This window comes from Erpetoichthys calabaricus, chromosome 12, assembly GCF_900747795.2.
Source record: "Erpetoichthys calabaricus chromosome 12, fErpCal1.3, whole genome shotgun sequence".
Classification (NCBI taxonomy): Eukaryota; Metazoa; Chordata; class Cladistia; order Polypteriformes; family Polypteridae; genus Erpetoichthys; species Erpetoichthys calabaricus.
The window spans coordinates 149,724,203-149,796,291 of NC_041405.2; the positions used below are offsets into that span (position 1 = coordinate 149,724,203).

Sequence of the window (72,089 nt, forward strand, 5' to 3'; positions counted from 1 at the left end):
GCAAAATGGAATGTAAAACGCATTAATCTGAGAAAAAGGGCTATAAAGAGGGTGAATAAGCTGATAGATTCATTGGAGAATGAAAAGCAGGTTAGTGGTGGGATTGAAATCACTCACAGTGAAATACATGTGGATGAGATTCAAACTTCTCAATTTGATTGTTCTTGTGATGATTTGGAATCCAGTCAGTCAGAGAGTGACAGTGATGATAACTTTGATTGTGGGCAGACCGATTACCAGGACACCCTCCAGGCAAGTTTGAGAAATTGGGCTGTTCAGTTCAGTATCCCTTTAATTGCCTTATCTGCATTACTAACTATACTCAGAATTAATCATGCTTTTTTGCCAAAAGATGCAAGGTCCTTACTGAAAACTAAGACTGCTTACACAGTTGAAATGCTTGGTGGTGGTTCATTTCATTACTTTGGCATTAAACATTCTCTGAGAGCTTTCTTTGAAAAGGTATGGTCAACTGTTCCAAGTGAACACACTTTTAATTTGCAATTTAATTTTGATGGGCTTCCAATTTTTAAGAGTTCTTCACTTCAGCTTTGGCCAGTTCTTGGAATTGTTAAGAATTATATCAAGATTCCAATTTTGATTGCATTGTTCTGTGGATGTTCAAAACCAAACTCACTTTCTGAATACTTGAGTGCTCTAGTTAATGAGTTAAAAACAATTGGAAAAGGATTTCATGTGAAAGGAAAAACGTTTTTCATCACTTTATCTTCAGTTGTTTGCGATGCACCTGCTAGTGCCTTTATTAAGGGCATAAAATAACACACTGGATATCACAGTTGTGATAAGTGTGTACAAAAAGGAGTATATGTAAACCACCTTATGACATTTCCAGAAACCACTGCAAGTCTTCGAACAGGTGAATCATTTAAAACATTAGATGATGATGCACACCATGTAGAATCTTCACCTCTCTCAGAAATCATAGATATGATTAAGGGATTCCCGCATGATTACATGCACCTTGTATGCTTAGGAGTAATGAGACGTCTCTTGGACGTCAGCCAGTCAAGTGTCGTTAATTTCTGATAAGTTGGTAGCGTTATGTGGTTTCATTCCTAACGAGTTTGCAAGGAAGCCCCGTTCACTTTTTGAAAGACTACGGTGGAAAGCAACTGAGTTGAGACAATTCTTATTGTACAAGGGTCCACTTGTTTTGAGAGAGATATTGCGCTCTGAGGTGTATCAAAATTTCATGCTACTCTCTGTGGGTATATACATTTTAGCAAGTCCACAGTACTGTTCAACTATGAATGATTTTGCTAACTCTCTGATAGTGGCATTTGTCAAGCATTTTAGTGAGTTATATGGTCCTGAGTTTGTCAGCTATAATGTACATGGGCTAACTCATTTAAGTCAAGATGTTAAAGTCCATGGTAGTTTGGATGTTATATCAGGTTTTCCATTTGAAAATTATCTAAGAAAGCTAAAGAAAATGGTTAGACAACCTCACTGTCTTTTAACACAGGTTATACGTAGGATTTCAGAGCTTGATTCCTTGCATCTAAATACTGATTTTAGCATACACCCTCAAAAGAGGTTTAAAATGCAATATTCAGATGGCCCAGTTCCATTACACTTTGAGGTAGTACTCCAGTTTAAAGAGGTGGAGTTTAATGGATTTGTCATCAAAGTTTCTGCAGGGGATTCCTGTATAAAAATTGACAATAAAATTGTCATAGTTCAAAATATAATTGTGCGTGAAGACAGGGAATATGTTGTCTGTCAGGAATACCAACACAAGGCCGTATTTTTTGAATATTCAATTGATTCTACATGCCTGGGGATTTTTGTTGTGTCCAAGCTTTCCTCAAATCTTCAGTGTTTACCTATTGGTTCTGGCATGCTGAAATATGTCCGTTTGCCACTAGATGGCAAATATCTTGTAATCAACCTACTTCATATAAATACAGATTAATTGGTACATTATGTTTTTTTTTGTTTGTTTCTTCCTGTTGTGTTACAGAGTTCATAAGTGCTTTTTCTAATTAGTTTTTTAAACTCTCATTACCCCACCACTTGCATTCTTTATATTCTGGACTGATTTATGGTGGTGTGTGAAGTTGCTAGGTAAGCAAATTTGATTATTTCAACTGTACAAAAGAAATCATGTTTAACCAATATAATTTACTGTATATGTTAATCATATGTATTATTATTGTTACTTATATTTGATTAGCAATTGTAAGCATGCATGTTGTAAGTGCATTTATCAAGGAATTTTATAAGTGAAATGTTTTAACAAAAAATCTTTGTTTTTAGTAATTTTTGTAGGCTATGCATCACATTGTGAATTTTTCGGAATGCAATGAAGTTGAGTTGGTACCATCCAATTGGGTATCCAATGAGGTGTGTGCTTGGCCACCATATAAAACTGGAGATATTCATAAGGCTATAATAAATAAAGAGCAGCCCAAATAAAACTGGAAATCATTTAAGGTTCAAGTTATGTACACAACAGGTTTGTATTTATAATATTTGGTATAATTGTCATGTCATATCATGTCATCTTCCAACCCACTATATCCAGAAAAGGGTCACAGGGTCTGCTGGAGCCCATCCCAGCTACCATAGGGTGCAAGGCAGGAACAAACCCTAGACAGGGCTCCAGTCCATCGCAGGGCGCACACGCATACACACACTAAGGCCAATTTAGGATCTCCAAATCACCTAACCTGCATGTCTTTGGGAGGAAACTGGAGCACCTGGAGAAAATCCATGCAGACACAGGGAGAACATGCAAACTCCACACAGGGAGGACCCGGGACAGGAACCCAGGTCTCCTTACTGCGAGGCAGCAGTGCTACCACTGCGCCACCCTGGTATAATTGTATTCCTGAGTACTGTATATCCATATTATAGAGTAAGTGCTCTTACATCTGGAATTTAACAGATAATTACAGAACTGCAAGACTGAAGCTTCCAGTTGCCGAAAGACACTCAGATTTGCAGACAGCAGAAGATGAAGAAGACGATGAAATTCCAAAAAGGACAAAAAGAAGGAAAATGTAAGCCTGAAATAGTTAATATGCTTGAACTGTAGCATCACCTGCCAACTGTTGCTTGTGTTAATACAGTGAATTTTCAAGATGTAATACTTGATCTTTTAAAGGGAAAACACTAAGTTTAATGATCCAGTTATCTCATTTTATTTATATACTGTAATTTAATTTAGTATAACTACCACAAGGCTAATTCATGAAAATTTGTCTAAATCGGTAAAGCTTTTTTTCTCATAATTGTACAGTTGTATGAGGCACTTCCTCATACTTGTATAACTGTGTATTTTGTCAATAATTTCTTAATCTTTTCCCAAAGAGCAAACACAAGATTTGATAGTGATAGTGACGGTGATGTCTGTAGCAAACCCAAAAGCCATCTACCTCCACCACCAAAGATAACCCCTCCTCAAAAATTTTCAAAATCAACCACCAAGATGTCTGCTGACCATGGAGAACTTGGACAAGATGCAAAATCAATGTGCAGGATGCATCAACCTGACAGTGTTCAGCTACATTCTGAATGTAGGTGCACTGAATGTGGAAGATGCACTCAAGAAAGGAAAAGCCTGAGGAATGATTACAGAAATCAAAGTGCATCTACAGTGAAAGAGCACCTAACCCCAGAGTGTGTGGAAATTGCAGATACTGCATTTAGACACTGGTCTACCTCACAACAAAATGATGGACCAAATCAAGACATTTATGGCAGTAAGTGTTTTATCTCAGCTTCTCTTTAATATAGCTGCCTCCGTGTTTGTCACTTTAAATAAAGCCCTGATAACCTGACGTAACTGTGAAGCACAAAAATAATTACCCTAAATGTTTTATATTTTGAGTAAAAGAATTATGAATCTGTGCAACTTTGTGTGTGTATTTAATGTTTCTCACAGGACCCACTTTTCATTACCTTTATTCATTAATACAGCTAAATTGATTTTACCTTCTCTTTTCATCTGTTTCCTTTATTTTTCCACTTTTCATCATGCTTGCCAATTTATAGTTTACATTTCATCCCCTTTGGTAAATGTCTCTGACAATTATGATCTTCTTTTGTTTGATATTAATTTTGTGGTGTTTGTACATTGTTTTAGCCATTCTTCGAAACATTCTGGTTAAGCAGGAGATGATGGTGAAGCAAGTCAAAGTGATTTTAAAAACCGTACAAGACCTACATGAGAAATGCTGTAGTGACAGTGGTTCAGATCCAGTGCTGGAAAAAGACATTCTTCCACTACAAGATCTCACATCCCTGCAACAGCTTGAAAGTGACCTAGCGGTTGGTGTAGATTTTAAAAAAAAAAAAAAAAAAAAAAAAGGTAAGGAAAAACTTTAATAACAACTGAAAAATATACCTTCAAACAACGACAGGCTTCAAGTTGTATTGTCTTAAATGCCCAAATGGCGCTCATCAGATATGCACAAGCTGTGATGTGTAGTCAAAATTGTAGGCATAGTTAAAAACATATATATTGTTAATTATTTAAGTCAGAAAAGCTTTTAACAGTCTACAACATTAAATTTTTAAAAGGACTGAAAAAATTCCTGCCCGAGCATAGTTGTCAGTTTTTGGGAGTATTGAAGACTGCTACTGTAGTCAAATCTTTGTTGAAAATTAAATGAAGTGCTCATAACTTGACATGTCTGACCACAGATAACATCTGTAAAGGCCGTCGGTATTGGGCATGACAATATGCTAAAGGACTGTCAAATGCTTTTTTATTTGACATTGCTGGCATATCATATCAAATGGTGCTTGGAGTCCCATGTCCAAGCTTACCCCAAAGATTCAGCATGTACATTTTATTATAAAGCTCCACCTATATTAGCTTCATTGGAGAGCTACCTAAAAACATAGGTGCTTGAACTTCTAGTATATTTTACTTTTGTTGCTTGTTCTGATTTCTCCTAATTTTTCTATTGCATCGAGCATCTTAAGAAGTTATGAACTCCAGTGAATTATTTTTTTTCTTTCTCTAAACCTTTGGCAGATTACATTGCTTGGGATTCAAGGAGGCATTGATGTGAGAGACACGGAGTGGAGAATCATGAGGCAAACTTTGACCAATTCATTGGCCAAACAGCTTAACTGGAGGGGAATAAATGGAAAAACATGTTTCCATAGTCTTCACATTAAGGATATTGTGATTGGTGAGTATTTATAATGATTTCAATATGCATACACTGCCTTTTAAAATGAAGTTACCTGTGACTGAAAATTTCCGTGAGATGAGTATCTTTTTGTTGTTTGTTTACAATAAATCAAGCTATTAAAGGTAAACTATATGCATTATGACCAGATAAAAAGTGTACATTTTCTCTGCATTAACCAGCTTAGGTTTCACATTGACATGGACAATAGTTCCATATTAAATGTCACTTTCCTTGTCAGAAACTACTGTTTGAAAAAACCTTAACACACTAATGCTTTTTTAATGGCCAGGTCAAGATGTAAACAAACTAAGTGGCTACTCAGGGCCCTCTGGCCACCAAGGAAACTCCAGTTGAATGGGGGGAAAAAAGATCTAATGTTTAACATTCCACATTATGATACTGATGCTCTGTGCAAGAAAGGACAGCCGGTTATACTTCCTTAGAAGGCTGGCGTCCTTCAACATCTGCAATAAGATGCTGCAGATGCTCTATCAAACGGTTGTGGCGAGCGCCCTCTTCTATGCAGTGGTGTGCTGGGGAGGCAGCATAAAGAAGAAAGACGCCTCACGCATGGACAAACTGGTGAGGAAAGCAGGCTCTATTGTTGGCAAGGAGCTGGACGGTTTAACATCTGTGACAGAACGACGGGCACTCAGCGGGCTCCTATCAATTATGGAGAATCCACTGCATCCACTAAATAGTATCATCTCCAGACAGAAGAGCAGCTTCAGCGACAGACTGCTGTCACTGTCCTGCTCCACTGACAGATTGAGGAGATCGTTCCTCCCCCAAACTATGCGACTCTTCAATTCCACCCGGGGGTTAAACTTTAACATTTAACATTATACAAAGTTATTGTCTGTTTTTTTACCTGCATTATTATCAATCTTTAATTTAATATTGTTTATTTATCAGTATGCTGCTGCTGGAGAATGTAAATTTCCCCTTGGGATTAATAAAGTATATCTAGATAGATAGATATATCTATTAAATGAAATGTATCAGGCAAAATACTAAATGAAGTTTAAAAATAAAGGGAAATTATAGCCATGTATGATAACAACTTTAATTTACATATACAAGTTCTTACATTAGGAATTTGTCATTTTTGCATACCCCAGCTTGTTCTCCAGAGACACACAGAGAGGGAAAGAAGCTTTTGCATCGGAGTGCAATCTATTTGTACAGAATAAAATTCTACTTTGGGCCTTAAAGTCTTCAGCCAGCAGTGATGCTAACCCATAATTGGGTTAAACATTAGTGATAAACAATTAGTCATGTTTGTGAACTAACTACAGGGAAGTATTTAAAGCCAATCGTTTAGACAGTAATGAATACAAATACTGTATTGTACAAATATCTCTAGTTGTAAATATTGTTTCTTGTCAGAATACAACTACATTTTATATAGTCGCTTTGTTTACTGAAAATAAACAACAAAGACATAGCCTACACTTGCAGCCTGTTTCTTTACCATTATGGTTGGATGCAGTCAATACTCATGTCTGACAAATAACCAAGTATCAGCTGCTGATTGACTCAGATTGTATAATGACTGTTCTTTAGATGCAGTACGAAGAAACTTTGTAACATCAAGAGCCACAACTTAGGAAATAGAAATGTGGATTAAGAGATGGCGTCATCTGGCTGCAGATAGGGATGGAGGGAGACGAGCAAGAATGGAGCATCAGAGGAAAAACAGCTATCAAGAATCAGGTGAGCACTGTCAACCCTCAAACACGTCTAGTAAGAAGTTAATTAGGAAATTGTATAATTTCAAGTAACTGATCAACTGTTGATTTCTTGGCTGCAGGTGAAATGCATGTTCTTTCAAGTCATCATTAAGACCAGCCTTCTAAACCTTTGCTGAGGACAAGCTGGACTCTTACATCACCAACCTTAACTTCCTCTCCACCCTCACAAATGTGATAACTTGAACTGCCATAACCTTCCCAAAGAGATTAGTGCTCATTCAATGCTTTCTGGGTTCTAACATCAGGCACCATCTGGAACTGTGCATAATAGTTGGTATCCAATCATGGACTTTATAAAATTGTTTGTACATTTTTTTGACTGAAATTTTTGCCATCACTTTTTTTCACCTGTTTGATACATTCTTGTTTTGTGCTTGTTTTAAAGACTTACATTTAGGAAACCTTTCCCTGTTTGTTGATTTAAATAATTCATTGTGCAAGACAGCAGTTAAAATTAAGTTCAATATGTAAAGTAAAAATCTATTTTATAATATGTGTATCTCACCTATGTGATGTTTTTTAGGCACATACAGGCTTATTTGTTATTTTTCCATGTGTATGCTCACATGATTCATAAATGGTAATATAAAACTGTATAAATTGTAAATGTATTATAGACTATTTTGTTATGGTGGTTTATTTATTTGGATATGTCAGAAATGCAAGGAACTTTGTTTTGTTTGTTTTCTATATAAATGTAACATTTTCTTTTATTATTGTCACGTCTACAAACTTTGGTATTAGTAATTTTGTTACTGATTATGTAAGGCAGATTCAGGATTGTTCTGTTTGTTGAAATGCATTGCACTGTATATGACAATAAAATGTAATAAGTTTAAATATGCGTATTTGGGTTTGTTTGTTCATATTGAAGATATGCAGTAGATAATAGTCGGACAGCATATATGGAAAGTAGGAGTAAATAATTGATATTTAAATAAGTAATAGTGTAACTTAGTGTAATAGTATATAGTATTATATGTAATACTATAGTCATATAGTATAGAACTATAACTATATACTATTATTTACTCCATATTTACTACTACTTATATTACTAGGGTGTATAATTATATTTATAATTTATAAATTATATAAAATTATATATTTAAATGAGCAAAGTGAAAATCTGACCTGTGGCCCACATGAGGCCCAGTTAATTTTCATCTGGTTCAATGTTGGGCAGACTTCGGCAGGTTTGGCTGAGTTTAATTTTGTTTTGGCTGGGATGCGGCATCCGGATGTGGTCCACTCTATTGCCATCAATCCATGTGGTAAGTGGACCAGATTTGGGCCAGATGAAATTTGCTATCTGGGGTGGAAGTCAAACGTAACAGTACAGTACTGTACACTCAATACTTTATCTTCACATTTTGCAGCATATTGGGCTCACGGTGCTTCGACAGGAGTTAATTACTTTTTCTTTAAACACGTACCTTAACTCACGTATAACGTGAAAAACAAGTTAAAGGGGGAGAAATTGTTGCAAAAAAAAGTGTCATACACGACCCCTTTGGGACAAAAAAAGTTTTTACTACAGAACTAACACTTAACACTTCACATTGCTTATAATTCAAACATTGCAAACATTACGTATTGTGGTGCAATGCTGATTAAATTCAGAAGAAGAAAAAAAAGTGTTATAAAGGCAACTGCACTTAACGTATTAATGCCCCTGATATTGTAATGGACGTCCAGTGCGATTAGGGCTCCCACACTACTCCTCAGCCCGGCCTGCTATGGAGTGTGTAAAGGCGCCTCAGTAACCTGTAATGCACGGCAAATAATTGATCCGTACAGCCGGGATATTAGCCCGAGAGCGCGCGCTACTGTCCCGTGACACTATGTCGTGCGTGCCATTGGTCCGGAAAACGTAACGGTACAGTACATTTAATGCTTCAACCTCCTCTCCGAAATCTGTCAATTGAAGTTTCTCTGTTGTATAAGATAGCCGAGATGTGTGCAGCCAGTGAAAGTAGTAAGTACATCTTCAAGTTAGCAACTGGTTATGGTGTGAGGAAAAATTTTTCATATGACAACTTTTCGGTTTTACTATTTTCCAGTTTTATGGACAAATGTGCGGTTGCTCATTTTACAGTTTCACTTCTAAAGAAATTAACTTCTAGGGCTGTAGCTATGAACTTTGAATAGTGGAAAAAGCGCTATATAAATGTAAATAATTATTATTATTTTTATTTTATTATAACTGATTAACATGTCCGACCATTTAGGCTGACTTATACCTGTTGAAAATTCAGGACTCTCGATATCTCTATGAAGTAACGGGCCTTTAAACGGCCAAAAATCCGTGCCCGAGAAAAACGCCTTTTGAAAGGCCAAATACGTTTTGAGCGCATTTTTTGAAAGTGTTTCGCGGTCACATGATATCTGGTAGCATAGTTGCGTAGCATCTGTCAAAACTGTCAAAATTATTTGAGCGCGAAAGCAACGAGGCAAGGGCGGGACTTTGTTCTTTTAGCCAATGGGTGTAGTCAATACTAACCAGACTATCGTGCTGCATACCTCCTTCCCCACCTCTAAATGGGAAGGCGTGGTTTATTCATGAATCACGACTCTTAACTAGAAGTATGTTTTTTTCGTTGTCAAGAAAGACGAAGAATTATTCTAAACAACAGACTTTTTAAAAGGGTGCAGGAGGTGCCTGCCTCTCTTTTCAGCTAACGAAGAAGTCACCATGAGTGGCGTGCCCTTTTAGTATCTGAAAGCGGAATATGATTATTGGGTTTTATTACTGCGTGTAGTGAATGTTGTGCATACACTGTCAAACCAAGTCAACCAAACGTCGTCTCCGTAGGACAGCAGCATTCGTTTAGATTCGGTTCAGAAACCGTTTCGTGCTTGGTAATTTTTTTATTTTTGGAGACGGCATGTTTTACATAACTGGTTATACTGTCTCACAACTCAGCAATGTTGGTGTGTGTGTTTGTTATTTTGCCCTGCGATGGACTGGCACTCCATCAAGCATCGTTCCAATGCTACTGTGACAGGTCCCGTCTACCAACAATGTTACATTCAAGTACGTGGCTTGAACATAAGTAGGTTAACATAATTAGCTAAATTATGCCAATATAAAATATTAATTGCATGAATAATTTTCAATACATTTCCACTGCACTTTCATGGTGTACTCTTTTCAAGCAAACAAATCTATGCATATTTTGTACATTTAAGGATTCAAATTAAGTTATAGGATTTATTTCACATACACTCAGCTGAAAATTTTAAGTTACACACCCACCTTTATACAAAATCTAAAGTCCAATATGCCAAGCCTCATATGTCCATGGTGCTACTTAATTAAGTATTGACATTTGCAAAACAACTGACCTTGGTGCCTTTAAATATATCATTATAGTTGCCACTAGGCATGCTGGCTCTTCCATCTCCTAAGTAGCTGTTATCATGTGTGTTTCCTTCACAGTTGTTTAAAGGATTTACTAAGAATGATGTGAAAAGTGAAACACTGAGGGTTAGGTCATCCTGGGCAAAGAAGCTGATTGTTCGGACAAATCCAGGTTCTGTTTGCATCATGCTAAAAGAATGAAAATAATTTGGTGTGAGGGTGTCGAAAGAACTTTAACACCCAATGACCTCAGGTTATATGACTGATGTGTCCCAGTGCATATATAGAATGTGTTTAACAAAAACCACATACATATACAGTATATATATATATATATATATATATATATATATATATACTTGCTGTTTTCACTTTCAAGTAATTTTGCCAGTGATGCCATGCCAGAACGCTGCCAAATATCACATGACCGCAAAGCACTTGCCAAGTGCATTGCTCATGCTCAGAATGTAACTTGCATTTACATAATGCGATCAAAATGCAACTTTTGCTTTCAAAATACACTCAAAATGTAACTCATGCTTACAAAATGCATTTTACTTAGACAAATACTTTTGGAAGTAATCTAACTCCATTTCTTTTATGCTGACAAAATGTATTTTTTTATGTTATACAACCATACAACATAGTTAAGTTTTCATTAGCTTCCTAGAGCTTTGTTATGATTTCCTTGTAGTCACTATACCAGATGAAATAGTTCAAATATAGCAGAAGTTGATAAAATGCCTAAAAAGGATTAAGAAAATTTGCAAAGAAACGAGAAAAGAAGTTCAGTCTACTCCAACTTCGGAAGGAGATCCCAGTTACAGTCTTCTGGGCTCTGTACTTTCTTCAGATGGCTTAGTGGGAGTTCAAGCAATGTTTGATGCTGTTACTCTGTTTGACTTTGAAAAAAGTAGCGATATTAGAGGATAAACACAGCACGCTTTCTGAAAATGTGAAGGAGGAACCAAATGCTGATATAATAAACGCTATTGACACTCTCTTATTAGTAAAGTAGAGAAATAAGTAAAATACAATAATTGCTCTATCACTAACTTAGGTTAAAAGTATTGATGCTGTTTATGAAGAATTGAAATTGATATTGTTTCTATTTATGAGAACAGATCTGTTAATTATATTACTGTATATCTGATACATTTTTTAATATTATTTAGAAAATATTTTATTCATAAATGTAATAGGTAGAATTGAGCACACGTTATCTTGTAAGCTCTGTTTGTTTGTTCTAAATACTTTATATACTGTCTTTCTTTGCAACAAGAGACTGACATTATATACATCTGTGTTACTCAGCAATGCATAATACTAAGGTTTTGTTAACTATTTTTGTCTGAAACAATTTAGTTTTGCTGAGGCTAGACCATTACAAAGGCACAAATGCCAAGGTGCTGGTTGTCTACGACTATGCCACCAGCCCTGGGGCCTCATGTATAAACAGTGCGTACGCACAACAATTTTGAGGTACACCTGTTTCCCTGCTCACATCGCGATGTATAAAAACTAAACTTGGCGTAAAGCCATGCACGCTCAATCCATTGTGTATGCAAGTTTTCGGCTTGGTTTTCCAAACTGGCGACACCTATGCCACCATGCCACCGTGTTTAATACATGCTTTAATTCCTATTATCATGAAAATAATAATAATACATTTTGTTTAATCATAGGCACCTTTTCTAAACATTCAAGGACACCAAACAATAGATAAAACACACATTATAAACAAAACAAAAAAATATACAAAAATTAAAATCAGGCAGAGCAATTATAATCAAAGAGAAAAAGCAGTCTTAAACAGATGAGTTTTAAGTTTACATCTGAAAAGTGAGAATGAATCAATATTTCTAAGTTCGGATGTTTAGTGAGTTCCAAAGCTGGTAAGAGTTCCATGGTGGGAAGATGGGCGAGGTAGACAGTCAAGTGGATGGAGGAAGAGGATCTGAGGATGTGGGAGGGAATGGCAACATGGAGGAGGCCAAGCAGATATGGAGGAGCATGGTTGTGGATAGCCTTAAATGTTAACAGAAGAATTTTGAAGTCAATATGGAACTTAACTGGAAGCCAGTGAAGCTGTTGCAAGACGGGAATGATATGGTGAGCAGAGGGGGTTCTAGTAATGATGCGGGCAGCAGAATTCTGGACCAGTTGAAGCTTATAAAGAGTTTTGTGAGAAAGACCAAAGTAAAGGGAATTGCAATAATCGAGACAAGAAGTGACAAGGCTATGAGAAAGGAGAGCAGTGGTGTGGAGAGTGAGGGAGGGGTGAATGCGATTAACGTTACGCAAGTGGAAATACGCAGACCGGGAGATGTTATTGATGTGGGACTGAAAGCATAAAGTACTATCAAGGATGACACCCAGACTCAACCTTTGGGGAAGGGGAGACAGAGGAATTATCAATAAACAAATGAAAAATGATCAGTTTTGCATAATGTTGATTTTGTACCAATGAGGGGAACCTATGTTTTGTTACTATTGAATTTAAGAAATTTGAAGAAAACAAGGATTTAATTTCTGTCAAGCGAGGAGGGTGGAAAAGAAAAAGTAGGTTTGCTAGTGAGATAGAGCTGGGTGTCATGAGCGTAACAGTGTAAGTTAATGTTATATTTACGAAAGATATTGCCGAGGGGAAGGAGTTAATAATAAAGAGGAGGGGCCCCAGGACAGAGCCCTGGGGCACACCTGAAGTAACAGCGGTGGGTTGGGATGTGAAAGTTTTAAGTTGAACGAACTGAGAGCGGCCTGAGAGGTAGGATCTGAACCAGTCTAGTGGAGTGTGGGTAATGCCAATCGAAGATAATCTATTTTTCTAATTGCAGCAGAAATGTTGGCTATTCTTGTAAAAAAAAACTTCATTAAACAGCTGAATGTTTTTGGCATAAGCCAATTTGCAGATGATACATATTTTTGAAAATTGTTGATCAGATCCCAAAGGCTGTTCAATTAATAGATTTATTTTCTAAAAGCCTCTGGCTTATGTCTTAATTTGAAGAAAAACTGAACTACTAGCAATTCATGATTAACATCTTGAAACAACATATGATATTCCTATTAAATCTATAGTTAAATACTTAGGGGTGTATATTACTAAAGATACCAGATGAAGTGAAACCTTGAACATATGCAATAAACGTATGGAATGTATGTCCAGAATATATAAATGGTTATACAGGGATCTTTCCCTTCTTGGTTGGATTTATGTAACTAAAATCGAGAGCATTTCAAGATTTCCAGCTTATTCCTTCTCCATTTCAAATAAGGCTTTACAAACAATCAATACACTAAATTTGGATTTTATTGGGAAAAGAAAGACCTAAAATTTGAAGAAAGCAGCTTTGGTGAAGGATTATCAAGATGGTGGTTTACAAGCCATCGACTTTGATTGCATTAATGGGATTTTAAGGAAAGGTCAAATTGTTAAAATCTGTTATAACAAATAATGATACCGTGAGGTATTTTGTTTCAAGAGGAATATTCAAAAAGCTGGGTGGTACTGAATTGTTATTGTCCTGTGACTTTTCCATTTAAAGAGTACCTGTAATATTGTCCTCTTTTCATAGACAAGCTCTCAAGTATTGGAAGCAATTTCACACCACACAATATTCCATCCATCCATCCATTATCTAACCCATTATATCCAAACTACAGGGTCACGGGGGTCTGCTGGAGCCAATCCCAACCAAGGCAGGAAACAAACCCCGGGCAGGGTGCCAGCCCACCGCAGGACACACATACACACACACACCCACACACCAAGCACACACTAGAGACAATTTAGAATCGCCAATCCACCTAACCTGCATGTCTTTGGACTGTGGGAGGAAACCCGCGCAGACACGGGGAGAACATGCAAACTCCACGCAGGGAGGACCTGGGAAGTGAACCCAGGTCTCCTTACTGCGAGGCAGCAGCACTACCGCCACGCCACTGTGCCACCCAAGTTTTAAGTTATAATTTTCCTAACTGCGAGGCAACCACACAATATTTCTACTTAGAATTGTAGATTTATTTTTTTATAAAAATAAATATGTTTTACTGATCAGAAGGAGAGGAGCTTTTGGTCCGTTTCTCATTTATTAGATGAATGAGGTAATCTGTTACCCTTTGATCTGCTTTATACAAAATGTAACTTCTCATGAAGTCAGAAACGATATAATATTCTTATCAAGAAAATTCCAGCTTCTTTTGTTGTGATGTTTCAAGACACGGTCCGTTACTTAGATTCACCCCCTGATTTTGCACCTTTATTACTTGATGATTAAGATTTTATAAATAACATTTTGCAAAATAAAGTAACGTATCAGATTTACACAAAACAATTCTATCCTATGCAGTTTTGTAGAAATTTATTTCATTTTTAGTTATGTTTTTGGAGTTACCTTTGCTCCCAAAAGCTAAAGAGGTTCATTATAAAATACTTAATGACAAATATCCTCAAGAGAGTTTCTTAGATATAGATTTAATAGGGATCACAATAATTTCATATTTTGTGTAATGGATATTAGGACTAGAGACAATTTGTTTTTCTCATGCCCTTACAGTAATTCATTTTGGAATGATTTCTTTGGGGCGGCGCGGTGGTAGCGCTGCTGCCTTGCAGTTAGGAGACCTGGGTTTGCTTCCCGGGTCCTCCCTGCGTGGAGTTTGCATGTTCTCTCCGTGTCTGCGGGGGTTTCCTCCGGGCGCTCCGGTTTCCTCCCACAGAACAAAGACATGCAGGTTAGGTAAATTGGCGAATCTAAATTGACCCTAGTGTGTGTGTGCCCTGCGGTGAGCTGGCGCCCTGCCTTGTGCCCTTTGTTGGCTGGGATTGGCTCCAGCAGACCCCCATGACCCTGTAATTAGGATATAGCGGGTAGGATAATGGATGGATGGATGGATGATTTGTTTGACTGGTTACATCTAAAACGTCTCTCCCTTTCTCTTTGGGGTTCTAATAGAAGATAAGAAGGTTCAGTGTTTGTTAAATGCCCTGTTTATTTTAGGGAAATAGTTTATTCATAAATGTAAATACATCCTAATTCAACCTTCACGAGTATAGTTTTTAATAAGGTGTTTATATTGTACTTTAAGTCATTAAAGTATATGAAAAAGAAATCTGGAAAAAATGGCTGAATATTATTGCTGATATTAAATTGTTTGAAGAGACCCCTTAACATGCCTCTTCCCACGTTTTTTTTCTTTTTTTTCTATTGTGTTAGAACTATGGACATTTACAAGTTTTTTCTGCATTGTTGTGTATATCTTTTGTCGTATTATTGTATTTTTGTACTTTTGAATTTATGAATAAAATGAATTCTTGAAAATACATTTGTAGACAGAATCAGATGGCAATACGGAAATGATTTGCAATCGCAATGTAACTTGGGGTAGGGACATGTGTCATAAAATATTACACATACGCAGTACAAATTGGGCTGTGTCGTAAAAGTCATTTTTAGTTGGCAAAGGGCGCATGTGTAATGCAAATTGGCTGGAGACTTATCGTAAAATAAGAAGTACAGATCATGCTGTGTCGTTGTCACATTTTGGAGGAAAAAAAATCAAAATCATTCAAAAATGTGACTATCGTAACACTGACGCAGACCCCATGCAAACTCCCACGACTCTGATTGACCAGTTTGGGAACTATGTATTTCCTGAAGCACATTTTCCATTTATTTTCTGCTGTTCTGAAATAAACATGGAACAGATTCAGGAAAAACTTTTTTTTTATGTACAAATAAATGCACATGCCTAACACATTAGAATATAAACAGGAAAAGGATCAATCGTTTTTCTTGTGTTCTACAAACACTGCCAACTTGTGTTCAGACATGTGCCTGCAGCATGGTACGACAGAGAAATATAAACTTCTTCTGATGGCGTAGCCTATGGTGTGGCTCAACACAGAAGTATAAATAATGTAAGCCTTTTATCCGAGCTGTGAGGCAAGTGAAAAACCAGTTGCCTTGCTCCCATTGCTCCAAATTAGACAGGTATACAAATATTCAGAGAGGGACACTCACACCGGTGAACAACCAGTCAGCATTTTTATTCCAACCATGTACTTGAAATCAGGCTGACAAAACAGTTTCACAAACAACATCAGCTCCCGCTATGACCTGTGTCTATTACCTCCATTATAAAGTAACACGAGCGAGTCCTTTTTTTTTTTTTTTTTTTTTTTTATAAAAATTTTATTTTAGAATGTAATTTCATTTGGAAAATTAATAGATGAAATTAGTCTGAATGAATCATGAACAATGGCATTTGTTTTATATTGTGAACAGCTATTTGCCATCCCAGATCATGATATACATTTACATGTATATGTAAGGGCAGCACGGTGGCGCAGTGGATAGCGCTGCTGCCTCACAGGAGACCGGGTCCTCCCTGCATGGAGTTTGCATGTTCTCCCCGTGTCTACGTGGGTTTCCCGGTGCTCCAGTTTCCTCCCACAGTCCAAAGACATGCAGGTTAGGTGCTTTGGCGATCCTAAATTGTTCCTAGTGTGTGCTTGGTGTGTGTGTGTGCCCTGTGGTGGGCTGGCACCCTGCCTGGGGTTTATTTCCTGCCTTGCACCCTGTGTTGGCTGGGGCTGGCTCCAGCAGACCCCCGTGACCCTGTGTTAGGATATAATGGGTTGAATGATGGATGGATGTATATTTAAATATATACATATTTATTAAATAAACTGCTTAACTTTAGAACACAGTTTTGTGTGGCAAACGCGAATATACTGGGTTTGTGAAAAAATAACTGGGACTTGAAAAATTCCAGAATAGTCCTTTAACTTCTAGACCTTACTTTGTAAAAATTGTGTAAAAAGTTTCCCTGCTTCTCATAATGTATTGTATGCTTAAAGTTACACACTCTTAAACTCCAAGCTGTTACAAATTTCAATCTCTAAATTGAATAGAATTTCTCACATAGATTTTGTAGTTAAGATCTTCCTTACCAGAGCTGTAACATCATTACACCATTCAACCTGTGACAAAGAAGCCTGCTATTTTAAAGCTTAAAATGATAAAGTACACCTGTTGAGTGATGGCTTTAAACTCCACGCTGGGTGCAGTCTTCATGGGTTTTGCCAGTCAGGTTTTCTTTCACATCTTAAACACTATGCAAGTAGGTCTCGGGTTTGGAGTGAGCGCATAAAACTCCCAGATTTGATAAGACATTTAAGATTACATCACATTGCAAGATACATCATCCTTCAACAATGTTCATTATGTAAGAATAAAAACAGAGTTCTTTTGATATACAGTATTTATTCACTTTTCAATTTTCTTCAAAGTAATACAATATTAAAAAAATAATTAATGCTAATATATTTTACTGGTGTCTTTTTTGTTTTTTTTGAATAAAATATGCAAGGATCAATATTTTATAAACCTGGTAAAGGAACAAGTAAGGGAAATGCTCCTGAATATTTTGAAGAAAAAGAAAGACATTAGACAGAAGGCGAGCAGGCAGAAATCGCACACACAGGCACCTTCTTGGTGAAGGACTCATTGTCCTTTGTCTGAAATTCATTTTGAGAAGCTGGGGGAGAGTTTGGATAAGTTACACATTCAGAGCGGCATTGCAAAAGTACCTGCCTGTAGTGCAAATTCATTTAACATTATTCATATTTACATTAAAATATCTGGAGGATTGTTATATGTTTTCATTTACATGATGCTATCCAGAATGTGTATATATGTGTAACGAATCTATTAAAATATCCATATTACTAACCGAGAATGCTAAACCGGATGATGGACGCAGGCACATCCGGCAATGGGCCGTAGCTGCAAAAAGACGTACTGCGCAGGCGCAAAAAGAGTCCGTGAGGGTCGGCTGAGGAGCCGAGAAAGGCGGATAGAAGAGGGCGAGAGAGGCGGATGAGGGGCCGCGAGAGGCGGACAAGACCACAGAAAAAAGGAGTGAGCACAGGAAAAATTGAGAAATGAGGCGCAAAGAGCACCGAAAAAAGGAAACAGCACATAAAAAAGTATTCAAACGCAAGCAAAGCACGAAACACATTGCACACGAAACTAGACCCAAAAAAAAAAAAAAAAGAGGCTCGCGCACAACAGCAAGGCACCCCCCCCTACAGGCACCGGACGGGACACACACCAAGAGGGGGATTCAACAAGCCCATGGAACACAAAAAAAAGAACACAAAACCACCCCACAGACCCTACAAGCAAGGGACGGGACACACACAAAGAGGGGGATTCAAACAAGACACAGGAACACAAAAAGAAAGAAGACGCTCGCGCGACAACAATCCTCAACCCCCCCAACACACACACACACACATCCATAAGAAGTGACACCCAAAGCCACATATTCTAAAGTGAACAACACCTTCACACTAGACAGCATAGGTGTCAGCATTGGTGGATCTCCTTACAATAAAGCACTATTAACCGTTCAACTGCAGAAAAAGAAACATATTAACAGTGACTGCGATCCTTCTTATTACTTATCCATATTTCGCATGCTGAGAAAGAAACAAGTCATGAATACACGGTCACGGGTACAAAACGAAAAGGAAAGGATAACAGGAACAAACACACGAAAACGAAAGAAACAACAAAATAGACGGGCTATGCAGCATAGGTGGATCTCATTACAATAAGGCACTATTAACCGTTCAACCGCAGAAAAGGCTCCATATTAACAGTGAGTGCAATACTCCTTATTACTTATCCATATTTCTAAAAGAAAAAATGTCTCGACTCCAAAAACGCAAAGCTCAACTAAAGCTTCTAACTAACGATGTACCTAAAAGTAAAAACTTTATGAACTGCATTAGATCCTACAATGGTTCATTTGCTTTTGCATATACCAGAGTAAATATCAGGCCACCAAAAGGCAATGGCCCATACTACTTTCGCATATGTGCACAAATACTGCATCGCATTGGAACAGTGCACCCTGAAACAAATCAACAACGCAAATATGCACAAATCTACATCCTAGATCCACATGACGCAAGCTATCAATCAAAGTGCTGCATCGCAACAGGCACGGATTCAAAACGAAACACCTCCCGTCTCAGACATACGTTAATGGCAGCGAAGGCTACAACGGGCTTCTCACACAGCACAGGCAAATCGATTACAACTCCAAAACAACACGTCCCAAATACTACACATGCAACAACGCGCCTCTCAAACGGCACAAGAAAAACATGCACCACTAAAATTCATTCGGATTAATGAATGTCATTTGCAATCATTGTCATTCAGTTCACTTCCCTGAAGAAACAACTGGCAATACAAGTTATACATTTACACGTTGTTGTCAAAAGGGTCAAATTAGACTGCCTTCTTTACATTCATATACTGAATATCTACAGAGGCTTATAACTGACGATGTACCTGAAAGTGAAATCTTTATCAACTACATTAGATCCTACAAATCGGTATCCACTATGAACATTAACGGTGGCACTGCACGTGACATCCGTCTTGAAAAAATGTTGTTTATTGATGAATGTTCAATGGCATGAAGTCACTTACTCAACACCATTCATAAACTTCTACAAACGTTTATGAATAATAATATTCGATTTGAAGGAAAGGTACTTTTATGAGGAGGAGATTTTAGACAGTGATTAGCTATTCTTCCAGATGCCATGCACTCAGCTATTGTTCAGTGCACCTTAAAATACGCAGTACAAAACGAAAAGGAAAGGATAACAGGAACAAACACACGAACACGAAAGAAACAACAAAATAGACGGCTATGCAGCATAGGTGGATCTCATTACAATAAGGCACTATTAACCGTTCAACCACAGAAAAGGCTCCATATTAACAGTGAGTGCAATACTCCTTATTACTTATCCATATTTCTAAAAGAAAAAATGACTCGACTCCAAATACTCAAACCTCAACTAAAGCTTCTAACTAACGCTGTACCTAAAAGTAAAAACTTTATGAACTGCATTAGATCCTACAATAGTTCATTTAATATGCACAAATCTACATCCTAGATCCACATGACGCAAACTATCAATCAAAGTACTGCATCGCAACAGGCACGGATTCAAAACGAAACACCTCCCGTCTCAGACATACGTTAATGGCAGCGAAGCCTACAACGGGCTTCTCACACAGCACAGGCAAATCGATTACAGCTCCAAAACAACACGTCCCAAATACTACACATGCAACAACGCGCCTCTCAAACGGCACAAGCAAAACATACACCAGGAAAATTCATTCGGATTAATGAATGTCATTTGCAATCATTGTCATTTAGTTCACTTCCCTGAAGAAACAACTGGCAATACAAGTTATACATTTACACGTTGTTGTCAAGAGGGTCAAATTAGACTGCCTTCTTTACATTCATATACTGAATATCTACAGAAGCTTATAACTGACGATGTACCTGAAAGTGAAATCTTTATCAACTACATTAGATCCTACAAATCGGTATCCACTATGAACATTAACGGTGGCACTGCACGTGACATCCGTCTTGAAAAAATGTTGTTTATTGATGAATGTTCAATGGCATGAACAAACGTTTATGAATAATAATATTCGATTTGGAGGAAAGGTACTTTTATGAGGAGGAGATTTTAGACAGTGATTAGCTATTCTTCCAGATACCATTCACTCAGCTATTGTTCAGTGCACCTTAAAATACGCAGACAATTGGCATTGCTTTCAAAAGATACAGTTAGTAAAAAAGATACGATGTCCAGAACCAGATCATAACAATTGCTTATTACAACTGAGAGATGGTACACTCACCAATACAGATGGACTTCACCCACATATTATTACAATTCCTCAAGCCTTTATCTGCGACGACTTAGTTACAGAGAGATTTGGAACAGCAATCTCATTAGACCAAATGCCCCTTTTAACACAACGCACTATATTATGTCCAAAAAATATTAATGTGGAAAACATAAATACCCAAGTCATTCCATTACTTCCTGGAAAGACACAACTCTTTCTAAGCTCTGACAAACTTGACTCTGATCACAACAATAACCATCTTAAATGACCTTACAAGTTCTGAGCTGGAATTACCTTTTACACTTAAACGGCGTGTACAAACAAATTTTCAAATAAACCTTTACACTGTGCCACACACTTTATTGGGTGCTTTCTATTTGCATCATCTACACCGTCACACTATTCTATATCTCATTCATACATCACGCTCTTTGTCATTCCCAACACCAGGGGTTGGCGAGCGAAGCGAGCAGGGGGCAGAGCCCCCTAGTAGAACACTAAACTGTGCTAAAAATATTAAGCTGCTTAAGTATGTTGCAATTTGTAAGTTATCCCTATACTTCTGCTTATGCTGTTGTGAACTGGGGCTTTATACTTTTAAGAAGTCAGAACACTGTCAGAAGTAGGAAATCTTTTGTTGTTGGGTTTGGAGATGGCTTGCTGAAGCCAGCTCAGGTAGTTCAGGCTTGTTTAAGCAATTTATTTTTATTTACTGGTTCATATTATTATAAAAAAGCAAGATTATAAAACTGATTGCAGAATGGAATCATATGCAGTACAGTGTAAGTTAGTGATGACTGGAGGTCATCTTTGTATGTAGAGATGATGGACAAAGTGATGGTAGTGTAACTTGAGAGACACTCACTCCAAGGCTTCCATGCTGAAGGGTCAATGGGTCTGTGGTGGGAATTAGTACAAAGATCCAGAAGACCAAATCTGAAAGAGGGAGAGAAAGTAAACTGATAAGCAAGTGGGCAGTGATTTGCTGGATTAATTTTTGATTGGTCTGTAAGTGACGTGAAAATAACTGCGCAACTAGTGGTGCTTTGTGGATGAGGAATCGAAGGTTGACACTCTGACATATTTTTTTTTGACATGTTAATTGATAATACTTCAGAATGAAATGTTGTAAAGTGGCTGGTAAAACTGAAAAGGATTTAGTTTAAGTAATAAAGGTTTTAAACATTCTTTAAAGTCTCAGTTTTCAAAATTGTCCAGCTATGGTTGCCCTTCTGCCAGCTCTGATCAGACTGTGTTTTTGCTTTTTTTTTTTTTTTACACCTGATACTTTGGTATCACCAGGCTCTAATAAACATAGGATCAGACATCAGCTTTTTCACTCCGTATTTTCTGACTCAGCTTGGCCGAGATCCTCTGGAAAAATGGTAACAACAACAACACACACACACCCAAAGGAAACATTTCATGGAATACATAGGAGTGTGAAACAGGTCGCTGCTGCTCAGTGTCCTACTAATCAATGTCCAGTCATTGGAAAACAAGTTGGCCGACATCTTAGCAAGAATAAATTACCAGCGAGACATTTGGGATTGCAACATCTTTTGTCTCACTGAGACATGACCGACTCCATTGGTACCGGATTATGCGATTTGGCCTGCTGAATGAACAGAACAGAGGAGTCTGGCAAATTGAAAAGTGGAGGTGTCTGTCTCATGGTTAACAACAACTGGTATGATAGCAGGAATTTAGCTATTTTATCATGTTACTGATCATCTGATCTGGAGCTCCAGGTGATTAATTGCAGACCATTTAATCTTTCCCGGGCATTTACATTGGTCAATTTGACAGCTCTGTACATTCTGTCTCATGCAGACACTGATGCTGCTCAGACAGAACTGTATGAGAAACTCATTATGATGACCTGAATGCAGACCTCATTGTCGCTGGTAATTTCAATAAGGCTAGTTTCAGAAGTGCAATCCCAAACATTTATCAGCGCATTACATGCATCACCAGAGGGTGGTACTGTGCAGAATTGTACGTGGCAAATAAAATTTGATTTGATTTGAGTTTCAGAACTAAGCTGATGTATCTGCAATATAATAAAACAATAAGGCCTGAGTGTCCAGTCCCTACTCATCATATTAACTTGCCATTTTTTAGATTATACATCCATTTCATACACATGCTATAAAGCTATTCAAGCCACTTCAGCCACTCTCACTTAGACACTCAATTTGAATCTTGTTCAGTATTTAAAAATCAAAAAATAAATCAACAAAGATGTAAAAAAAAAAGTTGTATGGGCCTGAAAGTAGCAAACAAAATAACTGCTTTGAATAAATTTCAGATTGAATTTACATACTGATGCATACTTAGACCTTTTCAATTCTTTCACATTTTGTTATGTTGCAGCCTTAGGTAAAACGTATTCCAACTGATTTTCTCCCTCATCAAGCAGCAGTCAGCACCCAAGAATGACAAAGCGAGAACAGGATTTTAAAAATTTTGGCAAATTTAATAAACATAAAAAACTGAAATATCACATTGACAAGTATTCAGACCCTTTGCTATGACAGTGGAAATTTGGCTCAGGTGCATCTCATTCTATTGATCGTCGTTGAGATGTTTCTCTACCTTGTTTAGTGTGCCACTGGTAAATTCAGTTGATTGGACATGATTATATATATAGGTGAGTATCTTTCCTAAGGTCCCAAGAGTATAGCGGCCTGCATAATTCTTAAATGTAAGGAGTTTGTAACAACCAAGAGCAATCGCCCAATGGTCACTGCGGAGTTGTATGGAGGTGGGAGAAACTTCCAGGAGGACAACCATCATTGCAGCACTCCACCAAACTGGGCTTTATGGAAGTGTGGCCAGACTAAAGCCTTTCCTCAGTAAAAGCCACATGAAAGCCTGCACAAATGCACCTAAAGGACACACAATTCCCTGGTCTGATAAAACCATGATGGAACTGTTTGGCCTCAGTTCTAAGCATCATGTCTGGAGGAAATGTGGCACTGAAAGGATCTGCAGAGATGAATGACAGAAAATTCACAGCTTGTCATGTTATACTCAAGAAGACTTCAGGCAGTAATCACAGGCAAAGTAGATTGAAATAAGTGCTTCAATAAATATGCAATTCTTTCTAAAATCTTGTTTTTGTTTTGTCATTTTTGGGGTGTTAAGGTGTTGTTTCATGAGGGAAAATGAAATCATTTTAACATAAGACTTAACATAACAAAATGTGAAAAAAGTGAAGAAATCTGAATACTGTCTGAACGCACTGGATAAAGAAACTCAGAAACTGAAAGGACTTACTCTAGCATGGAGCACGTGCTCTGTACATTAACAAAGAGTTTATCCACCAACTGAAGCAAGTGATCAGAGTGCAGGATTATTCATGTTCCTAAGTTAGGTGGCAGCACACGAAACTCAACATCTTAATACTTTAAGAGTGCTGTTTGCTCTCATCTTCAACCTGGTCTGAAGTGTACAGGTATATCCAGCGTGGGCTACAACAAGTTATGTGAACAAAAGAAGATTTAGTTAAAAAAGGAGATTCCCCAACCTCTCCAAAGTAGCTAATTTACATAGTAACTACCTAACAGGATTTTAATACTTCATTTTGAAAAAGTTCATCTTGTTAGTTCTGTGTACCTCATACCAAATTGCAAATGTCATCTCAATTTTTAATTAATTTCGTTCATGTGGATATATATTTTTAAACAATGATGAGCTGTGAATTACATGCTACATTGGCGTTCCTAATTTATTGTATATTTATTCTTTAGCAGGAATTGTAAATGAGATCTTGAGCACAGGTGAAATGCTGTTACGAAAGTGAGTATGCCAACTTTTTCTTTAAGTGATTAGTATTGTGAAGAGGAACTGTTCAAATTCACATTTGTAATTTTTATAAACAGAACTTTATTTTCCATTTTCTCCTTCATTGATAAATTTTATTTTTGGAGGTCCTCTAAATACATTTGTTAGTAACAAACATTTTTTGTTTATTTAAATATATACTGAATTGTCTATGACAGTTATGTCAGGTTTATGTTGCTGGAAGATGGGAGATGGGGTTTCAGATTGTGCAGAATGTGTTTTATTAGGTTGCTTTTCTCTTTTTCCCATTCTCGCTCAGTCCCTCTGAGCTGGGAGGCAGCACCGCAGGAAGAATGAAGGGAGGTGGCTTGTGACTCTTATGGATTCTACCTAATTCTGTTTATTAAAAGGGAATAAAGTAAAAAAGAATTTGCTTCATTCATTGTTCATGGCTGAATTTGACAACCTTTTATCTGGTATAGCTATAAATTATGATCACGTACTGTTGAAGGGGGATTTTATTGTATACATTGATGTGGAAACGGACACTTTTGGGAAATATTTTACTTGTTAAATTCAGTAGGATTTTGTCAACAGTCCAACTCATAGTCATAACCACACATTAGATCTAATTATAGCTTTATATAATTATAGCACAGTTTAAATTCGAAATTTAAATATTACTCCATTAAATGAAGATATTTCTTATCACTACTTAATTATATTTGATCTAGTCCTGCCCTTACCAATACGTTCACAGATTAAAACAATGACAGTGTAAAATCTAGATTAGTAACTCTCCCTCCAAATTTGTAGATATTTTGAGAAACTCAGATGTAATCATGGAAAGCAATTTAGATCAGCTAACACACGATATGATATGAATTATAATGCGACCTTGAGAGACCTTCTGGATACAGTAACTCACCTTAAAACAAAAGTGATTAAAGCGCATAGAAACTCAAACTCTTAAGTTAGTGTCAAAAACTGGAGCATAGATGGAGAACAACAAAACTGCAGGCCTTTCAAATTGCATGGACAGGGAGTGTTAAAAAGTATTAAAAATTTCTCTTTAAAGTTTGCTCAGACTACTATTCTAAAATAATAGATAACAACAATAGTAATCCTTGTGTACTGTTTAGAACAGTGGCTAATCTAACAAATGGGAATTCCGAAGTACAGTACAGAACAACTAACAGACATTAGCAGTACAGACTTTATAAACTTTATGAACTTCTTTAATGAAAAATTCTCTTCTTGCATACACCACATTAGAAATTTTAATCTTTTAACAGAATAGGAAATCTGAACTTTAATTTCCAAAATGAAACCTACTACTTGTTCCTTAGATCCAGTTCCAACAAAACTAGTAAAAAGCTCAATGGATGTTCTTGCGGCACCTATTCTTAGCATTATCAATAGCTCATTATTGAATGACGCAGTTCCTATGTACTACCTAGACCAACATAATCTTAATAATTACAGACCCATTTCACATTTGCCTATTCTTTATAAAATATTTGAAAAAGTAGTTGCCAATCAGCTTCAGTCTCACCCTATATATCAAAATTTGTTTGCGACATTCCAGTCTAGCTTCCACACTGGTCCTAGTATAGAAACTGCTAACACCTGTTGTAAATGACATTCTGATATCCTCTGATGAAGGAAATTCCACAGTAATTATGTTGTTAGATTTAAGTATGGTGTTTCGTACCTCTGACCATTCTACTTTATTCCACAGGTTGGAAACTGACATTAGGATTGTAGTCAATGTCCTTGCCTGGTTTAGTTCTTATTTATCAAATCGATTCCAGTACGTATAGATATATGCGGACAGTACTCCATCATTACACTCAGAAGTTAGATATGGTGTCCCACAGGGCTCAGTACTGGGACCTTTACTGTTTCGCTTTACATGCTTCCACTGGGAGCTATCTTTTGAAAGCATAACGTTAATTTTAACTCCTATGCAGATGACACACAGTCATACCTTTCTTGTAGACCAAATGATGATCTGCCGTGGCAACCCCTAATGGGAGCAACCGAAAGAAGAAGATGTGTTTGTGAGTTAAAGGAGAAGATGAATGAGAACTACTTTTCTTTGAACAAAGATAAAAAAGAAATTAAAAATGTTGGAAACTGAAGACATTTTCTAAATATGCAGGATACTGAGAAATTAATTTGTGCATTTATTTCTCACAGGATTAGTTATTGCAATGCAGAATTAACTAACTCTTTACATTTATATAGCGCTTTTCTCACTACTCAAAGCACTCTCCACACAGGGAGGACCCGGGAAGCAAACCCACAATCTCCTTACTTCAAAGCCGCAGCACTACCACTGCACCAACTGGCTGCTAAAATCATTCTGTATACAGCCTTCAGTTAATTCAAAATGCTGCTGCAAGAATTATTACAAGGACAAGTAATTACGAACACATCACTCCCGTTCATAAGCCCTTACACTGGCTCCCAGTTAAGCTTAAGGCAGATTACAAATTCCTCCTTTTGACATATGAAGCCTTAAATGACCAAGGCCCTACTCACTTATCTGAACATATCATTGTATCCAGGACAGAGTGCTCTTTCTCCCCTAAATGTGTTTTTTTTGATGCAGAATTGACTAGGACCAATACCATACATTTTATATGGTGGAAAATAATTACAACAGAGGAATATGGCACAAAAAGAGATATATGTATTTAACTTGCTTTTAAAGATAACATTCATTCCCAGAATATAATGCATAATCCTGTATACATACATATTCAGGCCAGAGAGAAGCAAAGGGACATCTCAGCCAAGTGGAAGAATGCTGACAAATCAGATGTCCCATCTAGCGAGGAATGTTGGTGGCATAGTGAGACAGTTTTAACATTGTGTTGGATCCTCATCATTATAAACACTCACCTAATTAAATTTTCATAGAATTCATATCAGATGTGGGCAACCACCAGAAGAACTGGATGGTCATTAATACCTTCACAGACTCTGGGTTTTTTAACCATATTGGCCAAACAGACATCGGCACTTCCCAAGACAACTTGTCTGTGTCCTTCACATGTTCTCTGCCCATCTCCCTAAGCTGACCCACAACTGTCACTTGTCAATCTTACTGGCAGCCTCTCTCTTTCTCTCTCTCAGCTGAATTGCATGGCTTGGCTTTGTGAAATATAGTTCACAAATAACATTTGGCACAAACAACCTTCTCGCTACAATCATTACTTAAAAAAAAAAAGGAGCGCACATTAAGATCTCAAGATGCCAATCTGCTTATGATGAGATTTTAGTTACAGAACCCCAAAACTGTTGAATGGTCTGTCTGCTACTCTAAGAAGTGCCCCTTCAGTCTTAGCTTTTAAATCCAAGTTTGAAGACTCACAACTTCAGTTTAGAATACTCTGACTAGAGCTGCTGATTAGCTATGCCTACTACATCTCTGTTGTTAGTTATTAGTACTAAAATATAAGTGATGTGATATTTATAAATTGTTACTAACCATCGCCTACTCTGTTTCTCTTCCAAGTTGTTAGCCTGCCTATGGCAAAATCTCTCAGATTAAGGAGCACTGGCTCAGAAGTGACTCCGCTGTAAAATAGCCAATAGTGGGGAGGTAGCTAGTTACAGTAGCTGTGGTCTCCAGGACTCTGACTGTGTCTGGCTTGTCTGACTTCTTTTCTACAATCTGGCAGTACTTCTACAATTAGCGGAAAGACAGATACTGGTGTTTTTCATTTATGTTAGTTAGGTTCTATTTGTTTTTAATGAATTTGAACAAATCCATATCCTCAGATTTGGTAGTTCTGTTTTAAGTGAGTGATGTAATCTATTCCTCCCTTTTGCCTTTTAGCTTGTACTATTGTATTGTATTTCTGTGGTGGCAATGATAAATTGGCCATCTAGCTCTGAAGAGGATCACTTGTGTTCTATTCTGTGTATTGTATTTACCCCATTTATTAACATCCATTGTATGTCCAACCTCTCTGGAAGGGGATCTCTCTCTTATTTATGTGGGGGCAGTTTCTTGCCTTCTTAGTAAGTCAAGGCTGGGGGGCTCTCAAAAACCATGGCCCACTTAAGCCCATTGGGGAATTCCTATACATGAAATAAATGGTTGTTGTAATAATCATGGAACTTGTATCAATACTGAGAACGAAAGTATGTTCAAGATTTTACATTTCTATTAAAGTTTAATGAATAACTTTAGCCAGCTAAAGCTTTCTTTTTAAAGTTTGTCTTCTCAATTGAAAACACATGCCTCATAACTTTCAATCCAGATTCAACTATATTCAAATGAGTAATTATTTTAACATTAAAAGTTTAAATCTCAATTATTGACTCATTTGGCACTTCTGTTGTGTCTTGTCCCCGACTTTGCTGTTTCTCTAAATGGTTAATGCTCTTTTTTTATTCACTGCAGTTTTATTCATGATTACGTGTCTCACGAAAGTGAGTTAAACTCTGAATTTGATCCGATTTCGGTACAGCTTCGGGACCCCAGGCATGAAAAACTCTTAAACAAACTTGTTGACATTTCAAAGAGGTTAGATGGTGATGAAGAACTTCAGCAGTAAGATGTCTTTTTACTTTTGTCTTTATTCATGCCTTCCCAAAACCCATATTAATAATTTTATATCTTGCTTGCATTATGCAACATTTAAATTTGGCTTATTGCAATTTGCATTTATTTACCTTTCACTCATCCCTTATTTTTTCACTTTTGCAGATTAATTAACGACGTCCAACCAAGCAGGGAGACATTCCTACAGGTTGCACATCAGTTATTTTGTAATGGAAATTTGAACTGGGGCCGCCTGATAGCTTTATTTTACTTTGCCTGTAAATTGGCAATGAAGGTTAGTCCTGAGTTAACTACTGTTCTAAAACTTTTATACATATTATAATGAATCTCATCTATCCAAGCAAACTACAGCATCCAGTTAAAGATAAAAAAACAACAGTATCAATTTATTTCTAAATTATTTTAAGAGATTAATGTTATTTTTCTTTTTGTCTTTTCCTTTCATAACCATCAAGCTCATTGATAACAACCACAGTTTTGACTGCTAAGTTATTTTAAAAAAATGAAGACTTTGTTCTTTCAGGCTGATCGTCACATTTGATGTTATTACCAAGATATAGAAAGGAACATGAAAATAATTATAGTATTTTAATTATAGTATTTTTATTTTTTAAAAATGAAGCTATTACTTGTATCAGGATTTAGTATATAGGTTGCCACAAGAACGACTCAGGACTATTGCAAAGGTTTGGGGCAGCCACCGGTATAATATGCCCTGGCTGCAAAAGGTTGAAGCAAGTTGTTTACAAGACTGAGTACGCAGGACACGGGATAAAATCACCAAGAAGATATTTATTTTCTTTCTTCTTCTTCTTTGTGTTGTGCTCCAAAGCATCTCCACCACCATAAACAGCAATAAGTAAACACAGTAAATCACTAAATTCTCCTCCACACCTCCCAGCAAGTTCTGTCACACTCCCTCCCAACTCTGGCTCGCTTGCTGGGTCTCCACCAGTCCTTTATATAGTTCTAGTCCCACATGACTTGCCAGCACTTCCGGGTCAGACGGAGAATCTCAAGTCTTTAATCAGCCCGGAAGTACTGTGGGGCTTCCGTCCTCATGACTTCCAAGCACTTCCAGGCTGCAAGGGAAGCATGACTCCCCAGGTCCTTTCATAGCTCCCCCTGGCGGCACCCACGGTACCCAACAGGGCTGAGAAACCGGACTCCAAGTCCCTGAATGCCCTGCGGGAATCCAGGGCACCGCTACACTCCAGGGGATCTGCCATCTAGTGTTTTGGGGGAGGCAGTGTCCTGAAAAAGCTGCCTTCCCCCATCCTTCCATTTCAGGGGCGTCCCAGCCGGGATAAGCTGCCGGCCGTCTGCCACAACATTCATTGAGAGATGCAAACTAAGGCTTAAGAATATTGAGAAAACAGGTTCCAAAAGAATTCAGAGAATACAATTACATAAAGTATTCAGTTGTTTAGTAATATTTTACCCTTTTTACAGCATCAAGAATTTTGATAATAGAGTAAATGTTAATAGAGTGAATGTTAATTGGTAAACTAGTCTAGGCTATCTGTTGAAGAGTAATGCATGTATTTTACAGGGAGCACACATTCTCATAAAAATAGATTTTCTTATTCCTAGTCAGCTGCCAGCCGAGAAAAATAAACCTCTATGTCATGTACCATGGGCGGCATGGTGGCGCAGTGGGTAGCGCTGCTGCCTCACAGTTCGGGGACCTGGGTTCACTTCCCGGGTCCTCCTTGTGTGGAGTTTGCATGTTCTCCCCGTATCTGCGTGGGTTTCCTCCCACAGTCCAAAGACATGCAGGTTAGGTGGATTGGCGATTCAAAATTGGCCCTAGTGTGTGTTTGTGTGTGTCCTGCGGTGGGTTGGCACCCTGCCCAGGATTGGTTCCTGCCTTGTGCCCTGTTTTGGCTGGGATTGGCTCCAGCAGACCCCCGTGACCCTGTGTTCGGATTCAGCGGGTTGGAAAATGGATGGATGGATGTCATGTACCTAAGGACAAATCAATCTAACAAAAAATAGCGCTTAGCTTGACTTTGACTGCTGGCTTAACTTTGCACAATCAAGCAGCTTTAGAAAAAGCACACACATCATCAACATTGTAAAAAAATAATTGCAAGCCTGATAGTTAAAACAGTAGTTGATTTAAAAAAAAAGATATCTAAAAGCATTAAGGTCTGTTGATACTTTGCCTTTGTGCATGATGCAAACTTCATAAGCAATCATGTTGTGTGTATGAGGGTGTCTTCGACTTCATACCTCTTGATTTTTGTGTCTGCATGTTCCTGTGCACGTTGACTGCGGGTGCTCTAGACAACAAAAACAGAGGCCTGTGAACAGAAGCTGTGTTAGGCCCCCATTTTGAATGCTAGTGTGCATGCGTGAAACAAACTTGCATCTGCATAGTTCTGCGCAAACAAAATTGCACTATAAACAAAACAGGGTTTATTCAGTTCAGTTTTGGAGTTTAAATGGGCTATTATCTTTAATATGATTTGAAATGCACTTATTTAAGCCTGAACACAGTGATTATCCCCACTATATATGTTGTACATAATAGAGCTGTCAGATTGAACTTCGCTGTGCGAATACAATTTTAACTTATTTGAAAAAGATTTCATTCAAAGGTAAAAGCAGACACTTAATTTTAAAGATTGTGCTACTCTTTTTTAGCTGTGCACTATGGCAGGTCTGTTTTTGCACATTGCCCTTTTTGTAATTTTGAATACTGTAGTTAGCTTGTTATTTTCATTAGCAAAACGGCCGCACATCTTCACCATGTAGTCCGCTTCTTTCTCTCCCACTGCTCAGCTTTTTGATTGACAGAGCAGTTTTTCTATAGATACCTCTAGTACCCTAAAAGCTCCGATTCATTCATTCACAGATACCAGATTGTTTTTTTTATGCCAACACATTCTCATTATTTCAAATGACACATAACTTTTGAGATGCCGATTTTCTTTTTATTATTATAACACTTTAAAATCTCCACTTTAACGAGCATCTTCAGTGTCAGCAATGCACTTTAATACGATCAACAAAGATCCAGTAGTTTCCGGCTGAGATACATGGTAGGGTGGTGTTGTCGTCCATACAATAACTCATATGGGGAAAAGCCCCTGGAGGCGTGAGGAGCCTCACGATCGTTAAAGAACATGAGGGGGAGTAACTGATCCCAATTCCTCCCATCCTCACTGACCACCTTGCACAGCATTTGTTTGAGTGTCTGATTAAACTGCTGTACTAAACTGTCAGTTTGAGGATGATACACACTGACATTTTTAGATGCTTAATCCTGAGTAAATTGGCTACTTTCATGAATATTTCCAAGGTAAACAGCATTCGTTGGTCTGTTTTGACTTCTTTAGGGATGCTGATATGTGCAAAGACCCCTACAAGTTCCTGTGCGATATTGTTAGAGTTAGTCAATCTCATGGGATAGCTTCAGGACAGAAGCATTGTTCTTTTGAGGAACCTCTCTCAATTGACACTCTCAGCAAGAAGCGCAAAAGCAACACATTTATTCCACTCTAAAATCTTCTCAGTTCCCAAGTGGGCACCTCAGAGATGGGCATGTGTCAGTTCACAAACCTTTCACTGGTAAGTTAGTGGAATAAACATCCATGACCTCACTTCTCCCTCATGCTCAGCTACACTATATAACAAATCATTACTAATAACAGGTGCGGTCCCTGTGGCATGGGATAATTTGTACGTTGTCCTTCAATCAGAATAACCGCATTTAAGGCAAAATTGAGGGAGACCTCATTTAATTGTTCTCCATTAAATGATGTTGGTGTTTGCCTAAATTGAAAGTGTAATAAAGAGACTGTATTCAACGACAACCTCATGGGGTGGAGCAGTGCTCCGTGACACCTCGCCTTCCATCTTCGTAGAGACATCACATCATGGCATCACATCATGACCCTGTTCAGAAGCCGGCTTAGAACGTGGCATGGAAACAGTCTGAGATGATTTATCACCATCAACAGCAGTGGTTTAGAAGAAGTGGTATGTGTCTTAACACTTTTGCTTTGTGACCAGTCCCACCCCAAGATTACCAGGAAAGGAGGACTGCTAGTGACAGCCACCTTGATCTTGCAAGTCAAACCTTGATAGGTGACAATACATGTGACAGATCTGTACCATTGTAGAGCAATAAGAGCTTAGTTCATTCGATTCAGCGAGTTGACTCCATTGTTCTCCCACCAGTATTTTGAGTACCTGTAGATCTCTAGCTATGTACTGGAAGACCACTACCAGGTCCTTCTGTTCATTTTTCAAAGCAAATCCTGCCTACTACACCAGTGTAATAAGATGAACAGAGACAGTCTTGGGGCACCATGGGTAAACCCTGTATAATTGAAATAGTTTTTCATCAAAAAAGCAGGTGAAAATGCAAAAACTGAGTCTTCTCAGACCAGAGTCCTATTCAGACCGTCTAAGATGACTGGGCTTCCCTTCAAATGGCTGACGGGCAAGAAAAGGCGGGTCCAGGTGAGGTCCAGGAAAGGAGAGAAGATTATCACACAGTGCCACCCCCCGGATTGGTGGAAAATTACCATCACCTGAGCCCTCAAATTGTCTCCCATGAGTACCCGTGTGACAATACATTCAGATCACTCCACTAACAAGAAGTGTCCCACATTCAGTCTCCGTCTTATGTGGCTGCTGCTATGGAGCAATATTTTGGACAAAATTAATTAAATAAATAGGCAAAAAATCAAAGTCCCGTGAAATGGGACAATAAATAACAACATGAAATGTGACCATAAATAATTAAATATGCCACAAAATATGTTCTTTGTTGTGTATATGTGTTCAGTTATTTCATTTACTTATTTCAGTGTCACCATACAACATAAAATATGCTTTGACACTAAAACTGATATTTTCACTCAAAGTAGAGAGGGTGAGCTCTTGTGAGTACTATTTTTTTTTGATTGGTGAGCAGTGTGCAGAATGGATGTAAGGGTTTTACTTTACTTGAGAATCCTGGTGCGTATGTTTAAAGTTGTGACTGCACGCGTCCGTGGAGGATCCTTGTGTGCGTCCTGGATGATAGAAGTGTAAAAATACATTGCCCATAATTACTGTGGGAAGTGGATATTTTAATTTGTGAATCTCCAAATTCATCATCCTTTCGAGTCTGAAGTGTCTGATGTAAATATGGCACTCGATAACTGAAGATCTACTTTCACTCTACCAAGGATTCGCTGTTCAAAAAAATAGTACTCCCTTCAGCCCGCCCTCAACTTTGATGAGTTAAAATGACAGTTTTTATATCATGGTGTACTTCATGGAGCATATCATAGAAATAAATAAATGAAGGCATTTAATAAATTCATAAAGAAATAATAATGACGTTTAAATTATTTATGTTCACATATCATATAATTATTTTTTGTCACATCTTGTAATACATTTATTTGTGTATTTAGTTTTGTGTGAAGTATTCCTGTATAGAAGAATACATTTAATGGTGGAGAATTCCTTTAGCGTGTTTTAAAAAAATATTACTTATTTCATGTTTATTGTAGTGATGACTGAGAAATTTTTAATTTCATGTTTTCATTTAGAACAGAAAAAAATGTATACTAGATTATGCATCTATTGTAACCAACATTGTAGAACTGCAAACAATATGGAAAATGTTCACGGAAAAAAAGAAAATCTGAATGTTACTTGTGTCACATAATCGACATGTCAGTTTTCCTGTAGTATGCTCACAATATTGTTAAAAAAATCAGCGCGGGCATAAACAACAATGCAGTTCACATGAGACTGATCTTTTGAATTCATGGCCTGCCTCTCCCCCTTATTCATTAGTCTTGAGTCCTGTCTTCATTTAGGAAGTTCATGAATTTAAAAAGATTTCTCGGTCATCACCAAAAACACACGAAGTACATCCATCCATTATCCAACCCACTATGTCCTAACTACAGGGTCACAGGGGTCTACTGGAGCCAATCCCAGCCAACACAGGGCGCAAGGCAGGAAACAAACCCCAAGCAGGGCGCCAGCCCACCGCAGAATGTTCACACACACACCAAGCACACACGGGACAATTTATAATCGGCAATGCACCTAAGCTGCATATCTTTGGACTGTGGGAGGAAACCAGAGTACCCGGAGGAAACCCACGCAGACACGGGGAGAACATGCAAACTCCACGCAGGGAAGACCTAGGAAGCAAACCCAGGTCTCTTTACTGCGAGGCAGCAGCGCTACCCACTGCACCACCATGCCGCCCTCACGAAGTACATAACATATAACATATGTTATTTATGAGTGGAGTATTTCTTTAAGTGAAGAGCAGTTCAGAAATACAGTGCATCCGGAAAGTATTCACAGCGCATCACTTTTTCCACATTTTGTTATGTTACAGCCGTATTCCAAAATGGATTAAATTCATTTTTTTCCTCAGAATTCTACACACAACAACCCATAATGACAATGTGAAAAAAGCTTATTTGAGATTTTTCCAAATTAATTAAAAATAAAAAAATTGCAGTATGCAATTAAAATTGGAAGCTCTAGAATTGAATATTACAAAGTACAGCCTGTGTCTGTAGAGGATTAACACAACTGCATTTCAGCTAAAATGGTTTGGAAATGCATATACTGTACTTGAAGTAGGAAAGTTAAAGGAAAACATTTTGTATCTTTATTTTCCATTCTCCCCCTTTTCAGTAATCTAAGCTATGGTTTGTAGCACTTACTGTAGATGGAAGCAGTGAGTCATCATAACTTAGCAATGTCCTACTGCCATTAAGATCAATAAAGCAACTTACTCAAATGAAGGTTGATTATTTGGTCCATCTGGCGTCAATTATTTCTCCCAGTTTAATTTTTGGAACTGGAGAAATGTTTCTAGAGCCAAATGATTGACGAGGGCTAGAAAATCATCCTTATTGGTACCACAGACAGCCATTTTTCAAGACAAGCAGGCTCATTGCTGGCTACTTTTAAGTTTCCACACAGTGGTAGCCGTAACTCTACTGCAATGGCATTTGTCCCTTGCTCAGCATTAATTTGAATCTTCCCCCACGGGCATTAGCAATGTCATTTGTCCAAAGCCTCACTATATGAATACAAGCAGAACATTTCTCTGTCTGGCTCTGCAATTCTGTTTTACTCCCTTTCAAAACTCATTGGTTGCAGCTCCACATTTGTATATTCTAGCTCATACAAATATGATTTAACAACAAAATAAACACATCATCATCTTCATAGTGAAACATGTTGATAGTATAAAATAAGACCAATAATATGTTTGGTTAAATCCTTAGAAAAATCAAAATTTATGTAAGAAAAGGTGCGTGAATGTGAACTGCTATCAAGGTATGTATGCAACAGCATGAACCATGCCTCTGGGGGAGAAAGGTTGTCATGTACTGTGTATTCAGTGGAATAATGTCAAGAGAAAACCTGGACTTACTTGAAAATTATCAAGTTTTACAAATATAAATGACATTTTTTTTTTAAAACAAAGAATGGGTATGCGCTTTTCTATATTTAAGCTATTTAAAGTACTCAAGAACATTTGTGACATCTATTTGGGAGCAGTTTTAATGCTGTTGTAATTCTTTTTCCCCACTGGGGGAGACACTGAAATGTTTGTTCAACATATATTAAATATCTACATTGTTTCTCTGGGATTTTGATTAGGCTTTAAGGCAGAAAGCCGAAGAAATTGTGACATGTATAATATCATGGACAATTAATTATATCAGGGAGCATCTGCTTATTTGGATCATGGATCAGGGTGGTTGGGTGAGTGCTTATCTCTGAGACAATTATCTTTAAATATCATTTTGAGTAATAATTTAGCTCTGCCTTTGCATCTTTTCTTTCCTTACCTCAATTATTGCCCTTGTTTATTTTTATACAGGAGGGAATCCTCTCATATAATCAATCTTTGTGGCCTACAGTAGGTGTGTTCATAGCGGGAGTCATAACGGCAGTGGTGGCCATGCGGCGACTGTCATGAAGGAGTGAAGGTAAATTACCACTAGTCCTGTCAGTGATTATAAGCAGCAAACAAAACTTAGTTCTCCTCTCTGGTACAGTAGTTAGAAATAAGCCTGCTTATTTTAATAGATTCAATTAATCATCATGTACAGTATTTTTCAACAATCTTTACTTGTCCTTTATCTCCCTCCTTTCATGTCCCTCTATTCTTTTAATTCCATTCAGTGGTAGACGTCTAGACTGCATGTTATAATGGAGACCTCATTATAAGGGATAGATAGATAGATAGATAGATAGATAGATAGATAGATAGATAGATAGATAGATAGATAGATAGATAGATAGATAGATAGATAGATAGATAGATAGATAGATAGATAGATCTTTGAAATTTTCATAGAACAAACTTTTGTAAAATATTTCATTCAAACTGACAATTTGTGTGATGCCGCATTTTAATAATTTTGTTCTTGTATTATATTATTTTTTATACAGTACCCCAAACCTCAGACACAACCTCACAAACACAATTCTCAGTATAAATAAAATGTTTATTAATAGTAATACCTTACAAAAAAGTGTCCTAAAGCAAAGTACAATTCTTCTTCTTTCTCTTTTCTTCACCTACACACCTCCCAGGCAAGCTTTGTTCATCCTCCATACCCTACTCCAAGTTGTCTGGATGAGGTTGAGTGGTTCCTTTTATTTTGAACCCGGGAGTACTTCCGGTGCCAGTGCATAGCCTGATAGAATCACTTCCGGGTCAATCGTAACTCCCTGCAGCACCCTCTGGCGACACATACAGACCCCAGCAGGGCAGCCTTATTGTGCTACAGTTCCCAACATTTCATGCGGTTATCTGAATGGGTTCTGAAGCCCAGAGATGCTGCCATCTAGCTGGTCGGAGGAGCATATTGCTTTGAAACAGAGCCTCCCCGGATCTCTCTGTTACATTGACCTCCCGCCTGGTTAAACACATTTCCCGGCTTTCTTTATTTTCTTTAGAGGAAGAAATTTTTTTGCTCACTAACTGGAGTTTTACAGTACTTCCCTCGATGCCATACCCTACCGGGTGTAGCTGTGGGCTTTGGTCGCCATGTTGGTTCTTCCCGAATGCTTTGTGACACCTCATGTGGCGATGTTCAGTCAATAGGCATCCAGTGACATCACTGCCAATCTGGTCCTTCAGCACATAGCGACCATGTTGCCTCTGAGTAAAGGAAAAATGCAATTCTTGGTGTTAGGACTCTGCAGATATTTAATATTTCCTTCTTTCAGTCCCCACTCTCCAATGTTATGTATCTAAGTCATCCATCCATTATTATAGGCATCACCTGGATTGTCTTGCAGAGCACCCCTACCAAAGTGGTTCGCCTGATCCCATGGGTCATTTCCAGTTTTACTGATGAGGAATCAGTTTTCCTCATAATTCTCCCAGCTTTTACTCAGGCTCCTGATGCCTATAGAAAGTCTGTTCCCAGAAGGTTTAAGCATATGCCTAAGCTATGGGTATATTTTACATAATTTTTAAGAAAACAATATGCACGTGTGATTACACTCTTTAGGATTGCATTAAAAACACACACACACAAATCATGTTCTAATCAAATTGCCATTTTACAGTGACATTCTTTCAGTTTGGTTACAGTTTGGATAACGGACTGATTTATTTTTATTTTTTTTGTATCTTCTTTGTCGGTGATGGCTGGTTTTAAGTGGCCACAGAAGAATCTATTTCTGGTCTATTACCTGATCCTGTAATCTAGTTTGAATTACAGAATGCTGAAAATGTGCTCGAGAGAGCTATGCAAAGTGAACTTTTTGTTTATTCATTCAGTTAGCCATTGTTTGTTAATGAACTGAACTTTTCCCAAAGTGATCATGGCACTGCTTTATGTGTGTGACTGAGATGTCTGCCTTCTTTATTTTGTTTATTATTATTCTGTTTATCGTTGCTGACATTGAAAAAGCAGAAGTAGTATAATCAGCCGCCACCATCATTTTCTTAACCGTGTTTCTTTTTCTTTTCCCATCTCTCTGTACAGGAAGAAACTTGGCAGTTCCCACTCACCTGTTTAGGATTGTCGTTTCTTGCAGCTCTCCTTGTTTGTTTGTTTGAGGAGTTAATGTGAAGTTTTTATTATGAACTGCAGAATTTCTTTTATTTATTTCTAATGTTGAGTATTGTTTGTATTATAGTTTAAGTGTTAGTTACGTTGTTATTGAGATATATATATATATATATATATATATATATATATATATATATATATTGTTTTTGTTATTTTTTCTGGATATTGTTCTAAACAGTTCATTTATATGCATGTTTTTTATTAAACATTTTTGCACTTAAGGTTTTATTTATTTATTTATTTATTTGATCTGGGGGAGGAGCTTTTATCGGCTTATAATACCTGTTACTGGAAATCAGACTTTTTACGTTTTTTTTAAATCTGTATCGGTGACAAAAATTTCTGATCAGTCGAGCTCCAATATGCTGTACCCTGTTAAATAAAATATTTGGTGATGGAGTTGTACTACCTGAGGACTGTAAATCAACAGAAACAGTGTAATGATAGTTTTATTAACAACATACTGTAGCAGACAGAGAAAGTCAGTTTATCTTGTAATGTTAAGCCTGGTGTGAAATTCCAGGACACCGTAATGTTGATGATGTGTTGAAGTTATTGGGTATTGTTAATGGGATGAAAATCACAAGTGATAAGACAAAAGACTGTGATGTTTGTATTGAGGGAAAATTTGTTAACAAGAGAAGAAAAGAAACCTGATGCTTAAGTTCCCCTACACCTGGTACATACTGACTTAGCAGGTTCAATTGATCCAGTCACTATAGACGGATTTAGATATGTAGTGTTCTTTACAGTATTTGTCTATTTCCTTAAAACAAATCTGAAAAATTATTGTCAGCAGTGAGATTCCTGTCAGACTGTGCACCCTATGGTGAAGTCCAGTGTATACGGTCACATAATGGTACTGAGTACATGGGAGAGGCTTTCCAATTACTCTTGAGGAATAATGGTGTTAGACCCAAGGCTTCATTCCCTTATTCTCCTTGTCAGAATGGTACAATTGAACAGTAGTGAGGAGCCATTTTTTGATACGGGTAGATGTCTTCTGTTAAGAAACAGATTACCTGAAACCTTGGCCATTTGCTGTCCAAAAATACACATTAGTTTGTGCTGACTGGGAGAAAATCAAACCTGTCTGAAATGTGGATTTTTGAGTCAGATTGTTACGTGTGCAAACATGACCTCAAAAACAACTACAGTCCAGATGTGAATAAGGTATATTCCTGGGATATGACAAGAACAGCCCAGCGTATCTAGTCTATTACCCAGACAAAGAGAAAGGATTCAGACACAAACTGGTACAATTAATCAAAACAAATCTTATTGAGAAACAGGCATAAACTGATGACTGTAATTCAGAAGCTCAAGATCCATAAGTATTTGGACAGTGACACAGTTTTCATAATTTTGACTCTACAGCACTACTATTGATTTGAAATGAAGCAATCAAGTTGTGATTGAAGTATATACTTTGAGATTTAATTGAAGGGGTTTAATAAAAATATTGTCTGAGCTGTTTAGGAAAAGCAGACTTTTTTTACGTGGTCCCCCTATTTTTAGGGTCTCCAGAGTATTTGGATAAACTCATAACTATAGTAGTCATTTTCAATATTTGGTTGAAAATCCTTTACATCTCAAGGACTGCCTGAAATCTTGAACCCATGGCCCACTCAAAGTGTTGGGTTTCGACCCAAATGTTGCTTTGCCTGGCCTTTTCTGCAGCTGTCTTCAGGTGCTGCTTGTTTGTTAGACATTCTGCCATCAGTTTTGTCTTCAGCAAATGAAATTCATGACCAATTAGGTTGAGGTCAGTTGAATGGCTTGGCCATTGAAGAATCTTCCACGTCTTTGCCTTGAATAGCACTTGTTTTGCTGTCACAGTATGTTTTGACTCATTGTCCATCTGTACTGTTATGTGTCATTTTATCAGTTTTGTAGCATTTGGCTGAATCTGAGCCAATTGTGTCTGGCTGCAGGCCAAAGACTCGGCCTTCCACGCCCCCGGCCTTCAAAAAATGATGAAATCGCTATTACTATGCCTTTCTCAGATCGTGCGGCAAGAATCCGAGTTTCTGTTTTCATTATTATCGTAGTTCTGATGCAGGATTCGATAGTTAAAAGAAAGAGGACATATATATTACTATTATATTACTAAACGAGAATGGTAAACCGGATGGACGCAGGGACATGGGCCGTGGACGCAAAAGACGTAGTGCGCAGGCGCCACACAAAGCCCCCCTCCAAGCACCGGAAAATGAGAAATGATGCACCACGCCCATAGCAACAGACCCATGCAACAAAGCGCCACACGAAGGCCATACCACACGAAACAGGACACACACAAAAAAGAGGATTCAGACCCATGACACACAAAGCACCCCTCCACTAACAAAAATAAGAAATGAGGCAGCGCGCCCCTAGCACACCAAAAACAAAGGAGTCAGACGCAAGCGCCACATAGCACACGAAACGGTACGCACACAAAAATGAGGATTCACACCCACGACACACAAAGCCCCCCTCCACTAACAGAAATAAAAAATGAGGCAATGTGCCCCTCAAAGAAAACGCACGCCAACAAACGACGTCATACATAGACAACAAGAGACCGGACTACAATACATATACAGGCGCGACACCTGATGGGTAGTAATACGAAGAAACCCTCCAAGCACCGGAAAATGAGAAATGATGCGCCACGCCCATAGCAACAGACCCATGCAACAAAGCGCCACACGAAGGCCATACCACACAAAACAGGACACACACAAAAAAGAGGATTCAGACCCACGACACACAAAGCCCCCCTCCACTAACAGAAATAAAAAATGAGGCAGCGCGCCCCTCAAAAAAAAAGCACGATTACTTATCCATTTTACTCATGATAAAGAACAAATAAGTCATGCATTCACGATCAGAAAAGGCTCCATGTTAGCAGTCAGTGCGATCGTCCTTATTGACGTTCCATATTACTAACGATAATGAACAAACAAGTGATGAATTCACGATCACGGGTGCAAAACGATACGGCTCGAGTAACGGGACCACAAACACGAACCCGCATGAAAAAAAATATTTACACGTCGGCGCCTACAACGCGCTTCTGAAAACGCGGAAGAAAAAATGTCTCGCCTCCAAAAACACATGTCACTCCTTATTCAAAATACCGGCCCCAATCACAGAAACATCGGTATCCACTATGAAAATGAGCAGTAACGATGCACATGACATCTGTCTTGCCAAACTATTAATTATAGATGAATGTACAATGGCATCCAGTCACTTACTCAACACCATTGATAAACTTCTACAAACGTTGATGAATAATAATATTTCCTTTGGAGGAAAGGTACTTTTATTAGGAGGAGATTTTAGACAGTGCTTAGCTATTGTTCCACATGCCATGCGCTCAGCTATTGTTCAGTCCACCTTAAAATACACGGACGACGTCATACATAAACAACAAGAGACCGGACTGCAATACATATACAGGCGCGAGACCTGATTGGTGATAATACAAAGAAACGAACAGTCCGCATATTAACAGTGATTGCGATCCTCCTTATTACTTATCCATATTCCTAACGATAAAGATCAAACAAGTCATGAATTCACGATCACGGGTACAGAACGAGACGGCTCGAGTAACGGGACCACAAACACGAACCCGCATCAAAAAAAAACAATAAGCGTCGGCGCCTACAACGCGCTTCTAAAACCGCGGAACAAAAAATGTTACGCGGACAATTGGCATTGCTTTCAAAAGATACAGTTGGTACAAAACATGCGATGTCCAGATCCAGAATATAACAATTGGTTTTTACAACTGGGAGATGGTACACTCACCAATACAGATGGACTTCACCCAGATATTATTACAATTCCTCAAGCCTTTATCTGCGACGACTTAGTTACGGAGATATTTGGAACAGCAATCTCATTAGACCAAATACCCCTTTTAACACAACGCTCTATATTATGTCCAAAAAATATTAATGTTGATCACATAAATAACCAAGTCATTGCATTACTTCCTGTGGAGGCACGGCTCTTTCTAAGCTCTGACAAAGTTGACTCTGCTGACAACAATGACCATCTTAATTTCCCCTTACAATATCTGAACACTATTAACCCAGCCGGATTACCACAACACAATCTTAACCTTACAATCGGAACAATAATCATGCTATTAAGAAACCTTAACACTAAACAAGGTTTATGCAATGGTACACGTTTAGTCGTCAACACCATGACACACAATGTTATTGATGCAAAACTTCTTACAGGATCACATGCTAACAATACTGTTCTGATTCCTACAATTGACCTTACAAGTTCTGACCTAGAATTACCTTTTACACTTAAACGCCGACAGTTCCCCATTAAACCTGCATTTGCCATGACCATCAACAAATCACAAGGACAAACCATGAACAAGGTTGGCATCTACCTCTCTTACCCCGTTTTTGGACATGGACAACTTTATGTGGCCTTCTCACGAGTTCGACATTCGTCTGACGTTAAAGTTAAGGTTATAAATGATCCATGCCAAGAGAAACTCATTCAAGAACAAGACACCATCTTTACTACTAATGTTGTGTACAAAGAAATTTTCCGATAAATCTTTACACTGTGCCTTGCAATTTATTCTTGGCTTCCTATATGCGTCATCTACACCTTCACACTATGCTATATCTCATACATTCATCACCAGGGGTTGGCGAGCGAAGCGAGCAGGGGGCGGAGCCCCCTAGTATTCTTGGATGAAGGAAGTTCCATACTAAATATGGATGTTTTTGCTCTAATTTCTATTATAATGAATTCTGTCTTTCGAAATATTTCAAAGCATTTATACATTATTTCTGGAACCTCGTTCAATAAAAGAGAATTTTATTAATGGCATTAATTTATTATGTTGCAAAATGAGTGATAACCACAGACATTTTCGTAGTTCTTAATTTTAATGCATAGTTGTTCTCGCTGTGAATATGACAGGAGTAACAGGGACATATTACATTAAATTAAATGTGTGTTTTGGTAAATGGTTTTAAAATAAAATATATCGCCTGAGTAAGTAAAATGGTACCAGTCAGTCAGTCATCTTCCAACCCGCTATGCCCTACACAGGGTCATGGGGGTCTGCTGGAGCCAATCCCAGCCAGCACAGGGCGCCAGTCCATCGCAGGGCAAAGTGGTACTAATACTTATTAAATGATTGAGTGTTTTTTATACCACTTAGTATCTTGGTTGCGGCACAGGGGGTAGTGGTGACAGTGCTGCCTCACAGTAAGGAGACCCACACTCATGCCCATGTCCTCCCTGTGTGGAGTCTGCATGTTCTCCCTGTGTCTGTGTGGGTTTCCTCCAAATGTTCCAGCTTCCTTCCACAGTCCAAAGATATGCAAGTTAGGTGGACTGGAGTTTCCTAAATTGGCCCTAGTGTGGGTGTGGGTGTGTGTTCACCCTGTGATGCACTGGTGCCTTGTCCAGGATTTGTTCCTGCCTTGAGCCCTGTGCCGGCTCAGATAGACTGTCCAGGACAAAGTGGGTTAGAAAATGAATGGTATCTTGATTCTTCTTCTTTCAGCTTCCCCATTTAGTCAAGTCAAGTCAATTTTACGTATAAGGCACATTTAAAAACAGCAAAAGTCGACCAAAGTGCTGTACAGTTTCCATAAATACACCAATACATATATAGGTACATGAAATAAATAAACCAAAAATAAATACTCGCTGGCAAGTTTAAAAAGCTAAGGCAAAAAGATTGGCTTTCAGGCAGGATTTAAAAGTGACCAAAGTTGGTGCTGACCTGATATAGAAAGGTAGACAATTCCAAATCTTAGGGGCAGCTACTGCAATAGCAGGGTCACCTCAAAGCTTAAGTCTAGGACTCGGCACAACTAAGAACTTCAGGAGAATAAGGGAGTAAGAGGTGAGTAAGTTAAAAGGGGGCTAAACCATTCAGGGACAGTAAAAACTTCAACTCAATCCTGCAGAGTGCATAATGAGTTGCAATAGCCAAGCCGAGAAGAGACAAACTCATGAATTAGTGTTTCAAGGTCATGTATGGAAAGAAAGGGCTAGTATCTCTGTATCATCTGTGTAGCAATGGAAAGAAGTATTGTGTTTTGTAAAAAATTGATCCTAAGGGCAACATGTACAGTAAAAAAAATAGGCCTCAGAATATATCCTTGAGGGACCACACAGGTGAGAGGGGCTGAGGATGAGGAGAAATTGCCCAGGCCAAATGGAAAGCTGATAAAGATGTCTTGGTCAACTGTATCAAATTTAGGGGGCACCACAGCCTATCCCAGTCTTTTACATCATTTTCTGCCACACCGAATACCTGTATGTCCTCCCTCACCACATCCATAAACCTCCTCTTTGGCCTTCCTCTTTTCCTCTTGCCTGGCAGTTCCATCCTCAACGTTCTTTGCCTGATGTACTACTCATCTCCCCTCTGCACACACCCAAACCATCTCAACATAGCCTCTCTCACTTTGTCACCAAACTGTCGTACCTGTGTTGTCCCTCTGATACACTACTTCCTAATCCTGTCTACCCTCATTACTACAAGTGTAAATCGTAGTATCTTCAACTCCAACACTTCCAGCTCTGCCTCCTGTCTTTTCGTCAGTGCCACCGTTTCCAAACCATACAACATTGCTGGTCCAACTACCATTTTATAGACCTTCCCTTCTTCTATCACAAATCACTCCTGCCAGCCTTCTCCACCCAGTCCACCCTGCCTACACTCTCTTCTTCACTTCTCTGCCGCCCTCTCCATTGCTATGGACTGTTGAACCCAAGTATTTCAATTTGTCTACCTTCAACAATTGTTCTCCTTGCAGTTGTACTCTTCCACCACCTTCCATCATGCAATATGTATGATACCATGTGGAGCAACTGAAATACACTATATGTAATAAAACTTCCCAAATTTATTAACTCCAGTCACTTTTCACATAAACACATTTTTATTTATATTAAAAACACACTCCAGAAATCTTCTTTCTTCTCCATCTCACATCCCACATGTCGTGCTTTTGCAATGATGACATTTAACATTACCTCTTTGATTTCCAAATGTATGCTCATCACCCCGTCAGACATTCTCTTCACCACTAAAACATTCCTAGTATACTCTTCACAATTACCCCTACCCTCTTTCTGCTCCAGTCCACATCAGGGTGGAACATGGCATCTGTCTTTCTCGAAGGATAATGGTAGCACCTTAGATAGTCTTTATCAGTCCTGTTATGAACAGCATCTGGAGTGGCTGCACCCACCTCCTATGCTTCGGGCCTTACTCCCTTTCCACTTGGTCTCCTGAACACACAGTACATCTATTTCCTCTCTGTCATATTGTAAAGAAATGTAAAAATTTGCATCATTGAAAGTTGCACCCTCTGTGTCTCACTTCCATATTTTGTCATTAAACTAACATATCGATTCAGATTTTAAACTTAACTTTAAAAATGTTTTGTTTGGGTGGATGCAATTATTACAAATCTGATAAAATGAGGTACAAAACATTTTAATGCATAACACCAAGAAATGCAGATCTGAGACGGATTGCAAAGATCAAGTTGGTTTACAAAAGTTATTAGAAAAAAGTTAAAACAATATATAAAACATAGAACTACAACTGTAGGTTGCAACAGAAAAAAGATGGACATGTATGTTTGTTACATTTTTTCACAAAACACTGTTACTTTTCTTTTCCTCTCATGATATTTAAAAACAGTTGCATATCTTCCATATGTGAAAAAACGAAGGTAAAGGGTCTAAGGACATATTCCCTCTCCTCTTCTTCTGGAAATTCAAGTAATGAATCAAATTTTTGAAGGGCCACCTCTATGTCGTCTTTGTCCATTGAAAGTAATGAAGGGAGTGAGACTTGCCCCCTGAACAAAGATTTATTCTCGGCACACCACATCTCTGCCTCCATAAGAGGCTGAAGGATTCCATGTTGCTGTAATATTTTTTAAGAAAAAAAAGAAAATTTGAAATGGTCATCATAGAGCATATAGCCTTTTCCTCCACATTTACATGGGAAAGAAACATAAAAAGGAAAGAGAAAAAATAAATGTATAGTCTTAATTTGTTACACATTATTAACATTGTCGTTTTCGATCATAAGATTCTACAAGTCTTCAATGTTTCTTACAATACACTATAAATAACACAGTACAAAATCCATTTAAAATTTTCTAAGGCCTTTAAGAGTTGTATTTCTGTGTCAGATGAGGTGAGAAGCGACACAAAATGACATCTTTTATTGGCTAACTAAATGGATCTCAGTATGCCAGCTTTCGAGGCAACTCAGACCCCTTCTTCAGGCAAGTTGTAATACAGAAAGTGGAATTCCTTGTGTTTATATACGATAGATAGATAGATAGATAGATAGATAGATAGATAGATAGATAGATAGATAGATAGATAGATAGATAGATAGATAGATAGATAGATAGATAGATAGATAGATAGATAGATAGATAGATAGATAGATAGATAGATAGATAGATAGATAGATAGATAGATAGATAGATAGATAGATAGATAGATAGATAGATAGATAGATAGATAGATTAATCCCAAGGGGAAATTCACAAACTCCAGCAGCAGCATACTGATACAAAAAACAATATTAAATTAAAGAGTGATAACAATGCAGGTATACAGACAGACAATAACTTTGTATAATGTTAATGTTTACTCCCCCAGGTGGAATTGAAGAGTCGCATAGTTTGGGGGAGGAACGATCTCCTCAATCTGTCAGTGGAGCAGGGCGATGACAGCAGTCTGTCACTGAAGCTGCTCCTCTGTCTGGAGATGATCCTGTTCAGTGGATGCAGTGGATTCTCCATGATTGACAGGAGTCTGCTCAGCGCCCATCGCTCTGCCACAGATGTTAAACTGTCCAGCTCCATGCCAACAATAGAGCTTGCCTTCCTCACCAGTTTGTCCAGACGTGAGACGTCTTTCCTCTTAATGCTGCCTCCCCAGCACACCACTGCGTAGAAGAGGGCGCTCGCCACAACCGTCTGATAGAACATCTGCAGCATCTTATTGCAGATGTTGAAGGACTCCAGCCTTCAAAGGAAGTACAGCCGGCTCTGTCCTTTCTTACACAGCACATCAGTATTGGCAGTCCAGTCTAATTTATCATCCAGCTGCACTCCCAGATATTTATAGGTCTGCACCATCTGCACACAGTCACCTTTGATGATCACGGGGTCTATGAGGGGTCTGGGCCTCCTAAAATCCACCACCAGCTCCTTGGTTTTGTTGATGTTCAGGTGTAGGTGGTTTGAGTCGCACCATTTAACAAAGTCATTGATGAGGTTCCTATACTCCTCCTCCTGCCCATTCCTGATGCAGCCCATGATAGCAGTGTCATCAGCGAACTTTTGCACATGGCAGGACTCCGAGTTGTATTGGAAGTCCGATGTATATAGGCTGAACAGGACCGGAGAAAGTACAGTCCCCTGTGGCGCTCCTGTGTTGCTGACCACAATGTCAGACCTGCAGTTCCCAACACGCACATACTGAGGTCTGTCTTTAAGATAGTCCACGATCCATGCCACCAGGTATGAATCTACTCCCATCTCTGTCAGCTTGTCCCTAAGGAGCTGAGGTTGGATGGTGTTGAAGGCGCTAGAGAAGTCTAGAAACATAATTCTTACAGCACCACTGCCTCTGTCCAAGTGGGAGAGGGATCGGTGTAGCATATAGATGATGGCATCCTCCGCTCCCACCTTCTCCTGATATGCAAACTGCAGAGGGTCAAGGGTGTGTTGAACCTGTGGCCTCAGGTGGTGAAGCAGCAGCCTCTCCATGGTCTTCATCACATGTGATGTCAGAGCAACAGGCCGGAAGTCATTCAGCTCACTAGGACGTGATACCTTTGGGACTGGGGTGATGCAAGATGTTTTCCAAAGCCTCGGGACTCTCCCCTGTTCCAGGCTCAGGTTGAAGATGCGCTGTAGAGGACCCCCCAGCTCCGATGCACAGACCATCAGCAGTCGTGGCGATACTCCATCTGGACCCGCTGCTTTGCTGGCACAAAGTTTCCTCAGCTCTCTGCTCACTTGCGCTGCTGTAATTGTGGGTGGGGATGTCTCCTCTATGTTGGTATCAGCAGAAGGATGTGTGGAGGGTGCAGTACTCCGAGGTGAGAGTGAGAGTGGGTTAGGGTAGTCAAACCTGTTAAAGAAGTTGTTCATTTGGTTTGCTCTCTTCACATCTCTCTCGATGGTGGTACCCCGCTTCGAGCTGCAGCCAGTGATGATCTTCATCCCATCCCACACTTCCTTCATGCTGTTATTCTGCAACTTCTGCTCCAGCTTTCCAGAGTTCCTTCTGCACGCGCTTGAGCTCATGCTGATCACCGTCTTTAAAAGCCCTTTTCTTCTGGTTCAAAAGGCCCTTGATGTCACTTGTAATCCATGGCTTGTTGTTAGCATAGCAGAGTACTGTTCTTACTGGAACTACAATGTCCATACAGAAGTTGATGTAGTCAGTAGTGCAGTCAACAACCTCCTCAATGTTCTTACTATGAGATCCCTGCAGGATATCCGAGTCTGTAGTTCCAAAACATTCTCTCAGAGTATTCTCAGCCTCCGGAGTCCACTTCCTGAATGATCGTGTGATTACAGGTAGGACTCACTTTTGGTTTGTAGTGAGGCTGAAGCAGAACCAGGTTATGATCTGCTTTCCCAAGCGCAGGCAGCGGGGTGGCGCTGTATGCGTCTTTAACGTTTGCATACAGTAAATCAATAGTCTTATTTCCCCGGGTGTTACAGTTCACATACTGGGAGAAGGCAGGTAATGTTTTGTCCAGCGTCACATGGTTAAAGTCTCCAGCGATTAGCACAAGCGCCTCAGGGTGCTGCGTTTGTAGCTTAGCAACAGCAGAATGGATGAAGTCACTCGCTAGCTCCACGTCCGCCCAAGGAGGGATATACACGATGACAACAATGACGTGTTACACACCACCACTTCCTCAAAGCCGGCATGTCATTCTAAAGTGGATTGAGCATAATCAAGTTGTTAAAAGGAGTTTATTGTGACAAAAATATTTATGCAAACCATTACAAAATGTATTTAAAATATGTGGATTTTAAAAGGTAGGCATTTCTGGAACATCAAAACCACTAGTGACAGTAGGCTAAAAATAAAAAATACTAAAAATAAAATTAAATAAAACATAACAGAAGTACCCAACACATTGTAAAAGGTGCCAAAAATGGGAACCCACATCCAGATATATTCTTCCCTCCACAAACGCTTCAATGAAAGAAGAGAATACTAAAATTGAGACATACCTCATTGAAACCGAATGGGGCCTCAAGGACGACATACAGAGCGTTCTGTAGAGAAACCACAAAATGGTAATTTAGAAACCAGGACACAACATTAAATACAGACATATGCAAAAATATAGTTATAATCTGAAATAGTCATACCATCAACATGAAAATTCCACAGTCATGGCTATTCATCTGACTTGGAAGGCCCTAATATGAGGAGTAAAAAATGAATCAAAGAAAATCATAAAATACTTATATAAACCATAAATAGGTATAAAAGGAAAAAGGTTAATTATGATAAATGTCAAAGACTGATCGTGAGTTCCATTGTCCAGGAGACACATGTTGGGCAATTCCCCTGCATGAAAAATAAGTAAACATGTATAAGACATTTGTACATTAACAGTGTAGGTCTTCCTCATATTAAAATCCATGCATAGCCAACACACATTGTGAGGAATGGAAATTTAAGGGTGATATTATACTAATAAATGGTCTGAACCAAGACCAAAACAGAAAGCAAATTCTTATCAAGGTCTTTTTAAACTGACGTGGTTATCCAAAGTTCTGGAACAAGAACCAAATTCTTTGAGCTGAACCACATGATAGAGGAAAACCTGCACACGGCAACATAAGACATGTCACCAAATCCTTCTGGGTCATCTCTTTTCTCATAAAAAGAGTCTAGAAAGTATATCTCTTTCTGCTTGGGCTTCAACACCAAAGTGATAGGCAGAGTTTAATTTAAATTCATATATTTTGCAGGTTTAACTATAGATAATAATATGTAAATAAAACATTTCCTTGGCAATCTAAACCAATAATTATGGGAATAATACATTGTATAGCTTTCTCTTAGGTTTTTGAATGTCAACCTTAATTGCTGTAATGGGAATAAAAAATGCTCAGAAATTAAAATATGCAATGTATAAATTAACTGATTTAAGGGCTGATCAAAGTGTACTCATTTTAATGTTCTTCTCATGCTGTGTATTTGTGATAGCTAGCATTGTCATAATTGTTTAAGTGTTCCTTAGATAGTGTTTCAGGGGGCTTATTTTACTTTACTAATAAAACCTGCTGTGCTTTGATGCTTACCCAACAATCCCCACATGCAATTTTCCAGCTTCAGGAAGAAAGATTTAGGGAGTGTAATTAATGGCAGGAGAGCTGGGAACATCCATCCCACCGGTTTGGTAAGTGTAACTATGTTGGGACATTGCATGAGCCTATTAGCCATCCCCCAAATGAAGGCCATAACCTGCTTAGCTGATATGAAGCAGGTTTGGGGGACTGATATGTGGCTGTTTATAACTGGCCATCCTGTTCAAGGATGGCCAATTGGTCCAGTTGTGTGGAAAAATGACTTAAAGAACTAAGGGAGATGCCCACACCTATTGAAACCAGAATTTATGATTGGATTGGTATAAGCTGATTACTCGGCTTTTCTCTCTCTCTATCGCCATCTTGCCATTAAGAGAGGACCATCTCTCTTTTTTGGCATTCCACCACCAGATGATAAGCTAACCAGGAAGAATCAAATGCAACTCTCTAAGTAATTGGGCTACCTGAAACTACATAAAATAAAATATATTAATAATCTCATATAATAATAATAAAGTTATAATAATAACCTGATATAATAATTTCAATATAACAATAAACTCATATAATAAGAGTATAAAAGGGAATACAAGGTCACATAGGACTCTGTACAACAAAAATAATTGTCTACGAAAAAAAGCTTAAAATTAATCTCAGAGAAAGTGAATACATAGACATAGACATACACACAGTCTGCAATGTGTTGAAGGAGTCCAATCTGGTATTACTAGCGCATCCTTCATGTGAGAATTTCTCTACAACTGAGAACAAATAAGTTATTGCTTCGTATTTTGCAAAAATGTTGGTCATATTACATATGAAACAATAACTTCTTACAGGTAAACTTTGTAACGGATCAAGATTTCTTAGAGGTCCCCAAATGGCAGTGACATACAAATCTCCCAAGTGAATGTCTTTCCCCTGCACAGAACAATTGACAACCTCTCTGCATAAATTTAGTTCCTTCTATATGTGAAAGCAACATTACAGACATCACCAACCACAGTGGAAGGGTATACTCAGAGTAGTAACATACCTTTAGACTTGCAATTTGTTGCACCAAGTATAAGCATGCATTACCAATCTATAAAACAGAAGCAAAATGTTAAGCATTATTTTACAACATGACATACAGTATAATCCAATAATTAACTGTCCACAAGCAGTGGATTCCATCCAAGATTCTGGTCCAATTTTCTGAAAATCCAATCTTGTCAACCAGACTCCTCCCACTTCCAAAAGTCTCTCAGTCTGTGGCAGTTTGGTATCCATTACTAGACCGATCTGTGGTAAAAATAGCAAATGACCATTGTACAATTTCCAAGAAACATGCAAATCACCTTCAGCATAAACTGCATTCATACAACTTATTAATATTAGACATATGATATGGCACAGCACCCTTGAAGTACATACCATTTTCTCCTGCATGGGATGTAAGGTAAATTCCCAAGACATTCTGCAAACTAGTGAGAGCTTCACAATGAATTCCACATTGACCTGGAAAGCACACAACACAGTATTAGTTTAGGTTAAAACACACACATATAAACACATTTTTGTCATTTTCACCTTTACATGCAACTGGAGTTGCTGGACGGACTGCTTGATACATTCCTAGATGACTTATTGGATGCACTGCCGATGTGACTGCTTGATGAGCAGCTGATGGAGATGACAGAGAAGGAGATAAAGAAGCCACTAGCGGAGCTACAAAAGAATTTGTTCCAGTAAAAGAGGAGACAATCAAAGAAAATATTTTTGAATATGAGACTATGTAGATAGACACTGTAGATAAATACATAGATACCTAGCACAGCTTTCCCAGTATAATCGAAGGCAATTTTACTCCCTGGACAAATCTTTCTCAGTTCTGCCAATACCTTCTGATTTACACTCCGATTACGTTGATGTATAATGGATCTCATCAGGAACACGTGACCAGACGGAGAGAGCATATTCAGAAAGTAATTGTTTTTCCTCATCTCGGCAGAAAACTGCTCTGCCCTCTGAGAATTTATCCACCCTTGCAATTCTGGAACCAAGGACATTCTCTGTAGCATATCCTTCTCATCCTTTGTATTATACTGGTGGAATGTATCATACAGAGCATAGTACTCAGCAGATCCTGTGACAGGATGACCATGTGGATCAGGAGTGACTTCTTTTACATTCAGCCAAGGCAAATTTATTTTTAATTTTTCTTTAACTGCCATTTCAATGTTGTCAGAGGTTGCCTCTGTTAGTCATCCTACTCCTTGGAGTAAATGAAAGTCTCTCTGGCGCCCGCAACTTGCAGTGGTTTACCAAACCCCTGGCAAAGTCATAAATAACCACATTTAGAATATGCATCCATGAGAGCAGCATATCAGCATAGTCTCTTGGACTTTCTGCCCTGACAGAGTAGACAACACCACATGGACACATGATCACTGCCCAGCCACCTTTCCAAACATAAGACAGAATCAACTTAAGCATTGCTGTATATAAAATCATCAGATATAAATTAGCATTTTTCCACAAAAACAATACACATTAACAAACCTCTACTCACCTGATGCACCCAAAACCTTCTGAAACACCTTGTCATATGTGCTTCGAGTTTGCATTTTTTCCCTTAAGTGCATGACAAGATCCATTTTTGAGCCCTTAGAATCAAGCTTGCATTGTTCACAGAGTTTCCTGATGGTGTTAACCTTTAGAAATAACAACCGTGAGAAAGCTGCACCTTCCAATTAAAGAAAAAAAACAAAACTCATATTGCTATGTATACCAATTTACCTTTAAATTTATGATTTCATTTGTAAGACGCTCCTCTGTAATGTCTATGTCACCTTCCTCTTGGCATTTATTTGCTCTGGTTTGGGGCCCAATCCAGGGTGCCCACTGATGGTAACTTGGCACCACGAGAAAAGGACTGTCACGGTTGCCTGGATAAAGGGGGAAAAAAATAATCTGACTTTTCAACATACATTCATGCAACCGTTGACAAGTAAAAAGACATGAGCTTACATTTCAGAAAGCCTCTGCCAAGAATTTCTCTTTCCACGGACTTCCAATAATCTTCCATGTCCACTTCCCCTTTAAAATGTGGTGGGGGATCTTTTATGTCACTTACTGAAAAAAAAGATAATTCTACCAGCTCATTGTCTTTTATTGCCACACTGTCCCTCGAGCACAGAAACTCTGGGACCGATATCCTGTTGTCCTCTGCAAAGAACGGCTCAAGCAGGTATGCATGTATTCATGAAATCCTTACCAGCCATTTTAAAGACACCCTTTTTGTGTAAGTCCATGATAACAATAGGAGGATGATGCCCACAGTGCACACAAGAGAAATTATACTCATGAGATGTCAGTGCCTCAAAATGTAGGTATGCATGCAAAATGGCATTATGACTTGGGTAGGGCATTTCATTCATTTTCTCAAGGCTGCTTATGACCCTTTCAACTGTTGTGTGATTCGAATTGTGGAGAAAAAAAATATTCAGGCACTAAGACAAAAATATCTATATAGTTAAGAAACTTTTTAAAATTCATCAGTCACAATATACATACAGACATCACATACAAAATAACGCTAAATATGTAATTGTTAAATAATTGGATTATATTTTTATTAAATAATGGTATGAGAAAAAAAATGAAAAGAAATGATATTGTATTTATAAAATCAGCCAGGGTCGATACGACAGTGGACACACCCTCTATATATGAATAAATAACCACATGGCCCCGTTAGTTTTGGCCCAGTGCATTTATGGGTCCAAGTGGAGTGCAGTTTTAATAAACCATTCTAGTAACAGTTACAGGTAGATGTACAATTGAAAATAATGTGTCTTTACTTTTCTTCAAAACATCTCTACTTCATGTTTTATTAAGTGCACTGGCTAGTATACATTGCCAGGTGGAAAATTCAGGCAAGTGAGTGATCAAGTCAGGTAAGGTCATTCTGAACGTAATGATTTTGGGTATATGGTTTTAGTTTTTATCATTTTTTAAAATCTTCTAGGTAATTGATTCTACCTGGTTTAATCTACCTAAAGTAGGTGAACGCGGTTATTTAGATGGGTAAAGTACCTGAATTGAATTACGCAAAAAAAGACACAGATGGATGCTCATAATGATGTGGTCATCAAAATTATGTACTCCATCGTTCCATTCCTGATAACGGTAGAAACTGTCACAAAGACTACAGTGCCTGTAATATGTGAAGACGTCTACAAAAAAGAAGAAAACAGTAAACTACAATATCAATAAGCTGGATAGATTGCTGTACACTTGGAGGTACTAAAATTTTGTGCCTCACATCAAATAAATAAATGTTATTTTAAGAACTCAAAAACAACATTAAATAAATTATATTTAAAAAATACTTATATATTTGACAAAAACATGTTTACAACGTAATATAACAAACCTTTGACAATACCAGAGAACATGATGATCTTTGTTTTATGGGTAACGGAAATTGGATCAGACGAAGGAACCCTCCCTGGGCACTGGGCACAAAATGTCTCATATGGAATCAAGTGCATTGGGAAGTCATCCTTTTTTGGTGTGGCACAAACTTCCCAAGGCAAAATATCTGGGATTGTTTTATTCCTCTGAATGTACTGCACAAGTCTCACAAGTAAATGGCCTTCAGGAGGATAGCAGACATCATGCGATTGTTCAGAATCATAGGAGCCACTGTAAATGGTGAGGGAGTCAAACACATCATTTCCTGTTGTCTTGACTTTTTTGAAGTGTTCAGGGCGTGTTTGAAATAGATGCCATTTAGATATAGCCTTGTGTATACAGGACGATACAGGCTTCCAAGAGGCACAGTGCCAGGTATTCAATTTCTTATTACTAGCCAACCCGCGGCGTAGCATACTGTACGCCGCATAATTATGTATTGATGGGTGAACACTTGCTGAACGACACAGTTGTCCAAATGGGGTGGGTTTGTGGATACCACTGTGAGTGAATGAAAAGATGGACCTCTGGAGAGAGCAACATACAATTGTCCGTGACTGAAAGCGGGATCGTCTGTGACGATGGAGGCCACGCTGGCGAAAGTTATTTCGTCGGTAGGGATAAGTGTCAGCACTTGTTCATTAAGGTGTAGCGAGTCTTCGTTGCTGACACTTAATATAGCTTGCGTACTGAGTTGTTCCGGACTCACAGTTGAGAAACACTTTTTTAATGTCTTTTAAGCACAGGGAAAAAAATGAACATGTGAAACATCCGTAATGTAATAAGCCACCAAGAAAAGTAACATTGCAACAATGCACGCTACGATCCGATCGCTGTAAACAGAAGTGAAAACAAAATCAAGCCTGGTGCATTCTTTAAATGCCTTGTGGCGCAATGGTAGTGTTGCTGCTTTGCAGTAAGGAGACTGTGGAAGATTTTGGGTTTGCTTCCCAGTTTCTCCCTGTGTGGATAGCGCTTTGAATACTGAAAACACCACTATATCAATGAAATGAAGTATTATTATTCTTATGCGTCCAGCGCTCGCTCTCTCTCTCGCGCGCCTGTATGTGTGTGTGTGTCGCTCGCTCGCTGCACGTGTTCCTGCAGGCATACCAGTAAGTGAATGAAAAGATGGAACTCTGGAGAGAGCAACATACAACTGTCCGTGACTGAAAACTGGTTTTGGCAGATACATGAACATCTTTTTGAAAGTTTGGCCCTGTGCCTTATTATTTGTCATCGAAAAAGGCAAATCTAACAGGAAATTGTCTTTGTATTAAAGTAAAAGGTAGATTATCCGCGACAAACTGTTTTACACGCTGCATACCAACCCGCGGCGTAGTATACGCCTCATAATCGCGCCGCTTTTTTAATGTTTTTTAAACAGAGGGAAAAAATGAACATTTGCAAAATCCGTAACGCCGCTTTCAGTAAGTACAATGCACACGCGTTTAATATGTCAGCCACTTTTTGCCAGCCGTCTTTTCTGGTTTGGGCTGCTTTTGCAGTGTTACCGCTTGTGCATATTAAATCTTGAAATCCTTCGAGTAACTAATTAACAAGCGTGTGAGAAAAAAATGCGCCCTTTCTTTCATCATTTTGTTGCAGCCTATCAAAGACTTGCTGATCATGTTTTCTAGACTCAATATACATTGGCTTTTCACTCAGCGCGAGGGCGCGCATTCATCTCGGATTATTACATCTTGCTAGACTAATCTGCTACATGGCTCCGTTTGAAAAACCGACTTATCCCGGATGAGTTTCACCGGCATTAATGATTAGGAATCTGGTTGGAACAAAACCCTGCATCCACAGGGGTTCACCAGGACCGAGTTTGGGAAACACTGCTGAACACAGACGAAACCGACTCAGGTCAGGTGTTGGGGCGGGCAAAGTGGTTGCAGCTATTGATTATTCAGTGTTGTTTGCCTGGGTGTCTGATCTTCTCAACGGGATCAAAAATAAAAGGAAAACAATGTGAAGGCAATGTCACAGGTGATCCTGTAGTATAGCGGGTCCACAGCTCCCCTTCAAAAGGCCATTTTTAAATAAATAATCATCGCACTCACAGCGTAGCAAGGGGCGTGGAAGTGTGGCTGAAATGGTTTCCGGGTGTAGTCATGCTGCGGGCATTTCTCCCCTGTGCAGTGTGTGAGCGAGCGAGTGAGGAGAGAGAGAAAGCCGGTACGTTAGAGTGAGCAAGAGCAGGCTCGAAGGCAACGTGTGGTATAGCGGGTCCATAGCTCCCCTTCAAAAGGCCATTTTTAATCAGGCGACTGACAGTAGTGGAGTCAGGCACAGAGAAGGTCAGCTGCAGAGAGAGCGTCTCGACTGTTGCAGGGCCTGAAGCAGGTGAGACGCTAATGAAAAAGAGGCACAGGGCTTATTGGTTTTTAAAGACTGCTTTCCTTCATTGTGTTTTAACCTCAGTTTTAAAGGATTGCGCGGCTCTCTCTCTCGCGCTGCCTGTGTGTGAACCAAGGTTCCACTGAGGTTGACTAATGAAAAGTCAACGTGGCTCAGAGCTGCATGTGAACTGTGGCACAGACAAACAGAATTGACGGCACGTTTTCCGAGGTGTCGCGTCCGAGTTGGTGGGCGTGGCTCCGCGAGTTTTCGTCGTATCCAATGGTCTAAGAGTTGGTGGGCATGGCTCCTTCCTGCGTGCGCCATTGGCGTCTTACTTGTCAGCGGTTTAGTGAATCTACGCCCCTTCCGGCATGCTTTCTATGGGTGGCTACTTGTCGGCGGCTTAGTGATTTATATATATAGATAATGGACAATCACCCTCCCCAAACTTACCTGAATGATATACGTGGTTCAAACACTGACAGATATATTTGAGACTTTTCTTCTCCAAGAGAAATCTCTTTACTTAATGGCGTCTGCAGTGTTTCTGTCATATGTTTATGATTTAAACATGTTTTCATTGTCTCCTTGCAAAACCATTTTATTTTTACCATGCTAGTTAATACTTCATCCTGAAGTGTAACATCTGACGTAGGAGTAACTGGAGAGAAAGCCAAAGACCTCAAATGGCAGCATTCAAATCCCATGAACCCTCTCCTCTGAGAAAATTCTGATGCTCGTTTGCATTTCTCTAACTCACAGATCACAACGTTTAGCTCGCCATGTGCATTACTGCACTGCTGACTACATCATCAACTTCTGTATGGACATTGTAGTTCCAGTAAGAACAGTACGCTGCTATGCTAACAACAAGCCATGGATTACAAGTGACATCAAGGGCCTTTTGAATCAGAAGAAAAGGGCTTTTAAAGACGGTGATCAGCATGAGCTCAAGCGCGTACAGAAGGAACTCCGAGTCCAGTTCAGGGCGGCGAAGGACCAGTACAGGAGAAAGCTGGAGCAGAAGTTGCAGAATAACAGCATGAAGGAAGTGTGGGATGGGATGAAGATCATCACTGGCTGCAGCTCGAAGCGGGGTACCACCATTGAGAGAGACGTGAAGAGAGCAAACCAAATGAACATCTTCTTTAACAGATTTGACTACCCTAACCCACTCTCACTCTCACCTCGGAGTACTGCACCCTCCACACATCCTTCTGCTGACTAGGGGGCTCTGCCCCCTGCTCGCTTCGCTCGCCAACCCCTGGTGTTGTGAAATTACAAAGAGCGTGATGTATGAATGAGATATAGCATAGTGTGAAGGTGTAGATGACGCATATAGGAAGCAAATAAAGTTGTGCATGTCCAAAAACGGGCTCAGAGAGGTAGATGCTAACTTTGTGTATTGTTTGTCCTTGTGATTTGTTGATGGTCATGGCCAAGGTTGGTTTTAATGGGGAACTGTCGCCGTTTAAGAGTAAAAGGTAATTCCAGGTCAGAACTTGTAAGGTAAATTCTAGGAATCAGAACAGTATTGTTAGCATGTGATGTTGTAAGAAGTTTTGTTTCAATAACATTGTGTGGCATGGTGTTGACGACTAAACGTGTAGCATTGCATAAACACTGTTTAGTGTTAAGGTTTCTTAATAGCATGATTATTGTTCCGTTTTTAAGGCTAAGATTGTGTTGTGTTAATCCGGCTGGGTTAATAGTGTTCAAATATTCTAAAGGGAAATTAAGATGGTCATTGTCGTCATCAGAGTCAACTTTGTCAGAGCTTAGAAAGAGCCGTGCAACTCCAGGAAGTAATGAAATGACCTGGATACTAATGTGATCAACATTAATATTTTTTGGACATAATATAGTTTGTTGTGTTAAAAGGGGTATTTGGTGTAATGAGATTGCTGTTCCAAATATCTCCGTAACTCTTTTGAAAGCAATGCCAATTGTCTGCGTATTTTAAGGTGGACTGCAGAATAGCCGAGCGCATGGAATGTGGAACAATAGCTAAGCACTGTGTAAAATCTCCCCCTAATAAAAGTACATTTGCTCCAAAGGGAATATTATTATTTATCAACGTTTGTAGAAGTTTATCAATGGTGTTGAGTAAGTGACTGGATGGCATTAGATGCAAAAGCAAATGAACTATTGTAGGATCTAATGCAGTTCATAAAGTTTTCACTTTCAGGTACTTCGTCAGTTAGAAGCTTCTGTAGATATGCAGGATATGAATGTAAAGGAGGCAGTCAAATTTGACCCTTTTGACAACAACGTGTAAATTCATTACTTGTATTGCTAGTTGTTTCTTCAGGGAAGTTAAGTGAATGATAATGATTGTAAATGACATTCAGTAATCCCAATGAATTTTCATGAATTGCGTTTATTTATTTTGTCCCTTCGCTGCCGTTTTTGTATCTCTGAGACTCGAGGTGTTTTGTTTTGAACCCTTGCCTGTTTCGATGCAGCACTTTGAGACGCGTGCTGTATGCGTGTACGTTCATTGTGTCTGTCCATCATGGCGCTTGCGTCTGACTCCTTTCTTTTTGGTGTTCTAGGGGCGCGTCGCCTCATTTCTTATTGCAGTTACTGCAGGGGGGCTTTGTGTGTCGTGGGTCTTAATTCTCTTGTTTGTGTGTGTTCCGTTTCGTGTGCCATGGACTTCGTGCACGCAGCGCCGGCGTCTGATTCCTTTTTTCTGTGTGCTATGGGCGCCTCATTTCTAATTTTACGTTGCTTCCCATGGGTGCGGCGCTGTGTGCGTCGCTGGCGTTTCACTCCTTTTTTCTGTGCTGACTCCTTTTTTCTGTGGTCTCGGGCGCCTGCGCAGTACGTCTTTTTGCGGCTACGGCCCATGGCCGGATGTCCCTGCGTCCATCCGGTTTACCATTCTCGGTTAGTAATGTGGATACCAGCATAGGAAAGACATCCCCACCCATAATTACAACAGCGCAAGTGAGCAGAGAGCTGAGGAGACTTCATGCCAGCAAAGCAGCGGGTCCAGATGGAGTATCGCCACGACTGCTGATGGTCTGTGCATCGGAGCTGGGGGGTCCTCTACAGCGCATCTTCAACCTGAGCCTGGAACAGGGGAGAGTCCTGAGGCTTTGGAAAACATCTTGTATCACCCCAGTCCCAAAGGTATCACGTCTTAGTGAGCTGAATGACTTTCGGCCTGTTGCTCTGACATCTGACAGACCTCAGTATGTGCATCTCGGGAACTGCACGTCTGACATTGTGGTCAGCAACACAGGAGCGCCACAGGGGACTGTACTTTCTCCGGTCCTGTTCAGCCTATATACATCGGACTTCCAATACAACTCGGAGTCCTGCCACGTGCAAAAGTTCGCTGATGACACTGCTATCGTGGGCTGCATCAGGAATGGGCAGGAGGAGGAGTATAGGAACCTAATCAATGACTTTGTTAAATGGTGCGACTCAAACCACCTACACCTGAACACCAGCAAAACCAAGGAGCTGGTGGTGGATTTTAGGAGGCCCACACCCCTCATAGACCCTATGATCATCAGAGGTGACTGTGTGCAGAGGGTGCAGACCTATAAATATCTGGGAGTGCAGCTGGATGATAAATTAGACTGGACTGCCAATACTGATGCGCTGTGCAAGAAAGGACAGAGCCGGTTATACTTCCTTAGAAGGCTGGCGTCCTTCAACATCTGCAATAAGATGCTGCAGATGTTCTATCAGACAGTTGTGGCGAGCGCCCTCTTCTACGCGGTGGTGTGCTGGGGAGGCAGCATTAAGAGGAAAGACGCCTCACACCTGGACAAACTGGTGAGGAAGGCAAGCTCTATTGTTGGCATGGAGCTGGACAGTTTAACATCTGTGGCAGAGCGAAGGGCGCTCAGCAGGCTCCTATCAATTATGGAGAATCCACTGCATCCACTTAATAGTATCATCTCCAGACAGAAAAGCAGCTTCAGCGACAGACTGCTGTCACTGTCCTGCTCCACTGACAGATTGAGGAGATCGTTCCTCCCCCAAACTTTGCGACTCTTTAATTCCACCAGAGGGGGTAAACATTAACATTTAACATTATACATAGTCATTGTCTGTTTTTCACCTGCATTATTATCATTCTTTAATTTAATATTATTTATTGTATCAGTATGCCTCTATTGTTGAGGCAGCTGACCGGAGCTGTGGCCGTAAGGTGGTCGGTGCCTGTCGTGGCGGCAATCCCCAAACCCGTTGGTGGACACCGGCGGTGAAGGATGCCGTCAAGCTGAAGAAGGAGTCCTACAGGACCTTTTTGTCCTGTGGGACCCTGGAGGCAGCTGATAGGTACCGGCAGGCCAAGCGGAATGCGGCTTTGGTGGTTGCTGAGGCAAAAACTCGGGCGTGGGAGGAGTTTGGGGAGGCCATGGAGAACGACTTTCGGACGGCTTCGAGGAGATTCTGGTCCACCATCCGGCGTCTCAGGAAGGGGAAGCAGTGCAGTGTCAACACTGTATATGGTGGGGATGGTGCGCTGCTGACCTCGACTCGGGACGTTGTGGGTCGGTGGGGGGAGTACTTCGAAGACCTCCTCAATCCCATTAACATGCCTTCCAATGAGGAAGCAGAGCGTGGGGACTCAGAGATGGGCTCCCCCATCTCTGGGACTGAGGTCACCGAGGTGGTCAAAAAACTCCTTGGTGGCAGGGCCCCGGGGGTGGATGAGATACACCCGGAGTTCCTCAAGGCTCTGGATGTTGTAGGACTGTCTTGGTTGACACGCCTCTGCAACATCGCATGGACATCAGGGACAGTGCCTCTGGATTGGCAGACCGGGGTGGTGGTCCCCCTCTTTAAGAAGGGGGATCGGAGGGTGTGTTCCAACTACAGAGGGATCACACTCCTCAGCCTCCCTGGAAAAGTCTATTCAGGGGTCCTGGAGAGGAGGGTCCATTGGATAGTCGAGCCTCGGATTCAGGAGGAACAGTGTGGTTTTCGTCCTGGTCGCGGAACAGTGGACCAGCTCTGTACCATTAGCAGGGTCCTGGAGGGTGCATGGGAGTTTGCCCAACCAGTCTACATGTGTTTTGTGGACTTGGAAAAGGCATTCGACCGTGTCCCTCGGGGAATCCTGTGGGGGGTACTCCGAGAGTATGGGGTACTGGCCCCCCTGATAAGGGCTGTTCGGTCCCTGTACAACCGGTGTCAGAGCCTGGTCCGCATTGCCGGCAGTAAGTCGAACCCATTTCCAGTGAGAGTTGGACTCCGCCAGGGCTGCCCTTTGTCACCGATTCTGTTCATAACTTTTATGGACAGAATTTCTAGGCGCAGCCAGGGCGTTGAGGGGGTCCGGTTTGGTGGGCTCAGGATTGGGTCATGCTTTTTGCAGATGATGTTGTCCTGTTTGCTTCATCAGGCCGTGATCTTCAGCTCTCTCTGGATCGGTTCGCAGCCGAGTGTGAAGCGGCTGGGATGAGAATCAGCACCTCCAAATCTGAGACCATGGTCCTCAGCCGGAATAGGGTGGAGTGCCCTCTCAGGGTTGGTAGTGAGATCCTGCCCCAAGTGGAGGAGTTCAAGTATCTCGGGGTCTTGTTCACGAGTGAGGGAAGAATGGAGCGTGAGATCGACAGGCGGATCGGTGCGGCATCCGCAGTAATGCGGGCGCTGCATCGGTCTGTCGTGGTGAAAAAGGAGCTGAGCCGCAAGGCGAAGCTCTCAATTTACCAGTCGATCTATGTTCCTACCCTCACCTATGGTCATGAGCTATGGGTAGTGACCGAAAGAACGAGATCGCGAATACAAGCGGCTGAAATGAGTTTCCTCCGCAGGGTGTCTGGGCTTTCCCTTAAAGATAGGGTGAGAAGCTCAGTCATCCGGGAGGGGCTCAGAGTAGAGCCGCTGCTCCTCCGCATCGAGAGGAGTCAGATGAGGTGGCTCGGGCATCTGATCAGGATGCCACCTGGACGCCTCCCTGGTGAGGTGTTCCGGGCACGTCTAACCGGGAGGAGACCCCGGGGAAGACCCAGGACACGCTGGAGGGACTATGTCTCCCGCCTGGCCTGGGAACGCCTTGGGATTCTCCCGGAAGAGCTAGAAGAAGTGGCCGGGGAGAGGGAAGTCTGGGCATCTCTGCTCAAGCTGCTGCCCCCGTGACCCGACCACGGATAAGTGGAAGAGGATGGATGGATGGATGGATGGTATCAGTATGCTGCTGCTGAAGAATGTGAATTTCCCATTGGGATTAATAAAGTATCTATCTATCTATCTATCTATCTATCTATCTATCTATCTATCTATTTTTGAACATGAATGGGGTATCATTCATGGGGTTTAATTCCTCAGCCCAGTGGAAGTTTTTGCCACTGCAAAAATGCCCCTTCTGAAATCAATACAAACTGAAGGAAGCCTGTTATATTTACAGTATTTACAGTGCATCCGGAAAGTATTCACAGCGCATCACTTTTTCCACATTTTGTTATGTTACAGCCTTATTCCAAAATGGATTAAATTCATTTTTTAAAAATAAAAAAACTGAGAAATCCCATGTCCATAAGTATTCACAGCCTTTGCTCAATACTTTGTTGATGCACCTTTGGCAGCAATTCCAGCCTCAAGTCTTTTTGAATATGATGCCACAAGCTTGGCACACCTATCCTTGGCCAGTTTTGCCCATTCCTCTTTGCAGCACCTCTCAAGCTCCATCAGGTTGGATGGGAAGCGTCGGTGCACAGCCATTTTAAGATCTCTCCAGAGATGTTCAATCGGATTCAAGTCTGGGCTCTGGCTGGGCCACTCAAGGACATTCACAGAGTTGTCCTGAAGACACTCCTTTGATATCTTGGCTGTGTGCTTAGGGTCGTTGTCCTGCTGAAAGATGAACTGTCGCCCCAGTCTAAGGTCAAGAGCGCTCTGGAGCAGGTTTTCATCCAGGATTTCTCTGTACTTTGCTGCAGTCATCTTTCCCTTTATCCTGACTAGTCTCCCAGTCCCTGCCACTGAAAAACATCCCCACAGCATGATGCTGCCACCACCATGCTTCACTGTAGGGATGGTGCCAGGTTTCTTCCAAACGTGACGCCTGGCATTCACACCAAAGAGTTCAATCTTTGTCTCATCAGACCAGAGAATTTTCTTTCTCATGGTCTGAGAGTCCTTCAGGTGCCTTTTGGCAAACTCCAGGCGGGCTGCCATGTGCCTTTTCCTAACGAGTGGCTTCCGTCTGGCCACTCTACCATACAGGCCTGATTGGTGGATTGTTGCAGAGATGGTTGTCCTTCTGGAAGGTCCTCCTCTCTCCACAGAGGACCTCTGGAGTTCTGACAGAGTGACCATCAGGTTCTTGGTCACCTCCCTGACTAAGGCCCTTCTCCCCCAATCGCTCAGTTTAGATGGCCGGCCAGTTCTAGGAAGAGTCCTGGTGGTTTCCAACTTCTTCCACTTACGGATGATGGAGGCCACAGTGCTCATTGGGACCTTCAAAGCAGCAGAAATTTTTATGTAACCTTGCCCAGATTCGTGCCTCAAGACAATCCCGTCTCGGAGGTCTACAGACAATTCATTTGACTTCCTGCTTGGTTTGTGCTCTGACATGAACTGTCAACTGTGGGACCTTATATAGACAGGTGTGTGCCTTTCCAAATCATGTCCAGTCAACTGCATTTACCACAGGTGGACTCCAATGAAGCTGCAGAAACATCCATCCATCCATCCATTTTCCAATCCACTGAATCCTAACTACAGGGTCACGGGGGTCTGCTGGAGCCAATCCCAGCCAACACAGGGCACAAGGCAGGAACCAATCCCAGGCAGGGTGCCAACCCACCGCAGGCTGCAGAAACATCTCAAGGATGATCAGGGGAAACAGGAGGCACCTGAGCTCAATTTGGAGCTTCATGGCAAAGGCTGTGAATACTTATGTACATGTGCTTTCTCAATTTTTTTATTTTTAATAAATTTGCAAAAATCTCAAGCAAACTTTGTCATTATGGGGTGTTGTGTGTAGAATTCTGAGGAAAAAAATGAATTTAATCCATTTTGGAATAAGGCTGTGACATAACAAAATGTGGAAAAAGTGAGGCGATGTGAATACTTTCCGGATGCACTGTATCACTGTTATCTTTTTTGTTGAGTCAATTATTATGCACGCTGAGAGGGGCTCTCACACTTTTTCATATGACTGTATATTTATGAGTTTGTCCAAATACTTCGGAGAACCTGAAAATAGGGGGAACCGTGTAAAAAAAAAAAAAAAGGTGTCTGTTTTTCCTAAACAACTCAGACAATATTTTTGTTAAACCCCTTCAATTAAATCTCAAAGTATATACTTCGATCACATCTTCATTGCTTCATTTCAAATCCAAAGTAGTGCTGTACAGTCAAAATTATGAAAACTGTGTCACTGTCCAAATGCTTATGGATCTTGAGCTTCTGAATTAGTCATCAGTTTATGCCGGTTTCTCAATAAGATTTGTTTTGATTAATTGTACCAGTTTGTGTCTAAATCCTCTCTCTTTGTCTGGGTAATAGACTAGATACGCTGGGCTGTTCTTGTCATATCCCAGGAATATACCCTATTCACATCTGGAATGTAGTTTTTTTTGAGGTCATGTTTGCACACGACAGTCTGAACGAAAAATCTGCATTTCAGACAGATCTGATTTTCTCCCAGTCAGCACGAACTAATGTGTATTTTTGGACAGTAAATGGCCAAGGCTTCAGGTAATCTGTTTCTTAACAGAGGACATCTACCCGTATCAAAAATGGCTCTCCACTACTGTTCAATTGTACCATTCTGACAAGGAGAATACGGGAATGAAGCCTTGGGTCTAACACCCTTATTCCTCAAGAGTGATTGGAAAGCCTCTCCCATGTACTCAGTACCATTATGTGACCGTATACACTGGACTTCACCATAGGGTGCACAGTCTGACAGGAATCTCACTGCTGCCAACAATTTTTCAGATTTGTTTTAAGGAAGTAGACAAATACTGCTCCTGAGAAGTCAACTGTAAAGACTTCTATAATGACTGGATCAATTGGACCTGCTAAGTCAGTATGTACCAGGTGTAGGGGAACTTTAGCATCAGGTTTCTTTTCTTCTCTTGTTAACAAATTTTCCCTCAATACAAACATCACAGTCTTTTGTCATATCACTTGTGATTTTCATCCCATTAACAATACCCAATAACTGCAACACAACATCAACATTACGGTGTCCTGGAATTTCATACCAGGCTTAACATTACAAGATAAACTGACTTTCTCTGTCTGCTACAGTATGTTGTTAATAAAACTATCATTACACTGTTTCTGTTGATTTACAGTCCTCAGGTAGTACAACTCCATCACCAAATATTACATTATCAGGGTACTGCATATTGGAGCTCGACCGATCAGAAATTTTTGTCACCGATACAGATTTAAAAAAAATGTAAAAAGTCTGATTTCCAGTAACAGGTATTATAAGCCGATAAAAGCTCCTCCCCCAGATCAAATAAATAAATAAATAAATAAAACCTTAAGTGCAAAAATGTTTAATAAAAAACATGCATATAAATGAACTGTTTCTAAACAATATCCAGAAAAAGTAACAAAAACAATATATATATATATGTATCTTAGTAACAACGTAACTAACACTTAAACTCTAATTCAACAAAACTCAACATTAGAAATAAATAAAAGAAATTCTGCAGTTCATTATAAAAACTTCACATTAACTCCTCAAACAAACAAACAAGGAGAGCTGCAAGAAACGACAATCCTAAACAGGTGAGTGGGAACTGCCATGTTTCTGGTTCACGGACGAGAAAGTGATAATAGTCTGAAAAGCCTTCCTGTACAGAGAGATGGGAAAAGAAAAAAAAAACATGGTTAAGAAAATGATGGTGGTGGTTAATTATACTAATTCTGCTTTTTCGACGTCAGCAACAATCAACAGAACAATAATAAACAGAATAAAGAAGGCAGACCTCTCAGCCACCCACAAAAAGCAGTGACTAGAATGACTGCTACCACAGTCAGTTCAGGAAAAGTTCATCTCATTCCCAAACAATGGCTAACTGAATGAAAACCTAGAGTACACTTTGCATAGCTCTTTTGAGCACGTTTTCAAACTAGGTTACAGGATCAAGTACTACACCAGAAATAGGTACTTATATGGTAACTTAAAACTAGCCATCACCCACAAAAAAGATACAAAAAAAACCCACGACCCCCACTCTCAGATCTTAAAAATAATCACATTATAAAACTATGAAATAATAGCAAAAGTGTTGTGCATACCCAAGCTCTATTTTTCACAATCCAATCCTTACAATGTTTAAGCAGTAAGGCAGACATGAGGTCTGCCAAGGGCAGGATGCAATGCTCCTGGTTGACTTGCTTTAGGCGCTTGGCTACAACTGACCCATGTATTATGAAGCCCAGAACATATCTCCATTTCATTTCTCTCCCGGTGAGCGTAACTTGAGCAAGAGTGGTCACATACTCAGGGAGTTCCTTCTGGGAGACATCGATACTTTCCAGAAGCTCTGGAGACGAAACAGAATGTATAATTAAAACCCTACAAGATTTTAAACTTATTTGATATCCTACGTAGGAAGATGATCGGAAGAAACAGCATTTAGTAAAGCACTCCATGTGGTCTGTCCAGCAACCATGGAAATGTATTCAACACACTGAAATAGTAAGTAAACTTCCAAAAACTGATGTTTAACTGTCAAGACTCTGCTACCTACAAATGAGGCAAAGGTGAGTGAAAGATAAAGATTTCACTGCAGCTCAAAGCATTAGTATAATCACTGAATAAACTAATAAATAAAACACATAATGAAAGGTAATACTTTAATGCAATTGGAGCACTATACGGAAAAAAATCCCTTTTTTTTTTTTATATATTCCTGCCGGGCTTCTATTAAACAACCAAATTTAAAATTTAAACAGTCAGTCAAAGACAAGAAAAATGTATTACAGCGTATAGAAATATGCTAAACACCACTAACATTTAACTTCAAAATAACAACAACATCTCAACACGATTTCAAAACAAGGGAATTTGATTAAAAACCTTTGATCGCATATTAGACATCCATCCATTATCCAACCCACAATATCCTAACTACAGGGTCACGGGGTTCTGCTGGAGCCAATCCCAGCCAACAAAGGGCACAAGGCAGGAAACAAACTCCGGGCAGGGCGCCAGCCCACCGCAGGGTGCACACACACACACCAAGCACACACATTAGGGACAATTTAGGATCACCAATGCACCTAATCTGCATGTCTTTGGACTGTGGGAGGAAACCCATGCAGACACGGGGAGAACATGCAAACTCCACACAGTGAGGACCCGGGAAGTGAACCTGGGTCTCCTAACTGCAAGGCAGCAGCGCTACCCACTGCGCCACCGTGCCGCTCGCACATATTAGACAAGTTCACAATTACCCAACCCCCATTTTTTGGGGAAAAAAAAAATGTTTACTTGTGCACACAGGCTTCCATCATAATACATGACCTACCTATGTTTTGAAAGTTTGTTAGAATAAAGAGTCTTTTGCGCTTAAGTATTTTAAAATTTTATATATATATATATATATATATATATATATATATAGTGGAGGTTGGGTAATTGTGAACTTGTAATGTCTAACATGTGAACAAATGTTTTTGAAAAATGACCTAGCCTTTGTTTTGAATTCATGTATAATCCAAGCTGGTCTAGTACAACTGTAATGGTTTTTGATTAACATCTTCACCTGATCCTTAAAACTGCATTCCAGCACTCTGTCTCCTCTTGAGCTTTAGAAAAGCTTTAGAGTGATACCTTGATGACTGTGTAATTAATGCTGTGCAGGAGTGATTTGTTTTAAAAGACACTACATCAGTCTTTCCAGTCCAGAATCCTCTACCTGCACAGATGGTCACCCCAGACTTATCTTGGTTCTCTACACCAAGGGATTCATTTTGATACTGTGGGAAAACTTTTATCACAGTCTTCCTTTCTGTGCTCTTCAGATCGCTAAAAAGTTGTTAGTTACTTTGAAATTGACAAATTGTTTTATGAAAGCATGGCTATTTTCCCTTCCTACATGGACAGGTTCTGGCTGTCATATGTAGCAATGACATATGGAGCAACAACAACCTACTAACGAAGGAAACTCTGGACTCATGCTGTGATAGATACAGAAATGTATTTCTAAGTGATGATCCAGCAACAGAATGTGGCACAGAATGAGTAATAGACATTTCTTTCATGCTTACCCAAATGCTTTTTTTGCGTTTCCTCCCACTGTCCAAAGACATGCAGGTTAAGTGAATTGGCTTTATTAAATTGGCCTGTGTGTTTACTAAGACATGGGTCCTGGAGGGCTGCAGTGGCTGTAGGTTTTCATTCTAGCCATCTTCTTAATTAGTGATCAGTTTTGGATGTGAAGTAACTTGTTTTGCCTTTGTTTTAATTAACTTGGCTGAGGCCCCTTAGTTGTTTCTTTTTCCTTAATTAGCAGCCAGCCACACAATAATGAGACACAAAACGACCTGCCACATGACCAGCTAACCTGTGCCCATCACACATTATGTGGAAATAAAGAAAGGTGAAGGTCTCAGTATGGCTGATCTCCAAAGTCACCAAAACAGTCTGATTTGATGTGTTCTTAGAAAAAACAGAAAATCAACAGCTCTGGACATGTCTACTGTAGCAGAATGAGAGCAGCAACAAGCTGTGGAATTAAATAACGGGTTTAATTAACAGCAAGATTCTCATCAAGAACGTGGTTGGAGGGAAACTGGTTGGAGTTTGAAGCCCCAATTTAGCTGGTCATCTGTTGGCTCATTTCACACCTCATTTCAGTTTGGCTGTCATTTAATGATGAAAAGAATCAATTCAGAAGACTGAATCCTTAAAAACAGGGCTATTAAACTCAAGGGAAAAGAAGTTAACTAGTAGTGAAACCTGGTCACTGTATTAGGAAAAGGGTTAGAATGAAAACCTGCAGCCACTGTGGCCTTCCAGGCCTGGAGTTTGATATCCGTGGAGAGATGGAATGGCATCCTGTCCAGGTGTTATTCCTACTTTGCGCCCAGTGATGGCTGATTAAAGACCAATAGGCTCCAGCTGCACCACAAAACCACACCCTGGATAGGTGGTTAAAAAAATGGATGTATTTTTAAATTGTAACCTATTAATCAGAGGCCGACAAGTAATAATGAAAATGTGAAGCTTCCTAACAATTCCAGTTACATGTTACAATAATGTAATCAAAAAAGCATGAAAAAAAGTTATTACAATTGATCTTAATATCAGTGTTCTCAAACTATGTTGTCAAATACTTAAAATATAAAGCAGGGAATTGAACTAGCTTAAGACTATTGTTAAAGATTTTGGAATAAATGCATTTTGTCCGTATCGGTGTGCATCACTTTGTATTACCTCCACTGACACAGACTATTTC

The 72,089-nt window shown here is 39.5% G+C and overlaps 3 protein-coding genes across 3 annotated transcripts in view; 2 read left to right on the top strand and 1 right to left on the bottom strand.

The window, feature by feature from the left end:
• The first annotated feature begins 2,325 nt into the window (after positions 1-2,325).
• Positions 2,326-4,474, top strand: LOC114663187 (uncharacterized). Its single transcript, XM_028816939.2, has 4 exons — positions 2,326-2,479; positions 2,912-3,026; positions 3,337-3,728; positions 4,112-4,474. The coding sequence occupies exons 1-4, from the start codon at positions 2,467-2,469 to the stop codon at positions 4,351-4,353; spliced, it is 762 nt and encodes a 253-aa protein (XP_028672772.2). The 5' UTR covers positions 2,326-2,466; the 3' UTR covers positions 4,354-4,474.
• A 3,679-nt stretch (positions 4,475-8,153) lies between these two features.
• LOC114663188 (apoptosis regulator BAX-like) lies at positions 8,154-37,380 on the top strand. Its single transcript, XM_028816940.1, has 6 exons — positions 8,154-8,199; positions 11,655-11,751; positions 29,250-29,399; positions 29,556-29,685; positions 37,059-37,163; positions 37,282-37,380. Exons 1-6 carry the CDS (start codon positions 8,154-8,156, stop codon positions 37,378-37,380), a joined length of 627 nt encoding a protein of 208 aa, XP_028672773.1.
• A 30,968-nt stretch (positions 37,381-68,348) lies between these two features.
• Positions 68,349-72,089, bottom strand: part of LOC114661576 (induced myeloid leukemia cell differentiation protein Mcl-1 homolog) — a 6,053-nt gene continuing 2,312 nt past the window's right edge. The window contains exons 2-3 of the mRNA XM_028814710.2: positions 68,923-69,170; positions 68,349-68,474 (exon numbers count right to left, since the gene is read on the bottom strand). Coding sequence (XP_028670543.1) covers positions 68,349-68,474; positions 68,923-69,170 — 374 coding nt within the window. The remainder of the gene's footprint in view (positions 68,475-68,922; positions 69,171-72,089) is intronic.

Excerpts from the sequence above, each read along its gene's own strand:
- LOC114663187 (XM_028816939.2), top strand. Across the intron at positions 3,027-3,336 it reads AGGACAAAAAGAAGGAAAAT|AGCAAACACAAGATTTGATA; the intron begins GTAAGCCTGAAA and ends CTTTTCCCAAAG. Across the intron at positions 3,729-4,111 it reads AAATCAAGACATTTATGGCA|CCATTCTTCGAAACATTCTG; the intron begins GTAAGTGTTTTA and ends ACATTGTTTTAG.
- LOC114663188 (XM_028816940.1), top strand. The coding sequence starts at position 8,154 with ATGCGGCATCCGGATGTGGTCCACTCTATTGCCATCAATCCATGTG. Across the intron at positions 8,200-11,654 it reads TATTGCCATCAATCCATGTG|TTTTGCTGAGGCTAGACCAT; the intron begins GTAAGTGGACCA and ends GAAACAATTTAG. Across the intron at positions 11,752-29,249 it reads GCCTCATGTATAAACAGTGC|TTTTATTCATGATTACGTGT; the intron begins GTACGCACAACA and ends TATTCACTGCAG.